This window comes from Macaca thibetana, chromosome X (assembly GCF_024542745.1).
Source record: "Macaca thibetana thibetana isolate TM-01 chromosome X, ASM2454274v1, whole genome shotgun sequence".
Taxonomy (NCBI): Eukaryota; Metazoa; Chordata; class Mammalia; order Primates; family Cercopithecidae; genus Macaca; species Macaca thibetana.
The window spans coordinates 117833298-117905386 of NC_065598.1; the positions used below are offsets into that span (position 1 = coordinate 117833298).

General features: G+C 38.0%; 1 non-coding gene across 1 annotated transcript; it reads left to right on the forward strand.

Moving 5' to 3' along the window:
- The first annotated feature begins 35524 nt into the window (after positions 1-35524).
- LOC126947082 (small nucleolar RNA U3) lies at positions 35525-35742 on the forward strand. Its single transcript, XR_007722921.1, has one exon. It is a non-coding gene; the product is annotated as a small nucleolar RNA U3 (small nucleolar RNA).
- The last annotated feature ends 36347 nt before the right edge of the window (positions 35743-72089 follow it).

Below are 72089 nucleotides of genomic sequence, written 5' to 3' on the forward strand. Positions count from 1 at the left end.
CCTCAGCTTGCAGATAGCCTATTGTGGGACTTCCCCTTGTGATCATGTGAGTCAATACTCTATAATAAACTCCATATATAGATAGAGGATATATATATAGGATATCTATAGAGGATATATAGAGAGGATATATATAGGATAGATATCCTATATATATAGAGAGAGAGGATATATATAGGATAGATATCCTATATATCTATATATAGAGATATCTATCCTATATATATCCTCTCTCTATATATATATATATATATATCTCTCTCTCTCTCTATGTGTGTGTGTGTGTGTGTATATATATCCTATTAGTATTGTCCCTCTAGAGAACACTGACTAATACCATAGTCAAAGAAACCTTGAGAAAATAGAACAAAACAGGAGGAACAACAGTTGCTGATTTCAAAACATATTATAAGGCTACAGTAATTAAAGTAGTATGGTACTGGCATAAAGATGGGCATATAGAACAGCGGAATGCACCAGAATAGAGAGACAAGAGATAAATTCACGCATACACAATCAACTGATCATTGACTAGAGTGCCAAAACATAATGGGAGAATAGTCTCCTTAAATGATGTTGGAGAGACTGTATATCATCCCAGTGCAAAAGAATGAAACTGGACCCTTATCTTACATTATACTCAAAAATCAACTCAAAATGGACTGAAAACGTAAATGTAAGAGTAAAAAATCTAAAATTCCTAGAAGAAAACATAGGGAAAAAGCTTCTTGACACTGGACTTGACAATGATTTCAAAGTTACAACACCAAAAGCACAGGCAACAAGAGCCAAAATAGACGGGTGGGATTACATCCAACTACAAAGCTTTTGCACAGCAAACAACAGAGTGAAAAAGCAATGTACATAATGGGAGAAAATATTTGCAAACCATATATCAGATAAGGGGTTAATTTCTAAAATATATAAATAAGGAACTCAAACAACTCAATAGCAAAAGAAAAAAGAAACCCTAATAACCTGACTAAAAAATGCCCAAAGAATTTGAATAAACATTTCTTCAAATATGACATACAAATAGCCAACCAGTACATGAAAAGATATTCAAGTCACTAATCATTAGGGAAATGCAAATCAAAACTACAATGAGACATTACCTCAAACCTGGTAGGATAGCTATTATTATAAAAAAGAACGCAAAAGACAAAAAGTGCTGGTGAGGATGTGGAGAGATAGGAACCCTAATACACTGTTGATCAGAATGCAAAATTGTGTAGCAGCTCTGGAAAACGGTATAGAGGTTCTTAAAAATTTGAAAATAGAACTACCATATGATTTAGCAATCCCACCTCTTGATATTTATCTAAAGTAATTAAAATTAGAATTTCAAAGTGATATTAGCACTCATAATGTTTAGTGCAGCACTATTCACAACAGCCAAGATATAGAAACAACCTAAATGTCAATTGATGGATGAATGCATGAGAAAAACATGGTGTGTGTGTGTATATATATGTATGTGTGTATATATATGTATGTATGTGTGTATATATATGTGTGTGTGTATATGTGTGTGTGTGTGTGTGTATATATATATATAGAGAGAGAGAGAGAGGAATATTCAGCTTTGAAAAAGAAGGGAATTCTGAAGTATGTGACAGCATGGATAAGCTTTGAGGACAATATACTAAGTGAAATAAACCACTCAGATAAGGAAAAATCTTCCATAATGACACTCACATGAGGTATTTAAAATAGTCAAACACATAGAAGCAGAGAGATAAACAGTAGTGACCAGGGGTAGGGGAAAAGGGGTGATAAAGAATTGCTAATCAATGGGTTTAAAGTTTTGGTAATACAAGAAGAGTCACTTCTAGAGACCTTCTGTACAACTTTGTGCCAACAGTTAACAACATTAAATTGTACACTCTAATAGATCTATGTTAAGCGTTCTTACTACAATAATTTTTTTTTTTTTTTTTTTTTTGCGAAGGAGTCTCACTCTGTTGCCCAGGCTGGAGTGCAGTGGTACGATCTCAGTTAACTACATGCAAGCTCCGCCTCCCCAGGTTCACGCCATTCTCCTGCCTCAGCCTCCCAAGTAGCTGGGATTACAGGCACCCGCCACCTCGCCTGGCTAATTTTTTGTATTTTTTAGCAGAGACGGGGTTTCACCGTATTAGTCAGGATGGTCTTGATCTCCTGACCTCGTGATCCACCCGCCTCGGCCTCCCAAAGTGCTGGGATTACAGGCTTGAGCCACTGCACTCCGCCTTAAATTTAAATTTTTAAAAAAGACCCAACAAGACCAGTAATAAAGCCAAAGTTAAAGATTGACATCTCAAGTGGGAACTTGACTTCATTCTCCATTAGCTACTTTTGTTGAGAGTACAGAGGAAGAGGAATATAGTTTCAAATTGGGCTTATTGTGAGTTCAGCCTAAAACAGAGCTTGGAGGGTTTCATATTTGTGAGTTTGACTAATTCCCTCATGTTAACTAGTTTTCTAATTATTTGCTTCTTTCTCCTCAAAGCACAGAGAACATTAATAAGAAAATGAGATAACAAAATTTCTATTTGGTTTGACTGCATAGGGTATTCAAAATATAGACAACATGAACTCTGCCCTTGAGGATTTTCCAACTGAGATATAGAAATTGGTTTGACACAAAACCAACTAAAATTAACCATTTAAGAATGATGAGAACAATTACATAAAGGTACCAACTATGTACATAAATGCACCAGGGGAAAGTCAAGTATCAGAAAGATCAGAGTGGGGACAAGAAAAAAAACCCTTTATGTGGGCAGGATCACAAACAAAGCAGGTTGGGCTAGGGACAGGAATTGGAGCTCACCCAAGCTAAGGCATGCAGAACCATCCATATCTTGAATCCTGTTGCTATCTGTTTTAAGGCTACTTTGAAAAAGAAATGGGGAAGAGCTAAAATGTTTTAGCCTTAATAGAAAATTAGCAAAATTAACAAAACTGTAGGCCCAGGAACTGTCATGTGTGGGCTTATGAAACAACATGATTTAAGAAAGAGTTCAAGTTCTGTGATTTGCTTTGCTGGATCAGAGAAATTTCTCTGAATTCCTAATTCTATACTTTGTTGCCAGGACACCCACCAGTCTGCAGTACTTGGTTTATGCTAAGCAAAAGAAGAAAATTAACTCCTAGAAATTTTGCAAAATCCATTTTTATATTGAATCTGTACGTGCCATGATAGATTAAAAATAACAGAAATATTTGCTTCCATTTTCCAGTTTTTGTAAAACAGGTCAATTAAGAAATGAAGGAGCAAGGAGATGTCCATGGAAGTATAGAAAGATTTGGAGCACAGATTTCAGAGGACTCAAAGTAGGAAATCAGGCAAATGACTCATCATTTCAAGGCCTTAATAGAAAATGATAAATTGGGGCAATTTTCTGCATAATCTGAAGTACCCTACTGAAGGTACCTGGACCAGAAATCTAGGAACAAAGGCACTTGTTTCCACTTAAAGCAACTGTAAAATGACTGGCTGGCAAAATGCAAGTAGCTAGAGCATCTTTTACCACTCATAAAGGGACAGTTGTAGAGCTCTTGCTTTGTCTTTGCAAAAGAAGCAGAAAAACACTCTTCTCCATTATATCTTAGCCACCCATTCCCAAACACGTTAGACTTACTCCTCATTGTCATCAAAAGTTGCATCCCTCTTGAAGTCACTATTTCAGACATCCCACTCTGTGACACAACTTTCTGTTCTTCCAGTTTGCTTGCCCATATAGCTTCTCTGAAACAGGTCTTCTATGTCATCAAGACCTCCTCTCCATTTTCTCTTAGTCTTTCACTCCCCTCCTGCTTTACTTTCTCTCTGTTTAGATTATATCTGATGGTTGATTATCCAATCAGACTTTCATAAAGGCTGTTAATGCTCTTTTCCTTTTCTTATTTTATGCTACTAGTAAAATACCAACACTGGATGAACCCCATCACCCCCATAATTTGTGACTACAACTGTAAGTTTTATTTAATATAGAAAATTCCAGAGTGAAAGAAATTAGGCATTACTTATAAATTTATGAAACATTATCAACTTGGTACCAAATACTTCAGAAATCTTACGTTTCTCTAGTAAGTCGGTTCTCTGTTTCAGCAAGGACCAGATTTCATTTTATTCTTTCTTCTAACCCAACCAATTTACCTTCCACCTGCTAATATCTGTCTTGTGAATGATTGTGCCTCATATCTCACATAGAAAACAGCATCAGGCATTATTCTATCTTCTATACCAAATCTTCAAACCTACTTGCATCTGTGTTCATCTTCGCCCACTGTCTTTTAATTATAATAGAAAAGTAGCCATCATGCTGTCAAATATCAGATTTTTTGCATGTGCTATGCTTATATCTTCCCACCTCTCTATAGCATCTTTATAATCAGTGTCCAAAGATGTTTCATTATCTTCCATCTAAAATAAAATTTTCGTTATCACACATTCTTCCTTTCCATATCCATTCTCAACAAAAGCATATTTCCTCAGAGTTTTCTGTACATTAACTCCACCTCCATACTTTCCATTCCCTTTTCCATGGCTTTAGTCCTTATCAGATCATTGAAATGTCTCTTGCCTAAGTAGTCTGTTGATATCTATGTTGCTAAATCTAGCGGATTTCCATGTTGCTAAGTCTAGTGGACTCTTTAGTTCTCATCTTACTTTACTTTTTGACATCAGTATTTGACTGAGTTTACCTCTCTACATTTCAAACTCCTTAGATTTCCTTCCAATTTACTGGCTGCCTCTTCTTAGGCTCCTTACTCTGTTATAACAACTTCTTTTCTGAGCTTCAGATGGGTACAGAATATTTATGTACTTACTTGGCACTTACAGGCATACCTCAGTTTATTGTGCCCTGCTTGATTGAACTTCGCAAATAATTGCATTTTTTACAAACTGAAAGTTTGTGGCAAGCCTGCACCCAGTATGTCTACTGGCACCATTTTTCCAAGAGCATGTGCTCACTTCATATCTCTGTGTCACATTTTGGTGATGTTCACTATATTTCAAATTTTATCATTACTCTTATACCTGTTGCAGTAGAAATTGATCTTTCATATTACTTTTGTAATTGTTTTAGGGCACCATGGACCATGCCCTTATAAGACAGCTAAATGTGTATGCTCTGACTATTCCACTAAGCAACCATTCTTCCATCTCTCTGTTCTCAGGCCTCTCTGTTTCCTGAAACTGAACAATATTGAAATTAGGCCAATTAATAACCATGCAATGATCTCTGAGTGTCCAAGGGAAAGAAAGAGCTGCGCATTTCTCACTTTAAATCAAGAGCTAGAAATGATTAAGCTTAGTGAGGAAGGCATGTCAAAAGCCAAGATAGGCTGAAAGCTACTTGAATCAGTTAGCCAAGTTGTGAATTCAGAGGAAAATTTCTTGGAGGAAATTAGAAGTACTACTCCAGTGAACACACAAATGATAATAAAGCAAAACAGCCTTCCTGCTAATAGGAGTACACTTTGGTGGTCTGGATAGAAGATTTTACGAGCCACAACATTCCCTTCAGCCAAAGTATAATCCAGGGCAAGGCCCTAACTCTGTTTAATTCTGTGAAGGCTGAGAGAGGTAAGGAAGTTGCAGAAGAAAGTTGGAAGCTAGCAGGGTTGGTTCATGAGTTTTACAGAAAGAAGTCATCTCCATAACATAAAAGCACAAGATGAAACAGCAAGTGCTGATGTAGAAGATACAGCAAGTTATCCATAAGTTATGGCTAAGATAATTGATGGGGATGTCTACACTAAAAACAGATTTTCAATGTAAACAATACAGCCTTCTATAGAAAGAAAGAAGATTCCACTGAGGATTTTCATAGTTAGAGTGGAGAAGTCAATGCACGGATTCAAAACTTCAAAGGAAGAATTATTTTGTTAGGGGATAATGCTGACTTTAAGTTGAAGCCAATGTTAACTTACCATCCTGAAAATCGTAGGGCCTTTAAGATTTATGCCAAGTCTTCTCTGTGTTCTATAAATGGAGCAACAAAGTTTGGATGATAGTACATATGTTTACAGTATGGTTTACTGAATATTTTAAGCCTGCCATTGAGATCTACATCTCAGTAAAAAAGTCTCTTTTCAAAAAATCACTGTATTGACAATGCACCTGTTCACCTGAGAGCTCAAATGACAAGGCAGTTAGTGTTGTTTTCCTACCCACTAATGCAGTATTCATTCTGCAGCCCACAGTTCAAAGAGTAATTCTGACTTTCAAGTCTTATATTTAAGACATACATTGCATGAAGCAATAGCTGCTATAGACAGTGATTCCTCTGATGGATCTGGGAAAAGTACATTGAAAACCCCATGGAAAGGATTTGCATTAAGAACATTCATGATCCATAGGAAAAGATCAAAATATCAACATTAACAAGAGTTTGAAAGAAGTCGATTCCAACCCTCATGGATGACTTTGATGCCTGAAGACTTCAGTGGAAGAGGTAACTGCAGATGTGGTAGAAATAGGAAGAGGCCTAGAATTAGAAATGGATCCTGAAGATGTGACTGAATTGCTGAAATCTCATGATAAAACTTGAATGGATGAGGAGTTGTTTCTTATGAATAAAGCAAATAAAGTGATTTATTGAGATGGAATCTACTCCTGAAGATACTGTGGACATTATCGGAATGAAAACAAAGAATTTAGAATACAGTTGTTCCTTGAACAACAGAAGTTTGAAGTGTACTGGTCCACTTATATGCAGGTTTTCTTCCGCCTCTGACCCCTGAGATAGCACAACCAACCCCTTCTCTTCTTCCTCCTCCTTAGTGTACGCAATGTGAAGACAACAAGCACGGAGACCTTTATTATGATCTACTTCTACTTAATAAATACTGAATATATTTTCTCATTCTTATGATTTTCTTAATAACATTTTATTTTCGCTAGCTTAATTTATTAAAATAATACAGCATATAATAAATATAGCATGCAAAATATGTGTTAATCAGCTGTTTATGTTTCCAGTAAAGCTTCTGGTCAACTGTAGGCTATTTGTAATTAAGATTTAGGAGAGTATAAAGTATATGCAGAAAGAAGTTTACTGTGGATAAAATGCTACCAAATGGCATTTTATGCTACAGAGAAAACTTTTGTGAAAGGAAAAGTCAATTGATGTGACAAAACTTCATTGTTGTCTTATTTTTAAAAATTACTACAGCCACCCCAGGCTTCAGCAACCACCACCCTGATCAGTCAGCAGTCATCTACATGGAGGCAGGACTCTCCACCTTAAAAAAGATGACAATTCTCTGAAAGGCTCAGACAAACATTTTTAGAAATAAAGTATTTTTAAATTGAGTTATGTATTTTGTTCCTTTTTCGACTTAATGCTATTGTACACTTAATATATTACAGTATAGTGTAAGCATAACTTTTGTATGCACTGGGAAATCAAACAAATTGTGTAACATTTTATTGCAATATTCACTTTATTATAGTGGTCTGGAACCAAATCTACACTATCTCCAAGGTATGCCTGTATTATTTCTCACAAGTTTCTTAAACTTAACAGTCCAGAACTACACTCAATCTCCCTATCCCACCAAAAGAAGGCTCCCCATTTCTCAGTGTTCCTCATTCCTCTAAATCATACCACCATCCACCTGTTTCTCATGAATTTCAAACAAAATACCAAAACCTTAACAACATCCTGAACTACCAATCACTGCTATTCTTGTCTTTGGCCAGTACACTTCCCTGCCCACTAAGATCCAGCCCCACTGGTTTTAAGTTCCTCAAATATATCTCAAGGCCTTGGCACATATTATTTCTTCTCTTTCACCTTCACTCATAGTTATACTTCAGAAGTCAGCTTATGTGTTTTTTTAATTCAAAGTAGATTTTTCCTAATCTATAATTTAAATTGGATCTCCTCATAAGTAGTGATTATAAATGTATTTTCATGAATGCTTATTTAACATCTGTATTACCATGAGATTGTTCACTCCATGAGTAAAGAGATCACTGTTTTATACATTATTGTACATGCAGTACCTAGGACAGTGCTAGTACATTGCAGGTACTTAAAATAGTTAATGAAGGAATGAATGCATAAATATATTAAGATAAAGCATTAGTGGTATTCTCAGTGTTAAGAAAAGAATGTCTTTTATTACCTCAATCATTAAATACAGTGTACACCTCAAAGTTTTTGCCAATTCAATAGGACATAACAGAAGTTTCAAGGGATTTAATCATTGAAAAATAGGTGGAAAATTCTTAGTATTTGTTCACTGTTTACCAAGAAAAACAATGAGATTGCACTGAAAATTTGATAGAAGCTTTAAGATGGTTTAATAAGGTAATTAGTCTCAAATTAAATGGATAAAAGAATTTTTCTATCAGAAATAACACGTTAGAAGGTAGACTATAAAGTATATTTATTTCAAGTAGTGAGAAAAAACGTAATAATTAGGTAACTTCAAATCACAGATGTCAAAGTAAATGTGACTATGTCTCTTGCTCTTCTCTAAAACAAGCTAAAAACAACAAGGAGAATAAAAAATAGAGAAAAGCTACATCCCCAATGAAACATTTTAAAAAATACTCTCAAGTGACAATCTATGCATAAGGCTGTCCAATGTGGAAAACAATTGACCTCATTGAATGAGGAAACCAAGAGTAGAACACAGATCTCAACAGATCTTTGGTAACATAGAAGGTTCTATAAAAAGGGGATGTACATCCTTAGGGGCCACATCAATAATCTCTTAAAGATTTGTGCCTGAGCTCTCTTAAAACTATAGAATGGCAGAAGAATAAGGGATGAATGTGAGAATGCACAGATATGTCATCCATCAATGAATGAGGTGGGGGAAAGGGTCATTAGCAATCAGCTCTGCAATATAATTACAGAGAAATTCTTCATTGCTGGTCAGTTTTTCAGTGGTTCTCAGCTGGATGTGGTAAAATCTTTTACCTTCTAGGGTAGGTTTCTCAACCTCAACACTACTGACATTTTGGATGACATAATTCCTTTTGTGGGGGATGTCCTGTGAACTGTAGAATGTTTAACAGCATTCTTGGCCTCCTCGGTTGTAGCCACCAAAAATGCCTCTAGATACTGCCAAATGTTACTGTACTCATCAGGCTTCCCCAGAAAGACAGAACCAATAGGATATTTTATATATATATTTATACATTTATAGATATTATATATATTATATAATATATATTTTATAGATATTATATATGTTATATATATAATAATATATATATATTTGGGGGGAGTGATTTATTAAGAGAATTGGCTTACATTATTATGGAGACTGAAAAGTCCCATAATAGACTAGAGAACCAGGGAAGTCAGTAGTATGACTCAGTAAGTCCAAGTCTGAAAGCCTCACAATCAGCCCCAGAATCAAGGGTAGGGATATGGGCACTGGTATAATAAGTCCTGGGGTCCAAAGGCCAGAGAGCCTGGAGTTCTGATGTCCAAGAGCAAGAGAAGAAAGTTGTCCCACCTCTACAAGAGAGAGAACAAATTTACATTTCCTCCTCCATTCTGTTCCATTTTGGCCCCCAGCTAGTAGGATGATGCCTACCCACACTGAGGGTTGACCTTCTCCACTCAGTATACCAACTCAAACACCAATCTCCTCCAGAAATACCCTCACAGACACACCTAGGAATAATGATTTACCAGGTATGTAGGTATCCCTTAATTCAGTCACGTTGACATCTAAAATTAACCATAACAGTCCCTTAGGAAACAAAACCATCCTGGTTGACACCACTGACAAAGGACATTTGTAAATGTGTGTGGATGTTTTTGACTGTCACAGTGATGGAGAGGTATATTACTGGTATTTAGTAAAAAGGTGTACGTGTGTGTCTGTGTTTGCTCCACTGAAAGTAGTAGAATAACTTCCTTCTGAATGCAAACTTCCAAAACTGACCAAGATCTGAGCTGGAAGAAGAGGATAAGTTTTAGATTACATGTAAGAAAAAAATTTTTACTTAGATTAGAGTTTGTGATATCTAAAAATATATTTTTAATGAATAACTGAAAATTACCAATAAGCTATGAGATCTATCCAGCATGTCACTCAGGAGCAAGAAACGTGCAACAAAGCATGCTTGAAGGAAAGTAGTAAAAGACAGATAAAGTTGATTATTGTATTAATAAAATCCGACCCATTTGACACCTTAGTTATATAAAAGAAGACCAGAATATACAAACTGAATGAACTCGCAATGTTCTAGAAAAGAAGATGGACAAATATAAAAAGACAAATCTTTGTAAAATTAGCTAATTTCAAAATCAAATAAAGAATTCTATAGACATGATGCAAAAGAATCACTTATGTATAGAAATAAAAACTCAAGTAAAGGACTTTGACAACTCTGGATGCCCAGAAAGGCGGCAATGCAGCTGATGACATTACACCATGACATACTCCCGGCTGGGCGGCAGCTGTAGTGTTAGCTTTGGCTACAGCAGTAGCCACTGCTGGTAGCCAGCAGATGGAAGGAAGGTGGTTGTACAGTCCCGCTGGTGGACCATGGGGCCAAGTTCCCGACCTGCTCAGGGGCCAAGTCAGCAGTGCCTTCATCACAGGTAGGCAGCACTCTCCATCTGGGCTCGTGCCCCAGCTGCTGCCACCGACAGCCACCGACAGTCACCCAGAGAAGTTGGGGTCCGAACTGGATGCATACAGGGCCCTGGACCCCAGCACCATGTCAACCCAAGAGGAACTGGCTCCCTGTGTCCTGCCTCTCTGGGAGTTCCACTTGGGTAGCTAAGGAAGTGGTTAGATGATGGACGATTGGAAGCAGCTGTGGTCTGTGGCGCTCATGGAGAGGAATGAAAGGAATGAGTCAATTCAACATGTGCACCTGAGATGTCTGGGTTTTTGCATTGGGACTGACTAGGCAAACAGCTCCACCCATCGACAGCGAAGTGGGTGGAGGGTAGAGCAATAGCCAACCCGGAAGTGGCACGGAGCCAAGGGAACTCCCACCCCCAACCAAGGGAAGCAGTGAGTGATCATGGGACCCCACCTGGGAACCTATGCTTCTCTTATTTGATCTTTGCAACCCGTGAATTAGCAGATCTCCTGTGAACCCACACCACTAGGGCCTTGGGTCTGATCAACAGAGTGGGGTGGAGTTTTGGCAGAGTGGCCGCTCAGGCACACCCAGGAGTTTTGCATACATACCTGGGATCCATAGCAAGGTGGGAGATCCCTCTGTGCATGTTTCTAGGAAAAGGGCTGAGTCCAGGGAGCCAAGGGGCATCATTCTGTGGGCCCCACTTGCATGGCGCCTCATGGATTGAGACCACTGGCTTGGAATTCAGCCGTCTGCCACCTGGAGACTGCCTGAGTTGGGACTAAGTTCCCAGGGGGAGGGGCAGCCACCTTCTGCTGTTCAGTAGACTCAGTCATTTCAGCCTGCTGGCTTTGAAGCATACAGGCAGTCTGGATGAGGAGGGGTTTCCCACAGTGCAGCACAGCAGCCTTACCAGACTGCTTCTTTAAGCAGAACACTAACTCCTCACTGGGCAAGACCTCTCTGTGGGGGCTTTAGCTTACCACTCCTACCCCCGCAGCAAGGGGTATACAGACAGAGCTCTGATCTCTCCCTGGGACAAAGCTCCTGGGAGGAGGGGCAGTTGCCATCTCTGCAGTTCAGTAGACTCAGCCTTTTCAGTCAGCCAGCTCTGGAGAATACCAATGGTCTCCATGAGGAAGGGTCTCCCCCAGTGCAGCACACCTGTTCTAACAAAGGGAAGCCAGATTGCTTCTTTGTGAAGGTCCCTGATACCATTCCTCCTGACTGGGTGAGACTTTCCAGCAGAAGTCTGCAGCCACCTCATACAGGCGTGTTCAGGCCGGCAACAGGTCAGTGCCACCGTGGGATGGAGCTTCCAGAGGACAGAGCAGGCTGCCACCTTTGCTGTTTCACAGCTTTCACTGGTGATACCCCCAGGTACAGGAAAACTGAGGCAGCTAGGATCTGGAGTGGACCCCCAGCAAACCACAGCAGCCCTACAGAAGAGTGGCCTGACTGTTAAAAGAAAAACATAAAACAACAATAATGACTGCATCAACATAAAACGACCCCACAAAAGACCCATTCAAATGTCAGCAACCTCAAAGATCAAAGACAGATAAGTCCAAAAAGATGAGAAAGAATCAGTGGGAAAATGCTGAAAACTCAAGAAACCAGAGTGCCTCTTCTCCTCCAAATGATAGCAATACCTATCCAGCAAGGGCACAGAAGGAGGCTGAGGCTGAGATGGATGAATTAACAGAAGTAGATTTCAGAAGGTAGGTAATAACGAACTTTGCTGAGCTAAAGGAGTATATTCTAACCCAATGCACAGAAGCTAAGAATCATGATAAAACAATACAGGAGTTGATAACCAGGATGGCCAGTTTAGAGAGGAACATAAATGACCTGATGGAGCTGAAAAGTGCAACACAAGAGCCTCACAATGCAATTGTAATTATCAATAGCAGAATAGACCAAGCAGAAGAAAGAATCTCAGAGTTTGATGACTATGTTTCTGAAATAAGACAGGCAGATAAGAATAGAGGAAAAATAATGAAAATGAAGGAATAAAAACTCCAAGAAATATGGGATTATATAAAAAGGCCAAACCTATGACTGATTGGGGCACCTGAAAGAGACAGGGAAAATGGAATAAAGTTGGAAAATATATTTCAGGGTATCATCTAGGAGAATTCCTCCAACCTGGTCAGACAAGCCAACATTCAAATTCAGGAGATCCAGAGAACCCCAGTAAGATATTCCCTGATAAGATCAATCCCAAGAAACATAATCATCAGATTCTCCAAAGTGGAAATGAAAGAAAAAAGGTTAAGGTTAGCCAAAGAGAAAGGCCAGGTCACTTACAAAGGAAAGCCCATCAGACTAACAATCAACCTCTCAGCGGAAACCCTGCAAGCCAGAAGAGATTGGGGGCCAATATTCAACATTCTTAAAGAAAATAATTTTTGGTGGAGCAAGATGGCTGAATAGGAACATCTCCAGTCTCCAGCTCCCAGCGTGAGCGACACAGAAGACAGGTGATTTCTGCATTTTCAACTAAGGAACGCAGCTCATTGCCAGCAACGCATCAAAGCTGGATGGAGAATGACTTTGACGAGATGAGAGAAGAAGGCTTCAGTCCATCAAACTTCTCAGAGCTAAAGGAGGAATTACGTACCCAGCACAAAGAAACTAAAAATCTTGAAAAAAGAGTGGAAGAATTGATAACTAGAATAATTAACGCAGAGAAGGCCATAAACGAACTGACAGAGATGAAAACCATGACACGAGAAATACGTGACAAATGCACAAGCTTCAGTAACCAACTTGATCAACTGGAAGAAAGAGTATCAGCGATTGAGGATAAATGAATGAAATGAAGCGAGAAGAGAAATCTAAAGAAAAAAGAAGAAAAAGAAATGAACAAAGCCTGCAAGAAATATGGGATTAGGTAAAAAGATCAAATTTACATCTGATTGGGGTGCCTGAAAATGAGGGGGAAAAGGGAACCAAGTTGGAAAACACTCTTCAGGATATCATCCAGGAGAACTTCCCCAACCTAGTAGGGCAGGCCAACATTCAAATTCAGGAAATACAGAGAACGCCACAAACATACTCCTCGAGAAGAGCAACTCCAAGACACATAATTGCCAAATTCACCAAAGTTGAAATGAAGGAAAAAATCTTAAGGGCAGCCAGAGAGAAAGGTCGGGTTACCCACAAAGGGAAGCCCATCAGACTAACAGCAGAAACTCTACAAGCCAGAAGAGAGTGGGGGCCAATATTTAACATTCTTAAAGAAAAGAATTTTCAACCCAGAATTTCATATCCAGCCAAACTAAGTTTCATAAGTGAAGGAAAATTAAGTCCTTTACAGATAAGCAAATGCTTAGAGATTTTGTCACCACCAGGCCCACCTTACAAGAGACCCTGAAGGAAGCACTAAACATGGAAAGGAACAACCAGTACCAGCCATTGCAAAAACATGCCAAAATGTAAAGACCATCGAGGCTAGGAAGAAACGGCATCAAATAACGAGCAAAATAACCAGTTAATATCATAATGGCAGGATCAAGTTCACACATAACAATATTAACCTTAAATGTAAATGGACTAAATGCTCCAATTAAAAGACACAGACTGGCAAATTGGATAAAGAGTCAAGATCCATCAGTTTGGTGTGTTCAGGAGACCCATCTCACATGCAGAGACATATATAGGCTCAAAATAAAGGAATGGAGGAAGATCTACCAAGCAAATGGAGAACAAAAAAAAGCAGGGGTTGCAATACTAGTCTCTGATAAAACAAACTTTAAACCATCAAAGATCAAAAGAGACAAAGAAGGCTATTACATAATGGTAAAGGGATCAATTCAACAGGAAGAGCTAACTATCCTAAATATATATGCACCCAATACAGAAGCACCCAGATTCATAAAGCAAGTCCTTAAGAGACTTACAAAGAGACTTAGACTCCCATACAATAATAATGGGAGACTTCAACACTCCACTGTCAACATTAGACAGATCAACGAGACAGAAAGTTAACAAGGATATCCAGGAATTGAACTCATCTCTGCAGCAAGCAGACCTAATAGACATCTATAGAACTCTCCACCCCAAATCAACAGAATATACATTCTCCTCAGCACCACATCGCACTTACTCCAAAATTGACCACATAATTGGAAGTAAAGCACTCCTCAGCAAATGTACAAGAACAGAAATTATAACAAACAGAATCTCAGACCACAGTGCAATAAAACTAGAACTCAGGACTAAGAAACTCAATCAAAACCGCTCAACCATATGGAAACTGAATAACCTGCTCCTGAATGACTACTGGGTACATAATGAAATGAAGGCAGAAATAAAGATGTTCTTTGAAACCAATAGAACAAAGATACAACATACCAGAATCTCTGGGACACATTTAAAGCAGTGTGTAGAGGGAAATTTATAGCACTAAATGCCCACAAGAGAAAGCTGGAAAGATCTAAAATTGACACTGTAACATCACAATTAAAAGAACTAGAGAAGCAAGAGCAAACACATTCCAAAGCTAGCAGAAGGCAAGAAATAACTAAGATCAGAGCAGAACTGAAGGAGATAGAGGCAAAAAAAAACCACCAAAAAAATCAATGAATCCAAGAGTTGGTTTTTTGAAAAGATCAACAAAATTGATAGACTGCTAGCAAGATTAATAAGAAGAAAAGAGAGAAGAAATAAATAGACGCAATAAAAAATGAAAAAGGGGATATCACCACTGGCCCCACAGAAATACAAACTACCATCAGAGAATACTATAAACACCTCTATGCAAATAAACTAGAAAATCTAGAAGAAATGGATAATTTCCTGGACACTTACACTCTCCCAAGACTAAACCAGGAAGAAGCTGAATCCTTGAAAAGACCAATAGCAGGCTCTGAAATTGAGGCAACAATTAATAGCCTACCAACAAAAAAAAGTCCAGGACCAGATGGATTCACAGCTGAATTCTACCAGAGGTACAAGGAGGAGCTGGTACCATTCCTTCTGAAACTATTCCAATCAATAGAAAAAGAGGGAATCCTCCCTAACTCATTTTATGAGGCCAACATCATCCTGATACCAAAGCCTGGCAGAAACACAACAAAAAAAGAGAATTTTAGACCAATATCCCTAAAGAACATCGATGCAAAAATCCTCAATAAAATACTGGCAAACCGGATCCAGCAGCACATCAAAAAGCTTATCCACCATGATCAAGTGGGCTTCATCCCTGGGATGCAAGGCTGGTTCAACATACCCAAATTAATAAATGTAATCCAGCATATAAACAGAACCAAAGACAAAAACCACATGATTATCTCAATAGATGCAGAAAAGGCCTTTGACAAAATTCAATGGCCCTTCATGCTAAAAACGCTCAATAAATTCGGTATTGATGGAATGTATCTCAAATTAATAAGAGCTATTTATGACAAACCCACAGCCAATATCATACTGAATGGGCAAAAACTGAAAGCATTCCCTTTGAAAACTGGCACAAGACAGGGATGCCCTCTCTCACCACTCCTATTCAACATAGTGTTGGAAGTTCTGGCTAGGGCAATCAGGCAAGAGAAAGAAATCAAGGGTATTCAGTTAGGAAAAGAAGAAGTCAAATTGTCCCTGTTTGCAGATGACATGATTGTATATTTAGAAAACTCCATTGTCTCAGCCCAAAATCTCCTTAAGCTGATAAATAACTTCAGCAAAGTCTCAGGATACAAAATTAATGTGCAAAAATCACAAGCATTCTTATACACCAGTAACAGACAAACACAGAGCCAAATCATGAATGAACTTCCATTCACAATTGCTTCAAAGACAATAAAATACCCAGGAATCCAACTTACAAGGGATGTAAAGGACCTCTTCAAGGAGAATTACAAACCACTGCTCAGTGCAATAAAAGAAGACACAAACGAATGGAAGAACATACCATGCTCATGGATAGGAAGAATCAATATCGTGAAAATGGCCATACTGCCCAAGGTAATTTATAGATTCAATGCCATCCCCCCATCAAACTACCAATGAGTTTCTTCACAGAATTGGAGAAAACTGCTTTGAGTTCACATGGAACCAAAAAAGAGCCCGCATCTCCAAGACAATCCTAAGTCAAAAGAACAAAGCTGGAGGCATCACGCTACCTGACTTCAAACTATACTACAAGGCTACAGTAACCAAAACAGCATGGTACTGGTACCAAAACAGAGATATAGACCAATGGAACAGAACAGAGTCCTCAGAAATAATACCACACATCTACAGCCATCTGATCTTTGACAAATCTGAGAAAAACAAGAAATGGGGAAAGGATTCCCTATATAATAAATGGTGCTGGGAAAATTGGCTAGCCATAAGTAGAAAGCTGAAATCTGATCCTTTCCTTACTCCTTATACGAAAATTAATTCAAGATGGATTAGAGACTTAAATGTTAGACCTAATACCATAAAAACCCTAGAAGAAAACCTAGGTAATACCATTCAGGACATAGGCATGGGCAAGGACTTCATGTCTAAAACACCAAAAGCAATGGCAACAAAAGCCAAAATTGACAAATGGGATCTAATTAAACTAAAGAGCTTCTGCACAGCAGAAGAGACTACCATCAGACTGAACAGGCAACCTACAGAATGGGAGAAAATTTTGCAATCTACTCATCTGACAAAGGGCTAATATCCAGAACCTACAAAGAACTCAAACAAATTTACAAGAAAAAAACAAACAACCCCATCAAAAAGTGGGCAAAGTATATGAACAGACATTTCTCAAAAGAAGACATGCATACAGCCTACAGACACATGAAAAAATGCTTGTCATCACTGGCCATCAGAGAAACGCAAATCAAAACCACAATGAGATACCATCTCACACCAGTTAGAATGGCAATCATTAAAAAGTCAGGAAACAGCAAGTGCTGGAGAGGATGTGGAGAAATGGGAACACTTTTACACTGTTGGTGGGATTGTAAACTAGTTCAACCATTATGGAAAACAGTATGGCGATTCCTCAAGGATCTAGAACTAGAAGTACCATATGACCCAGCCATCCCATTACTGAGTATATACCCAAAGGATTATAAATCATGCTGATATAAAGACACATGCACACGTATGTTTATTGCAGCACTATTCACAATAGCAAAGACTTGGAATCCACCCAAATGTCCATCAGTGACAGACTGGATTAAGAAAATGTGGCACATGTACACCATGGAATACTATGCAGCCATAAAAAAGGATGAGTTTGTGTCCTTTGTAGGGACATGGATGCAGCTGGAAACCATCATTCTTAGCAAACTATCACAAGAGCAGAAAACCAAACACTGCATGTTCTCACTCATAGGTGGGAACTGAACAATAAGATCACTTGGACTCGGGAAGGGGAACATCACACACCGGGGCCTATCATGGGGAGGGGGGAAGGGGGAGGGGGGAAGGGGGGGGCAGGGACTGCATTGGGAGTGATACCTGATGTAAATGACGAGTTGATGGGTGCTGACGAGTTGATGGGTGCAGCACACCAACATGGCACAAGTATACATATGTAACAAACCTGCATGTTATGCACATGTACCCTAGAACTTAAAGTACAGTAATTAAAAAAAGTAACTCTCAATAAATTAGGTATTGATGGCTCATACCTCAAAATAATGAGACATTTATGAGAATCTCCCAGCCAAGATCATACTGAATGGGCAAAAACTGGAAGCATTTCCCTTGAAAACCAGCACAAGGCAAGGATGCCCTCTCTCACCACTCCTAATCAACATAGTATTGGAAGTTGTGGCCAGAGCAATTAGGCAAGAGAAAGAAAGTGTATTCAAATAGGAAGAGAAGTCAAATTATCTTTGTTTACAGATGACATGATCCTATATCTAGAGAACCCCATTGTCTCAGGCCCAAAGCTCCTTAAACTGATAAGCAACTTCAGCAAGGTCTCAGGATACAAAACCAATGTGCAAAAATTGCTTGCATTCTTATATACCAACAACAGGCAAGCAGAGAGCCAAATCACAAATGAACTCCCATTCACAATTGCTACAAAGAGAATAAAATACCTAGGAATACAACTATCAAGGCAAGAGAAGGACCTCTTCAAGGATAACTACAAATCACTGCTCAAAGAAATCAGAGAGGATTCAAAAATGGAAAAACATTCCCTGCTCATGAATAGGAAGAATCAGCATCATGAAAATGCCCATGCTGTCCAAAGTAATTTATAGATTCAATGTCATGCCCATTAAACTACCACTGACATTCTTCACAGAATTAGAAAAAACTATCTTAAAACTCACACAGAACCAAGAAGGAGCCCATATAGCCAAGAAAATCTTAAGCAAAACAAACAAAGCTGGAGGTGTCACCCTATCTGACTTCAAAGCATATGACAAGGCTACAGTATCCAAAACAACATGGTACTGTTACAAAAACAGGCACATAGACCAGTGGAATAGAATAGAAAACTCAGAAATAAGACTGCATATCCACAACCATCTGATCTTCCAGAAACCTGACAAAAACAAGCAATGGGGAAAGGGTCCTCTATTTAATAAATTGTTCGGGGTGAACTGGCTAGTCATATGCAGAAAATTGAAACTGAATCCCTTCCTTATACCTTATACAAAAATTAACTCAAGATGGATTAAAGGCTTAAATGTAAAACCCAAAACTATAAAAACTGTAGAAGAAAATCTAGGGAATACCATTCAGGACATAGGCACAGGCAAAGATTTCATGATGAAAATGCCAAAAGCAATTTCAAGAAAAGCAAAGCTTGACAAATGGAATCTCATTAAACTAAAGAGCTTCTGCACGCAAAAAAGAGAACTATCATCAGAGTGAATAGACAACCTACAGAATGGAGAAAATTTTTGCAATCAATCTATCTGACCAGGGTCTAATACTTAGAGTCTACAAGGAACTTAAGCAAATTTACAAGAAAGAAACAAACACCATAAAAATTGCGGAAAGGACACCAATAGACACTTTTCAAAAGAAGAAATACATGCAACTAACAAGCATATAAAAAAAGCTCAACATCACTGACTGTTAGAGAATTGAAAATCAAAACCACAATGAGATGCCATCTCATGCCAGTCAGGATGGTGATTATTAAAAAATCAAGAAACAACAGATGCTGGTGAGGTTGCAGAGAAAAAGGAATGCTTTTACACTGTTAGTGCGAATGTAAATTACTTCAATCATTATGGAAGACAGTGTGGCAATTTCTCAAAGATCTAGAAGCAGAAATACCATTTGACCCCAGCAATCCCATTACTGGGTTTATACCCAAAGGAATATATATCATATTACAAAGATATGTTCACATGTATGTTCATTGTGGCACTATTCACCTTAGCAAAGACACGGAATCAACCCAAATGTCCATTAATGTCAGACTGGATAAAGAAAATGTGCTACATACACACAATGGAATACTATGCAGCCATAAACAGGAAAGAGATTATGTCCTTTGGATGGACATGAATGGAGCTGGAAGTTGTTATTCTCAGCAAACTAACACAGGAACAGAAAACCAAACACCGTATGTTCTCACTTATGACTGGGAGCCAAACGATGAGAACACATGGACACAGTGGATGGAACAACACACAGTGAGGTCTCTCTGGGGTGGGTGGAAGGAGGGAGAACATCAAGAAGAATTGCTAATGGATGTTGTGCTTAATACCTAGGTGATGGGTTGATCTGTGTGCAGCAAACGACCATGGCACACATTTACCTATGCAACAAACCCGCAAATCCTGCACATGTACCCCGAACTGAAAAGTTAAATAAAAAACAACAACAAACATATGGCATTAAAAACATACTGAAAGCAAAAAACAAACAAAAAACAAAACAAACAAACAAAAAAAACCCTCAGGTTGACCTCAATCTTCCTGCTAAAATACAGTAGAACAATATTCAGAAAATCCTCAGAGAAAGAGATTATGCCCCAAGAATGCTATGTCTATTCAATCTATCCTTCAACCATAAAGGTAACTGATAGCTGTTTTTAACATGCAAGAATGCAGAAATAGAGTAAACTTTAGCAATTCTCAGAAAAAAATACTTGAGGTTAAAATGAAGTCAAACAAGACAAGAATGGGGGAAAAAAAACCCAATATGAAAAGAATGTTAGTGAGCATTAAATTTACTTAAATATAGAACTAAATTTAACGACAAGTGGAATTACAGAACACAAAATATATGGTTACATAAATACAGATAAACTAGTGAACAAAAAACAGAAACAGCTAACAGTGACAGGTGATGGGAGGAGGCAGGAACTGGTAGTTAGATGCCTATCAATGTCTGTTCACTGCTACTTCCTTACTAGCATAACACAAATTCTATTTGGGAAAGCAACATGTCCAGCTAAAAGTATTCGCTTTCTCACACTTTCGCCTGGCTGGACATGAGACCAAGTTCTGGCCAATTAGGTCTAACAGCAACTTTCTAGATGACACTTATAGGAAAATTTTAAAGGACAAAGACTTGGTTGGCTGTTGTCTTGGTCTGGGGCTGCTATCAAAAAATGCCATAAACAAGGTATTTTACAAACCACAGAAATTTATTTCTCACAACTCTGTTGACTGGCAAGTCCAAGATTAAGGCAGATTCAGTATCTGGTGAGGGCCCCCTTCCTGGTTCACAGATGTCCATCCTTTTGCTGTTACTTCACATGGTGAAAGGGATGAGGGTGTCTCTGAGCCTCTTTTTTAAGTTGCACTAATCCCATTCATGAGGGTTCTGCCCTCATGGTCTAGTTACCTTCTAAAGGCCCTACCTACTAATATCATAACCTTGGGAGTTAGAATTTCAACATGTGAATTTGAGGAAAACACGAACATTCAGACAATTGCAGCAGTCATACCTCTTTCTCCTTGTTTCTGCTGTGAACATGAACTCATGACTGGAAGTTTAATACCATAAGGTGGCAAACATGAAGATGAACGTCCATGTGCTAAGGGCAGCAGGGTAGAAAGATGAAAGATGCCTGGGTCCCTGATGCCTTCTCTCAGTCATACCAACTCCAGATTGCCTAATCCTGGAGATCTTACTGCATAGAATGAGCAAATTCCTTATGTATTTACCCATCATTAGTGTTGTATTTTGTTATTTGCAAACAAATGCATTCCAAAATGATACTGTCAGACACAAAGACATAGCATATGGGAAAGATATACTTCTCACTGTATGCATTTTTGTATTATTATGTTTTGCCATGTCACTATCTTACATTGTTTATTTTTAATCTAGAAAATATTAACCAAAAATGCTTAGTAATAAATAAGAATGTAGAATATATGTAACAAACATATGGACCTTACTGAAGTACCTAAAATAACATTCTAATAAGGTGACTTTAAAAGAGTTTAATTATTTGAAAACAAAATTTGAAACATTTTTATGTAAAATTTACCAAAAGTTTAAAATATTCATCAGAAAAACCAGATAAAATAGTCAACAAAATTTTGCAAAGAAAGAGTAACGAAGAGGCTGCTACATTATCTGACATTAAAATGTATTCTACAATTATAATCATTAGAATAAGATATAAGAATAGACAAACATATTTACATGATATTATAGATGTCTCAGAAGTAGATCTTAACCCATAGAAGAAGAGTATATGATTAGGCACCATTCCAAATTAATAAGGAAAGAAGGAATTTTTCAATAATGACACTGGAACTGTTGGTTGGCAACTTGGCAAATTTTTAGAAGTGGATTTTTTAGTTTATATGACCCTCTAAGATAAATTCCATATGGACTAAAAATATTAATTGCAGACTTCCATTTCTAGCAAGATAGTGTACTAATTTCACGGACAAAATGAAACAAGAATTGTTTAAATGCATATAAGTACTCTCAAGAAAGAGAAAGCAAGTACTGACAGAGCAAAGAGCATTAGGCAATAGGCACGTAAGTTGACCCCAAATCCTTGAGAATAAAGGAAATTTAAACAATCCAATAAAGTGCAAGAAGAAAAAAAAAGGAATTTTTTTTTTACTTTTCACTTTTTTAAACTTTTATTATAGATTCAAAGATACATATATGCAAGTTTGTTATATAGGTAAATGAAGTGTCATGGGAGTTTAACGAACAGATTATTTCATCACCTATGTAATAAGCATAGTACAGGACAGTTTTTCAATCCTAACCCTCCTCTCACCCTTCACTTTCAAGTAGGCTCCAGTATCTATTGTTCCCTTATTTATGTCCATATGTACTCAATGTTTAACTCCCACTCATAAGTGAGAACATGCAGTATTTGGTTTTCTGTTTCTGTGTTAGTTTGCTTAGGATAATGGCCTCTGGCTCTATCCATATTGTTGCAAAGACATGATCTCACTCTTTTTTGTGGCTACATAATATTCTATGGTGTATATGTGCCACATTGTCTTTATCCAGTCTACCATTGATGAGCATTTAGGTTGATTCCATATCCCACAGCAAATGAGGTGCTTACTGGTAAAATGTTTAAAACACAATCTCATTATTGGGTATATACCCAAAGGAATATAAATAGTTCTACCAAAAACACACATGTACTTGTATGTTTATTGCAGCATGACTCACAACTGCAAAGACATGGAATCAACCCAGGTGCCCATCAAAGATGGATTGCATAAAGAAAATATGGTATATGTACACCATGGTATACTCTGAAGCCATAAAAAAAGAGCAAAATCATGTCCTTTGCAGCAACATGGATATAGCTGGAGACCATTATCCTAAGTGAATTAATGTAGAGAAAGAAAAACAAATATCACATGTTCTCACTTATAAGTAGGAGTTAATCATTGGGTACACATGAACATAAAGATTGGAGCAACAGACACTGGGGAATTCAAAATAGGAGAGAAAAGAGGGGCAAGAACTGAAAAACTATTTACTGGTGACCAGGCTTACTACCTGGGTGACAGAATCAATCATACCCCAAACCTCAGTATCATGTAATATATACATGTAACAAGCCTGCACATGTACCCCTGAAGGAAAATTTTTTAAAAAGAAATGAAAAAACATGCAAACAAATAAAGTTTCTCATAGATGGTGAAAAATTATGGAAAATCCAGTGTTCCTTTTCAAGTTGAGAAAATGACAAGAATGACCACTATTGCTGCTTCTATTGAGCATATAGCAGAGGTTCCAGTTGGTAGGAAAAAAAAGAAAAGAAAAATAAATTAAAGGCCTGTGAACTAAACATGAAGAACTACAATTGCTATCATTCACAGACAATAATGCTATAAAAGACAAACCATAAAGACAGATGTACCATGTTTGTTAACACAGAGAAAATACTTTAAAGTTCACAGTTGTTCCCGTTATCAACAAATTCAAAAGAATTCCAATTAAAATTTTGAAAAGGTATTTCATAGAAATGGGCCAACTGACCTTAAGTTAATTTGGAGATGACAAAGGCTTAAAAATAATAAAAATGTCAAAGAATAATAATAAAAAAACTTGCCCTACCAGACATAAAGATTCATCATAAAGGTATAGTGACTTAAAAAGCAGGTTTTGAGCCAGCAATAAAGAAATAAAATGATGGGACAGAATAGAAAGCCTAGAAAAAGATGAGTATTTATATGGCAACTTAGCATATGGCAGAGGTTCCCTTACTACATCATTACTTAAATGGTGCTGTGCCCATTTGATATTTATTTAAAGACAGCCCTACCCCACACCATACACAGAAGTAATTTCATGTGAATCAAATACCTAAAGTTGATAATCCAAGTTTGAACATTTCTAGAGCAAGGAAAATATTTGTATGCCATTGAATTAAGATACTCTTTTTACAAAAAAAAAAAAAATACAAATCATAAAGGATATAGTGGATAAATAGAGCTGTATTAAAATTTAAAACTTAAGTATGATTATAACTTAAATGTAAAACCTCAAACTATAAAAACCCTAGAAGACCACCATTCAGGACATAGGCACAGTCAAAGATTTCATGATGAAGGCGCCAAAAGCAATTGCAAAAAAAGGAAAAATTCACAAATGGGATTTCATTAAACTAAAGAACACAGCAAAAGAAACAACAGAATAAACAGACAACCTAAAGAATGGGAGAAAATTTTTGCAAACTATGCATCTGACAAAGGCCTAATACCCACCTTCTACAAGGAACTTAAACAAATTTACAAGAAAGAAACAACCCCATTAAAAAGTGGGCAAAGTATATGAACAGATACTTTTGAAAACAAGACATACATGCAGTCAACAAGCATATGAAAAGAAAAGCTCAACATTAGAGAAATTCAAATAAAAACCACAATGAGATTCCACCTCACTCCAGTCAGAAGGGCTATTATTTAAAAGCCAAAAAATACTAGATGCTGGCAAGGTTGTCAAATAAAAAAAACAACAAAAAAGAATGCTTATACAGTCTTGGTGGGAGCATAAATTAGTTCAACCATTGTGGAAAGCAGTATGACAATTCCTCAAAGACCTATAAGCAGAACTACCATTTGACTCAGCAATCTCATTACTGGGTATACATGCAAATGAATAGAAATCATTCTATTATAAAGGCACCGCATGAGTATGTTCATTGCAGCACTATCCACAATAGCAAAGACATGAAATCAACCTAAATGCCCATCAATGATAAACTGGATAAATCAAATGTGGTACATATACACCACGGAATACTATGCAAACATAAAAAAGAAACGAGATCATGTCCTTTGCAGGGACATGCATGGAGCTGGAGGATATTATCCTTAGCAAACCAACACAGGAAGAGAAAACCAAATACTGCATATTCTCACTTATAAGTGGAAGCTAAATGATGAGAGAATATGGACACATAGAAGGGAACAACACACACTGTGGCCTTTCAGAAGGTGGAGGGTGGGAGGGGGCAGATGATCAAGAAAAATAACTAATAGGTAGTAGGCTTAATACCTGGGTGATGCAATAATCTGTGTAACCCCCATTACACAAGTTTACCTATGTAACAAGCCTGCATTTATACCCCTAAACTTAACATAAAAGTTGAAAAAATAAATAGGCTAGGTGCAATGGCTCATGCCTGTAATCCTAGCACTTTGGGAGGCTGAGGTGGGTGCATCACCTGAGGTCGGAAGTTCAAGACCAGCCTGACCAACATGAAGAACCCCCGTCTCTATTGAAAATACAAAATTAGCCAGGCGTGGTGGCACATGGCTGTAATCCCAGCTACTTGGGAGGCTGAGGCAGGAGAATCACTTGAACCCGGGAGATGGAGGTTGTGGTGAACCGAGATCATGCCCATTGCACTCTGGCCTAGACAACAAGAGCGAAACTTCGTCTCAAAAAATAAAAAATAAAACAAAAATAAAACTTGGGTATGTCACAAATTATAAATTTAAAAGAAAAATTACAGATTTGTAACAGATACTTTTTACATATATAACACACAAAGGATTTGGATCAAGAATATAAAGAGCTTTCCAAATATCCATAATTTTTAAAAAACAACACAATTTAAAAATATATAAGTGGTATGAACCAGTAATTCACAAAGAACTCCACATTTATACAATTACATGTGCTAAGGTAGTAGAAATGTATAGATTAGAAATAGAGGCACCTATCTGGATAAATTTTAAAAGTATAATATTAGATGACAAAGATCTGTTGGAAACAGATTGTATCTAGCAGAATGTTAAAGCACACAAAACAATAATTTGTAGTGCTTATGGTTATAAATATATGTAGTAAATATAAAAACATGCAGGAAAGTTATGCAAATTTCAGCAGAGAAAGGGAGAGCAAAGGGATAGAGGTGCGACTTTAGCTATAGCTGTAATTGTTTGCCAAAAAAAATTTAACAAACATGGCAAAATGTTAGCATCAGTTAAATCTATGTTTGGTTCATAGATATTGAGTATATTCAACTTATATATTTTTCTTATGTTTGCAATATATTATAATTAAAATTATATTAGAATTTCAAATTTTAAATGGTTGTGAGGAAATATAGGTGAACATTTATTTGCTCATGGGAAAAAGAAGACCATTTAAATATAAAAGCAAAAATAAATCACAAAGGTAAAGGCTGATAAATATGACTACAAAAAAATGAAAAAACTACATAAAAACACATCAAAAAATTTAGTTACAAGACGGAGCAAATATTTGTAATACGTGTGTATAAATGATAAGTATACATATATCCAGTATTGTTAATGTAAAAAAAAGTACTTTCAAACTCTAAATCTTCATCAAATGTTGAATATTAATAAATGTGAATTCCATAAGGTTAATGAGTATATAGTGAAATCAGCACTTTTGTCAACTGCTAGTGGGATTTTTAAATGGTTGACCTTTGTGGATACCAGCTGACAATATTTAAAAGAGTATTAAAATTGTTCATACTAAAAATAGACATTAACCTGATAAAATGATGATCTCTAAGGAGTGAGATGACAGAAGTGACTTATAGTTTCTATTTTATACCCTTCTCTTTTTTTAGTGCCTGGTTTGTATTACTTTTATAATTTAAAATTATAATTACTTTTTCATCTAAATTATTTTAATAAAAAGCAACCCATTTTATCTTTTGGCCGAAAATTCTACTTTTAAGGAAATCATTCTATGGAAATTATTAGACATGCACAAGTGATATACCAGATAATTTTTGGAAATTTTATAATACACATAGATACAACCTAAACATTAAACATTGGGAAATAATTAAATATATTGTGGTGCATAAACATGGTGGAGTAATGTGATGATTTTAAAAAATATATTTCAAAAATAATCACAAAAGAAAGTGTTTGCTATATGATTGTAAGAATAAAAAGGATAGCTCAATGATGCCATGTAATGTCAAGTTAATGGAAAAAGGCTGTGCAATGTAATCCAACTTGAGAAGGGGACAAACTGTTTCTATAATAAGGTCACGGTTATGCTGGCAAGGAATCAATTAATGTCTTATGATGGTTCAATGAAGGATTTTTAGCAGAAAAGAAATTCTTCTTGTGTGAGATGTACTTTTTTGTTTATTTTTATTTTAGGTTTTCTTCAAGAATATAAAAATATTAAATAGCAGACAGTAATCCAGAGTGGAGAATCACCCTGACATTCTTCTTACCACATCCCCATTTCCAATTATAGGACTCAGAACTCCCCACTCTTTCTACCAGGAAGAAGAAGCAGTTTTACCTGACAATCCATGCTGGAAACCAATGGTATACAAGGAAGGAGTGGGGAGAGAAAGTTGACATTGATGTAGGACTTGCAAATATCTGATGGTATGATAACAGGCACAGAAAAAATGGGAAGCAGGGACTTCAGGATAAAGGAAAATAAAATAATAAAAGGAAATAAGAACAAATGAACTGAAGAGAAAAGAGGGTGGCATGAAGAAAAGAGAGTAGGCATCCTTCTTCACAGAACTAGAGAAAAAATCCTCATGGGAAAATGAGAAAGTGCAGTGAACACACCCTCAATAAATAGATAGGATAAGAGAGAAAAATCAGGGACTCACTAATCAATTTTTAAATCCACTGTCTACCAGCACCACTCTGTATGGTTTGGATTAATCACCAGAGGATTTGAGCAAAAACCAGCTTGAACTTATTTCTGTGATGTTTACTTGTGAGGGTCGCAAGATAATAACTGGTATTAGATAGACTAATCTCTCCCACTCCCACAGGAGGGCAAGGAATGGTCTATGGGGCCTTGGGGAGAGATGCCAAAGAGACAATAATTCACCCAGAAAATTTGCCTTTCATCTCTTCCTCTCTGGAGAATATCTAAAGATATATGGGCCAAAAAAATAAAGAGCCTATCTATACACACAGAGAAACATATATTTCATGTGTTTCTATGCAGATCTGTATGCACAGAAAAAAAAATGTCCTAAAATATTATTAACATTTTCCTGGGATTTAGGATTACAGGTGATTTTTATTTCCTTGTGTAGCAGAATAATCTTATAAAGTCAATAAGAATAGCAGATTGACATTCAGACCCAAAGGAAATTAGAATGCCCAGAAGAGAAGGGAAGAAGGAAGAGTTGAGCAGTGAGAATCATAATGCATTGAGTTTAAAATCAGAAATACTTAAGTTATATTATATTGTAGGACTAAGTTTATTGCAGAAAGTTAAAATGCAGGTTAAAAGCTAGGTGAATTTCAGTTGAAGAGAAATAAATAACACTACACTCTTTTACATTTGAGTTTGTGACTGAAGTTTTCTACTTCCTGTATTTGTTAAGCTATGTAGAAATTTCAAATGTATGTCATGTTTGCATTTATTTCTTTGAACCCAATCAAAACAAACATTGAAATAGAGCTGTAAACATGTCAAAGATGCAGATTAATGTATGTTACTTTTTAAAGTTCTGGACTGGTAAAAGTCTGAATTTATATCTAGAGGCACTATAAAAGAATATGTTCTGTATTAGAAAGCAAAATGTTCAAGTTAGACACTAATAGAAACTTGCTAAATATATTTTAAATCAATACACTTCAAAATTGTTAGAAGCTGTTAAAATCTGTAAGTAAGCATTTGGATGATCTTTTACACTAAGAAAAAGTGAAAATTCTTCATTTCAAAAAGGGAGTGACATTTGATAAATACCTTGGTAAAGGTATAAAAAAATGCTATAGGAGCAAATGCAGGGGAGCCATTAGTTCCTTTGAAAGGTTCATAAATCTCTGGCAAGTTGTATCTGCAAACCTAAACATATAAAGTGATGACACTGAACACTGATATCTCCTTTTCTTTGACAAATCCCCATAATGGGCATGTGACTTATGTCAAGGTAAAGAGGATAAAATCAGAAATGCTTCCTGCTGCCCTGTAATATAAGTGGTGTTACTAAGGATAGAAGAATAAACTTTTGCCTGTCATTGTTTAATTCAGTCCAGGGATTGCAAACTCAGAGTACTTTGGCTGATCTGGCCCACAGACCTGTTTATTTTGGCTCATGATTTCCTTTTAAATAAATTTAAATGTCCTTTAAGTTATACACTCTCCAGTACACCATCATACATACCATTTTCTTTTGAAAATTCGGCTCCATGCAGTTATTAAGAATACAGAGTCTAGAAGTCAGAGTGTATGAGTTAAAATTCAGTACCTATCACCTACTAGCCACATAACCCTGGGAAAATGACTTAATCTCTGTATAATGGTTTTCTTACCTCTAAAATGAGGGTAATAATGGTCGGGTTTCAGTGAGAGTTAAATCTGTTAAAACTCGTAGAGCAATTAAAATAATGCTAAGCAGACTGTGTAATATAAGCACTGTGTAAAGGTTTGTTAAATAAATATTGGTTTATCTCCAGCCTAATCATGTTCTCTCCCTGGACCCTATAAGCATTTGGGCTCATACTTTTGGTTTAATTTTATCCATAAGAAAGCTTTCATCTTGGCCTTTCATGTAAGCAATGTGTGTGGCCCCTCCATACACGGTAAAAATAAGGGATTCCAAAGAGTTCTATTTTCATATAAATATACCAATGGCTGACTCATTACAATCATCATAAAAATCTTCCAAGCTAATTAAACTCTGGAGATACTAAGGGCACAATATAGAGTCCCTGTCCATAACAGGATTATTGCCCAGTAAGAGAGACTGGAATTATACATGATGAGTAAGTGCAGGAGAGGATTACATATGCAAATGATAAAGGCTAGGTGACTGAAGTCTGTTGGAGAAAGCCATGATCACAGAGGGATGTGGTGGACTAGGAAGGATCTATGGAGGATATGGGACTTGAGCTAGTTCTTGAGGGAAGAGTGAGACTTAGTTCTGCCTAGGGATTAGATAGATGAAAACATTCTGACAAGAGTCATGTGAGCAAATTACAGAGGCAGAATATATCTGAAAGCTTGAGCAATTACACACAGATTTAATTTGAGTAGAAAGTTGGTTATGGCAGAAATTATAGGAGATGGGGCTGAGCCCATGGATGAAGACTGCATTATGGAGAGTACTAAATGCCAGATGAAGGGCTGTATATTTTATCTTGAAAGCAGTAGAAAGTCAATGAAGATTTCAGAACTGGGAGAGGTAAGTGGAGAGATAGTTAATGATTTTTTCAAATAAATATTTAATTTAATTCATAAAGATTAATCTGTTCAGTGTAGAGGATGGAAAGGGCCAATGGATAGTAGGGAAATTAAAACACTAGAGAAGAAACATGAAAATTAGCTGGGAGACTATTGTAATACAGTCTGAGATTAAGTTGATCCAAGTTTGAATCAGGGTGGGACCACACACCTGGAAAAGAAAGGCGGTAAGCCAATTTTTTGCCCAATGACAGTATATACATCCAGCAAAATAAGTTAGCTTATCAAGAATTCTAATCTTCCATAGCTTTATGTGTATTTGTCTATACTGAGACACACCAAAACATTCTGTTACTATATCTATTTCTTCTTAATCTAAAAGCTCCGCCAGGTTATGAGATTTGTCTGATTTCTTTTGTCTCTCTAGAACCTAGCAAAATGCCTGACACATATTAACATTTTTAAAAGTGTAAAACTAAACCAAAAATCAATAGTTTATCTAGGTAACTTTTGATAAATGGAGAAAAAGCAGCTCTTGAGTCTACTCTGTATTTGGAATATTAAGAGAATATGGCAAAATAAGAAGTTCTGATAAAGTAGCAGATTCAGGAGGAAAGGAAAAAAAAATTCCAGGAGTGAGATATTTGAATCTTAATCAATCTCAATCTCAATCTCAATCTCTCTCTTTCTCTCTCTCTCTTCCCCCCCACCCACCCCGTGATGGATAATACTGAATGTCAACTTGATTGGATTAAAGGATGCAGAGTATTGATCCTGGGTGTGTCCATGTGGGTGTTGCCAAAGGAGATTAACATTTGAGTCAGTGGGCTGGGGAAGGCAGACCCACCCTTAATCTGGTGGGCACAATCTAATCAGCTGCCAGCAAATATAAAGCAGGCAGAAAAACGTGAAGAGGCGAGACTGGCCTAGTGTCCTAACCTACATCTTTCTCCGGTGCTGAATGCTTCCTGCCCTCAAACATCAGACTCCAAGTTCTTCAGTTTTGAGACTCGGACTGGCTCTCCTTGCTCCTCAAGCTTGGGACAGTCTATTGTGGGACCTTGTTATATATATATATCCATCCTATTAGTTCTGTCCCTCTAGGGAACCCTGACTAATATACTCTCCATTGATCTTTTAACAGGTAAAATCATTATTTTGGAGGGATAACAAAGTTCTATATTTTAATAATGATAAATGTTTATTAGACCTATAAAAAATAAAGCTTCATGGGGCACTGAGACACAAGAGCAATCAGTTTGAGCTTAGAGTATAAAAGGATATAGAGCATCTGGGCAAGGCGGTGTATGAAATGTGGGGGAGTTACAAAGCCTGAGATGGATTGCTTAAAGGGTGGCTTCTGAAAGAGTAATGCATTCATTGGCCAACACAACAATCAGATTAATGTCACCTTAGCATCATCTTTGGGTTTGACTTTCCACTATCCCTGAAAAGATAAAGTCATATAATATTAACAGAAATGTAGAAGGAAAAATTTCAAATATAGTCATGTTAACTTTGGGTAAACCAGCCTGCAATGGTCCACAGCTGTATTTCTACCTTCATAAGCCCAGGGACACTGCTTATCTTAGGGACTATCTTTTGAACAGTTAAAAAATGCAGAAAACTATCTCTTATCTCCTGGAGGTAGATGGATTTCAGTGTTAAAGGAGCTTATAAAACTTGACAATTTCCCAGTGGCAAGGCATGGCCTTTATACTGAACTGCTCAAGAGGTATCTGCTCCCTTTCATCCTGAGAGATAACCATGGAATAGTTTGGCTGCAGCCTAATTCTCTGGCAGTAATATAACATATCAATATGGCTCAAATGAGTCATCACCATTAGTGAGGCATGGGCCTTGCACTGGGTAGAGCATATATTGATTCTCAATAAATGTTTCTTGAATTGAATTGTACTTGCAGTGGCAATGTTGAATTTGCCCTGACTTAGCCACATGTGGCCCAAAGCAACCCAATTGTGGTATTAATGGACAAGGTTTAGGTATATACTATGGCCAGAAAGCGAAGCAAATAAACTCAACAAAAAACTAATAAGGCAGAGTAAAGAACTAGAAATTTCATGGGCAGGCCGGGCACAGTGGCTCAAGCCTGTAATCCCAGCACTTTGGGAGGCCGAGACGGGCGGATCACGAGGTCAGGAGATTGAGACCATCCTGGCTAACACGGTGAAATCCCGTCTCTACTAAAAAATACAAAAAAACTAGCCGGGCGAGGTGGCGGGCGCCTGTAGTCCCAGCTACTCAGGAGGCTGAGGCAGGAGAATGGCGTGAACCCAGGAGGCGGAGCTTGCAGTGAGCTGAGATCCGGCCACTGCACTCCAGCCTGGGTGACAGAGCAAGACTCCGTCTCAAAAAAAAAAAGAAATAAAAAAGAAAAAAGAAATTTCATGGGCTTTAGAGTAACACCTGGATTTGAGTCCTAGCTTTGACACTCACTAGCTCTGTGAACTTAGAAAAGTTTATTAATTTATCTGAGCTCCACAACTGCATCTTCATAATGAGGATTATAATAATTTCTACCTAATATAATTATTAGGATTAAATGGTAAACCCTTGATAATCTTATTATATACTTATAAGAATGGTACTTATGAACATCAGGCAAGCAGTTTTGGCCTCATGGACGCAAGTGCCTTAACTGTAAGTGTAAAGCATTGTATTATTACAGATAGATTGGTATGGTAGACAGAATAATGGCCCATCAAAGATGTCTACGTCCTAAGCCATATAAATATGTTACCCTACATGGCAAAAGGCATTTTTTCAGATGTGATTAACTTAAAGATTTTGAGATGGGTAGATTATCCTGCATTATTCAGTTGGGCCCCAAGTGATTACAAGGGCCCTTAGAAAAGGGAGTCAAGAAGGTCAAAAACAGAAAAATGAGATGTGACTACAAAAACAGAGGTTGAAGTAATGTGCTTTGGAAATGGAGGAAGGGACTATAAGCAAAGGTATGCAGGTGACCTCTAGAAGAATGAAAAGGCAAGGAAGCAGATTCTCTCCCAGAGTTTTAAAAGTAACATAGCATTATGGATGCCTTGACTTCAAAGACTTCTTTCCTCCAGAACTGTAAGATAATACATTAGTGTTGTAAGCCAGTAAGTTTGTGGCAGTTTGTTATAGTAGCAATAGAAAACTAAGAAATTTGGACTTGGTTAAAAGAATTCAACAAGCTGTCAAAATCTTTCAAAAGATCAGCTTTAGGACTGATATAATCAAATACCTTCATACCTGGGCACCACAGCAATCATTACCTATAAACTATCAAAAAACCCACCTGAATTCCTCTTCCAAATCATGGTGTCACTCTGGAACACAAGCCCTTGATTGTTATTGTTGGTAACATTTCTTGGAACATAATCCTAGAATGTATAATATGAACCAAAAGAAAAAGTTTGTATTGGTATTTGTGACCTTCCTCACAGATGATTTTCACTCTGGGGCTGCAAGAGATAGCAAGAAATATGTTCATCATTCCCTTTACCCTTTAAGGAAAAATAATCTGCTTCACCCATCTGGGCCTAAAGGGTGGTTCCAATTGAGTGACTGGCACTGTTCTTATGAGCAATGTAAGCCTCCTAGTTCCTGCTCAACAGCAACCAATTGCATTTGATGCTGAGTGGACATGGGCACCATTCCAACTTTGCAAGTGTGCCATTTGTACTGCTTTGGTGTGAGGCAGAAAAATAGGAAATCTGAGCTACCATAGAAATATGCTTGGGTAAGTTGCTTGCCATTGTCCCAGGTTCTGTGCATAATTTCAGGAGAAAATGAGACATATTTGAAAGTTCACTTTCACTAGATTAGGAACGTGCTACTTTCAATTTTATAAAACCACTGAAGCATTTTCTCAATACTGAACCAACGCTGACTTATTTTTGAAAAAGACTACCTTACCATGTAATGCATTTTAACCATGCAATGGATTGTTGGGAATTCCATTCCTCCTTTTGTTATTTTGCATTTTTAAAAATGTAGCATCCAATGTAAAAATCACAAAGGACACAGTATCTATATTATCCTGTCAATGTTAATATATTCAGCTTTTCTAAAAAAGGAAGCAAGCTTCTGTTGAAAATAAAACCTTAACCATTAAGTTATCAGGGGAAAATATCAGATACACATAGAAAACCAAATTTTGTTTATTCCTTACATATTGTTCACGGTAATTGCAGATGTCTAATAGGCAGAAACATAAAACTTTTACCCATCGCACAAGATGGGTCTTTGCTCTCCTGGAGCTTTAAGTCTAATACATGGTACGTAGTAGACATGTGTTACATGTTTGATAAATTTATTGATACATTTAGTTTCATACATAATTCAAAATTTAACTCTGAGTGTGCGTGTTTTTGTAGCCATACGGTATTTAGAACTAAAGAGGAGAGAAGACACCATGGGGGAGATGAATCACCTATACCTAATTTCTTACACCCGTGCCACTGACAGTTCTATTATATTAATCATTCTATCATGTTACCACTGATGGTAAGAATGATAACCTTAAGATCTTCAGTGGTGGTCGCTATATTCTTATTAGGGCAGGAAAGTGGACTCAGACACTTTTCATAAGGGTTGGGAAGGGCTTCTGTGTAGCCTTAAAGAAATCCAGTTATCTCAGGGTCAGTAAAGAGTAATGGTTTCCAAAGAACTCGGGATATAAAATCAGATAACCTGGATTTGGATCTCAGTTCTTTCATGTGGATTTGGGTACCCATCTAAACATCACTTTAATATTTAAAATGGGAATAATAATATTGGCCTGGAATGGTTTTGAGGATTAAATGAGACAATTCAGGTGAATCACTGGCCATAAAGCCCAACACAAAGCTCTCAGTAAAAGTAGTAGTAGTAATAGTTGTTGTTGTCATTGTTTGTTGTTACTACATTGATCTCATAGCTTCAGTTAACTAATAATTTACTAAGGCTATACTTTCAGGGATCATTTCTATAGCTTATTACTAGAGGAGTTAATCTGAATGTGTAGAGCACCAGAAACCATGAGGAGGAGGTGCAGTGTTCTCTCCTGAGCATAAAGCCGGCCCTAGGCAGTGTGTTGCCTCAATGCAACTGCCATTTGCCATTGATGATGATTGTTCTCTTTCTCAGAGAGTAAGAGGAGAGGATGCATTCTGAGTGGCTCCTGTTTATGTTATTAAAAGTAAAAAAATAAAAATAAAAATAAAAGAAAAGAAAAAGAAAGGAATTTACTGCATCCTGGCTACCCAAACCTCATAGGCTTTCAAATGTAATTGCAGGAGAAAATGTGACTTTGCTTCTCCTTTTGATCCATACATCCCCTCTCTCTAGTTCTAAGCCCCACCAAAGTCTCTCTCTTCTCTCCTCCCTCCTCTCTCCCTCTCTCCCTCTCTCTCTCTCTCTCTCTCTCTCTCACACACACACACACACACACACACACACACACACACACAGAATTAAGCCAGAGATGGTATGTCAGCTGTGATGGATTGATAGTTCCTGCCTGGGATAATTTGATGAGAGGAATCCTGAGATTCCATTGGAAATCAAAATATAAAAGTAGCATGATTGATTATTAATGTCAGTTGAGGATTTGGATAAGTAAATGATAGCATACATACTCTACTGCCAGGAAAATATAGGTCATTAAAACTTCAGTATAATTTTAAATTTTTTTTATTTTTGGAATACACACATGCCTTTTAAATATTAATGCTTATTATGGAATAAAAGTCTTGGCTCCCTATTAAATAAATTTCTGGCATTAGGAAGCAAGTAAGAAAGATTTTGTTGTGAGGGCTGCATTGCCTTTCTGAAATTATGACATAATGATCTGTTCCCTTGCATAACTTGGGCCTTAATTTTGTGATTCCACAATTTTATTTGCCATAAATAAAAAAGAAAACATACTTCCCTTAACAAAAGTTCCACTGATGATCTCTCAGAGAGACAACATTGTATATTCATACAATGGATTGCTAATCAGCAATTTAAAATGAAATAATTGGCTGGGCGCGGTGGCTCACACCTGTAATCCCAGCACTTTGGAAGGCCGAGGTGGGCAGATCACAAGGTCAGGAGATCGAGACCATCCTGGCCAACATGTTGAAATCCCGTGTCTACTAAAAAAAAAAAAAAAAAAAAGAAAAAAGAAAAAAAAAGAAAAAAATTAGCTGGGCGTGGTGGCGCGTGCCTGTAATCCCAGTTACTCTGGAGGCTGAGGCGAGAGAATCACTTGAACCAGGGAGTCCGAGGTTGCAGTGAGCCAAGATGCGCCACTGCACTCCAGCCTGGCGACAGAATAACACTCTGCCTCAAAAAAAAAAAAAAAAAAGAATTACTGATATTTAGGTTGGTGCAAAAGGAAGTTAAGTGCAGTTTTTGCCAAAGTAATGGCAAAAAACACAATAATCAGCTTTGCATCAACTTAATACATGTAACAATGTGAATAAATTTCACATTTTGCTGAGAAAAAAGGCCAGATACAAAAAGGTACATATTATATGATTCTACTGATGTATATGAAATTCTAAAACATGCAGAACTGCTCTATGCAACAGTTCTCATACTCAGTTGTGCAACAGTTTCACCTGGAGAGCTTGTTAAAACACAATTTTCTGGGCCCTGCTCACAGAGTTTCCTATTCAGTTGTTCTGGGGTGGGAGCTGAGAATTTTTTTTTTTTTAATATATCTGTCTTTTCTTTCTAGTTTTACATTATTTAACACTGTTTAACATCTGGTAGTCCAAGTTCCCTTTATTATTATTATTATAAGTTTTCTTGGCTATTATTGGGCTAGGTGATATCTTTTATATATATATACATACTTTAAGTTCTAGGGTACATGTGCACAATGTGCAGGTTTGTTACATAGTTATGCACGTGCCATGTTGGTGTGCTGCACCCATTAACTCGTCATTTACATTAGGTATTTCTCCTAATGCTATCCCTCTCCCAGACCCCACCCCATGATAGGCCCCAGTATGCGATGTTCCCTGCCCTGTGTCCAAGTGTTCACAACAAACTGTCTCTCAGACCACAGTGCAGTCAAATTAGAACTCAGGATTAAGAAACTCACTCAAAACTGCACAACTACATGGAAACTGAACAACCTGCTCCTGAATGACTAATGGGTAAATAACAAAGAGAATTTGTGTTTCTAATAAGTTCCCAGATAATGCTGATGCTATTGGTTCGGGATCTACAATGTGAGAGCCACTGACAGATGGTGATGTAAGTCAGAACAGTGATTATCTGTTTGTGTGTGTATGTGTGTGTGGAGGGCAGGCAGTATTGATGGGGAAGGAGTGCGATGGAACTTGCTGCGATGTTGTAAGTGTTCTATATTTTGACCCAGGGTGGTGATCATGTAGCTACATATATAAGTAAAATGTTATACAGCTGTACCCTTCAGATTTGTGCCTTTTACTTCATGTATATCGTACCTTTAATTAGAGGAAAAAACTGAACTTTTGAATCAAACAAATTAAGTTTAAATTCCCATTTCTGCCACTTATCAATTCTGTGATGTTTGGTAAGTCACTTCACTTACATAAGCCCTGTTATTTTCATGTATAAAACAAGTTTATAATAGAACTACATCATAAGGTGGTGGTGAGAATTCAATAAGATTATCCTTATATCTTATTTGGCACAGAGTAAATACTTCATAAGTATTTGCTATTATTTTAAGATGCAATTCTAATTTATAGGTATCAAGTAATTTTCCTCTCTTCCCCAACCTCACACTCCTATTCCTCCTCTCCATTTGCATTGACATTCTTCATCTTAGAAAAGCCCTCATTCCTCATTTTTTAATACCACCTTGACTAGTAGAGCTTCTACTGAAACAAAGCTATTTCTTTTTCCATAATAATGATAGCAGGTCCTGGCCCGGTACCACCTGCCTTCCTGATCAGCAAATAAGCAGCTCTATCAATCAAGCCAGCTGTTTCTTGCTGCTCATCATGGGTACATAGTGTTTCCTGAATGTTACTGAGAGTCTCTGGACTAGGTAAACTACCCATGAAATACAACTCAACTTAGGTAAATAAGTTATAAATATGACTCAATGAAGACACCTCTCTGAGGAAATAATCCTGGCAATGGTTGGCTCTAAGGACACAAACTGAAGGTAAATATGTCCAGGTCACAGATTCAAGCTCTTTATCTCTGATTGCAGTTCTGCTGCAACTTACGGCCTCCATATTTTTTGCTTTTAGGCTCTTTGAATACAGCTACTTCTCAAAATCTACTCTACTGGGGGCGTTTTCCTAATTATCTTATTACTGCTCCCTCTTATTTCATGATATCAGGTAAAGCAGCACTTAGTTTGATTTAAGGCATGGCTGTCTGAGCCCTTTCTCTGGGCCAAGCACTGTGCCACCTGATGCAGATACAGAACCAAAGTATACCTGTTCCCTATCCTTGAGCATTCTGAGAATGGGGTAAGAAAGCCATGTAAGTAGATGATGACAGATAAAGCAAGGTGTATCAAGATAATCCTGAAGAGAAACATCTAGATCTATATTGGAAGGCAAGGCCTATGGGAGGGGTGCTAAGAAATGTTTCTTGGAAGAATTCACCTTAAAAACATTTTAGAACAAGAAGTAGGCTAAATGCAAGAGCTCTTTCAGCATAAAGGAAGAAGAGACAGGATATTGTTTGGGTATTTGGATGGGGAAATAAAATTTAAGGATGAGATTTTATGTGTAGGCAGGTATGAAATATCCCAGAGATGATCAAGGAATGATGGGCTTGGTTGGGCCTAAAATAAGCATGGATAACCATTTTGCCAAGGGTCAGAGCTTATCCAAAGCAGAGTTGCATCAAGAAACTTTTTTGCCATACCTTTTTGTGTGCATACACCCTGCATGAATAAACCCCCAAATTAACCTTTCTGGGCCTGAGGATAAAGGCCCCGAGAGCATAGATGCTACTATTGATCTGGGAAGGACTTTGAACACAGCCCCATGACACATAGCTCAGAAAGCTATAGACACCTAGTGAGTCCTGATCTGCTCTTCCCCACCCTTCCACCCAACTTAGGAAAAAATCATTTATAAATTGGGAGGTTGAAGAGCCAAGAATAGGTGCAATAAAATATGTTGCTTTTGAAGACTGATTTTGTGCTTATTAGTGGGGAAAAGCAGCCTCACTTTTATTGCAAAGCCCTGCATGTGATTAGACAGAGTGAAGACTCAACATTTTTTTCCAGTGTTTATATTAAAATGAATAAGGCATTTTGTTTTTCACAAGATTATTATGCAATGGCACAGCACATTTTTTTCCATCCCCCTATTTTATAAAGTTTTTCCTGTAGGCTGGCCTGTTACGTAACTCTAACCCTGGCCCTTTATAATTGATCATGTCTCAGAGGTACTAACTCTGTGTCCTCCAAGAAAGCACGTGAAATGCCATCTCTAAAAACTTGGGCCAGTACTCAGGATTCTATTAGAAGTCCCATTATTTATTCTCTGGCCATGATAATGATACCATTTGAAAAGTGGTGACTGGGAAGAACAAACATTTTCCCCTTCCCCTTCATGTTTAGAGATAAAAGGTCTGACCCAAATTTCACCCATATGTTATATGGAGGGTAGGTAACCTACAGTGAAAAGCACAAACAAAAACATCAAGAAGTGAAATTGTTGTATATGTATGTGTGTTTGTGTGTGTGTGCATGCGTATGTGTGTCTTTAGAGAAAGAGGGAGAAAGTAAATCCTATATGAAAGCCCCCGAATCCTTTTTCTAAATCACAAGGCAAAAGAAATCCTTTAGTCAAAAGATATGTTTTGCTTCAAAGGAAAGTAATATTCTGCCATATATGTTACCAAAATAGCAATGTGATCTTGAACAAGTTAATTCAGTTTTCTGAGCTTCAGTTTCTTCATTTATAAAAAGAGTGAATAGAGAGTATCAAAAGACTTCTGGTTGTGATGTTTCATGTAATCTTAGATTGGAATTCCTCCATATTAATGAGAGATGAGGCTGAGGCAGAAAATGCTACAATGGCTCTCCTGGCCTACTCTGCAGATCTCACTGCAGTACAGGCTAATAGACCTACTTCAGTTACCATGGTTGGGTTCAGGGCTGCTGCACTGCCTAAGCTCTACTATGAGAAGTAACATATATGCAGGGGTCTGGATAGGTTTATAGGCTTTGTTTCATTCTTTAGCTGCAAGTTGTTACAGTACCCTTGTCAACTTTTCCACTAAGCATATTCTTGGCCTCAAGAAGAACCAGGTGAAAAGGAGGGCTGTAGTTTCAACTCCAAGTATGGATCATGATTTCCTGAGCCTACAATGACCATCCTTTCTCCTAGATGCTTCCTGTAGCATTCAATCTCTTTAGCACTCTATAGTACATACCTTTGTATTGCTTTTTTTTTTTTTTTTTTTTTTTTTTTTTTTTTGAGACAGACTCTTGCTCTGTCACCCAGGTTGGAGTGCAGATTGTGCAGTGGCGCAATCTTGGCTCACTGCAACCTCTGCCTCCCAGGTTCAAGAGATTCTCCTGCCTAAGCTTCCTGAGTAGCTGGGACTACAGGCACCTGCCACCACACACACCCAGCTAATTTTTGTATTTTTATTAGAGACGGGGTTTCACCATATTGGCCAGGATGGTCTCGATTTCTTGACCTCGTGATCTGCCCGCCCCAGCCTCCCAAAGTGCTGGGATTACAGGTGTGAGCCACGGTGCCCAGCCTGTATTGTATTTTTCGTGTGTATTTCTCTCTCTCTCTCTCTGTGTGTGTGTGTGAGAGAGAGAGAGAGCGAGAGCAATAATCTGCCCAAGCAGTCTCTCAACTTCTTAGAATATAGACTGGTGTAGTCTACCACTTTCATCTGAGTGACATTATGAAATACTTCTTAAGCATACTGGCTCTGAAGCCATGCCCTCTGGCTTCAAATACCAGATGAATACTTACAAGATGTATGGGATTTAATGTGATATTGAACTTCTCTGAGATTCTGTTTTCTGATCCACAAAAATGTGAGTGGAAATAGTTTCTAACTCATAAGGATCTTGTGAAGATTTTATAGGTATAATGTGAAGATAAGTATACATGAAGATTTATTAGTAAAGAACTTAAAATATTGCCTGGTACATAAGTATTTAATGAATGCTAGCTACTATTACTATCTTAACATCTGAAAACTGAGTAAAAGCACATGTGGGCTAGAAATGATTAAGCCAATCTATTACTTACATTTGTTTTATTATTTTATGATTTACTTAAAAGCTTTCAACAGTAAAACATTTTCATCTAAATAATTGCAAGTAATGCAGACATCTAGAAATTGAATAGGTAATGTGACCCTTCAAATCTCCCCCCACTACCAACACTCATATCCTTCCAGATTTTTTTAATGCAAATGTAAGTATATACCATTTGGGTATTAAAATTGATATCATGTACTCTACTGTAACTTGATTTTATATCTCAACAATGAATCACTGGAATACTTCCATGTTTCTGCACCTAATACACTTAATTTTTAAATGGCTGTATAATTATCACATGAATGTGCTTTAATGCTTAACCATTCTACAGTCAGTCTATTACAACTAACTATCCAATAATCAGCTTTTGTATGTCTCCAAATGCACATAGCGGTATGTTTCTGGCACATATACATAGAAGTGGAAGTGCTGAGTGGATGCAACGGTCTGTTTTAATATTTTACAGAAGCTGTCAAACTATCTTCCGAAGAGTTGTGCCTATTTATGTTCCTACAAGCAGTGTATATAAGTGTATTTTCTCCACATCCTCTCCAACATTTATAAGTGCTTATTTTTTCTCCGTTTGAATAGCTAAAATGGTACTGTGGTACTGTAGTCTTGGCTGGGAATGGGAACTTTTCCCCAACTGCTAGTGACAACTCACATTGAAAATCTCACCCAACTAAGTAGCCACTTTCTTGGTGCACAAGAATGGCTCTGTAGGAGCATACTGAAGGGCCTTTTGCCATATTTGATAGTGATTAGAGCGCCAGTGCCAACTGCATTTGATGCTACCATTTGATGCTACCATCATGTGTCCATCCCATTCTTCCAGGCACTGCAGAAAGTTGCTATCTGAGACATTGTGCACAAGCCATTTGTAGAGACTGTATCATCTTTGCTTACAGAATTGCATCATGTTTTTGGTGCTGCTATATCTTCATTAGGATCAATATTTCATAGGTTGTGGCTCCTGTCCCTCTAGAATTTGTACCCCAATGTAGCCTCTTCCATCCAGGAGAAGGAATGGAACTAGGATTTTCCAAAATCTATGTTCCAGGAACTGTATTATGCACTTTACATATGTTATCATACTAAAGCTTCACAACTCTGAAGCAGAGTTTTATATTGTTATCATCCTTATGTTACAGATCAGAGAACTGAAACTGAGGCAAAGCAAAATTAAGTAACTTGCCCAAGACCACACAGGTAGTAAGTGGAAGAGCCAAGACTACAAAGTAGGGTTGTCGCTTTCCAAAGCCCGTGATCTTTCTGTTGCACCGTATTTTCTCAATTTTCTGGAAGCATATTTTTCCATTACCAGAGTTCTTATTTAAGAACACCTTGATGAAATCTTTTGTAAAATGAATTCATTAACCAATTAATTCCCACTGTGAGGGAAGTGTTGTTTTGTGTTTCTGAAGTTAGAAAAACATTCTGAAAGCAAGCACTTTCTTTTCTCACTATGAAGTCTTAGATTTATTTAGAGAACTTTCTATGGACTTTGTTCAGACTGCTGAGCATTCGACTATGGCTCCTTGTATCACTGTTCAGAATTCAAGTAGCAGTGTATTTGAGGTGAGGAGGAATAATCAATGCTAAAAAAGCAAAACCAACTGGCTTTTCAGAAATTCTGTCCCTGTCAAGATAGAGGTGCTCTGAGTCAGGCTGTGAATTAAAGAGAGGTAAAGCCAGTTTTTGACTCTCTTGCCTGCCTCTGCCTCTCCCCAAAAGTTAGAGGTACTATCTCCCTCAGTTACCCAGAACCCAAGCATTAACCTTACCCTCCATCTCTGCCATCCCATCACCCCCTAAATAGGGCCCCTCACTCTTCTATCCCATGTTTCAGATTTAAGCTCAGAGTAAAATTGAATAAACTGGGGCTTCCTCAGATTCCACCTTAGTATATAGCTACAGCTAAGGAACCAATGACGTCTAACACCTTTCCCAAAGGGCACTGGCACTTTAACAATAAACTTCTAAAAATACCATGCCCTAGAAATTTGTCTAACCTACCTTAGTTTCCCACATTGTAATTAAGCACAGATCCAAACAAAGAGACAAAGATTGGAGAAAGTACAGATTTATCTCATCTCCTCCTGTACATGATGCACACATATCCATAGAGGGCTGCTCTGTTCCACCCACACTCAACACCTAGAACAGCCTTTTAATCCTGACAGACAAATTAATAGTAATTTGTCATTTGTATGACAAATTACTATTAATATATTTCTAGCACAAAAGTAGCCAATTTCCCTAGTATTGTACCTTTGGGTATCATTAAGGTCTTTCAGTGGTCATATTTCAAAGCTGAATCTTACACTCTTGACCTATCAAGATTGTGTCACTGAACCTGGACCATCCCATTGCATGGAACCTTGGAAGGAAAAAAAGGACATTAATAAATATACAGGCACATTGGCCCAGGTTATTTGTTTCTATGGAAAATTACATATCTTTATCAAACTATGTATGAATCCACTTTTAAAGTCTAACAGAGAGAGAAATGCTAAAAGTTGACTTGGCTGCATATTGTAGCAATTCACAAATAACATGACCTAGGTAGTTATCTGCCACACCCAAGGATGTGGTCAGCCTTCACTGAATTAACCTGACTTGAAGGTGGTAGTATAGGGTAGTGGCTAAGAATGTAGTCTCTGAAGCCAGACACACTTAGATTTGAATCATGGCTCTGCCAGTTACTATCTATGTGATCTCAAGTAGGTCATGTAGCTCAGTTTTCTCATTTATAAAATGGGAATGATAATAGTGTTTACCTCATAGGGTTAGTTGTGAAGATTAAACAAGTAAAAAATAAATTTAAAATGCCTGAAATAGAGTAAGCTCTCAATAATCACTGGCTACTGATAACAACATGAATTCTACATATTTTCTTACATACTACAAGTTATGGGCTGGGGATCCAAAGTTGTGTAAGCCACAGACCTAATCTGGAGCAGTTAATCATCTATCTATCTCCATCTCAGATGGCTAAAACCATGTGAAACTTGCTGCTGAGAAGACCTGCTAAATATAAATCCCCATTTATGGAAGCTTTTGTGTTTTAGCAACCCTACCCACAATAACAAATTGGCTTTCTGCCTTCAGACTACAAATGGTACAGCCTAGCAAGCCAGATTGGAGAAAAAAGTCTCTTGCTAAGAATCACCTCTAATGGAGCTGTTACTCCCTTTGACCTTTACCTAGTATTTGCTAAAGAGAATCTCCAGAAAGCAAAAAGGTGTTCAAAAACCTCTCTAGTTTTCTAAGATAAGGAAGCTGCCACCATCCTCAGGCTGAGAGTTATGCAGCTGCTGTTTTGAGAGCCCCCAACTAAACTGGGGTCTCAGTAGCAAAGGAGCTGGCCACTATGCCCTAATGGAAAATGAAAGGGAGTTGGACATGGGTGTTTACCGTGTGCCTTTCATGGTATACTTCTTTTACTTGGTAGACAGCCTAATGACTACTTGTTCCACCTGTGATTAGGAGGTACCTCACATGCAAAACTTCATGCTGGCAGATTCCTTCCTGGGTCTTGTCTGACCTGTTTTTAGGTTACGCCTGCCTGACTGGTGTTCCTCTAGTGTTTAAAAATCAACTTTGTGTCCCAGAGAAGACCCAGCCTGGGGTAGCCTCTAGTTCTTCAAGTGGAAGTTGCACATTCAATCCACCACCACAGTAGGAAATAAGTTAAAAGACTTTTAGTTGCCTGGGCAATGAAGGCATAATGAGTCAGAAGAGCAGTACTGTCTCCCCAAAATCACACAAGGCAAGAAGAAAGAGGCAGAGGGAGAGAAGATAAGGGAATAGGATGTGGGTCACTTTAAATTCATGGGCAAATGCCTTAATAGTGTGTTTAAAGGAAGCAGTGGGAAAGTCAGGAGCCCAGTTTGCTAGACAGGAGAAATATATCTAAGTTCTTATCTCTAGCCACCTACTGGAGCAATTTGAGTGTGGTATAGAACTAGAAACTGTGGCAAGGGTGACTAAGCCCTGCTTCTTGTAGGAGAGAGTTAAACCTGCATTCAAAATGGATGCCAAGGCAATATTAAATTATAAGAATTCACTACAGCTGCCTAGTGGTCATTAACTGTTTTTTCCCAGTTTACATGAGAACCACTCTTGTGACAGGATAGTCACCTATGGACACTTACCACTTTCTCTCAGAAATAAAACTGCAATACATCAGAGTTGAAAAGATCTTTACAGGCTGAGCATGAGGCTATTGAATTAGAGCCTACTCGACAAATTAGAAAACAGAAGCCCAAAAATGAAAGGTGACTTTGCCCAGTGAAAACCTGGTAAAATTCAGCCTAGAACTCTATCTCCTGGTTCACAGTTTAGTCCTTGAGGAATTTAGCTCCAGAGCAAAATTCTATGTTGCTCTTTCATGCCTGACCATAGGCAATTGCAAAACTTTGCTTGCAAGCCTCATGGAGAGAAGCTGCCCTCCCCACAGCCAGGGCCTTGCAATTTTCTGGGGGGAGTTACAGTCAAGGCTCAGGCTGACCCCTTCAAGCCTTCCATGCTCACATGTATCTCCATGCCCAGCTAAAGCATCTCTATTTGGAGACCTCCTTATTGGGGGTTTCAACTGAGGCACTTACAGGCATCTCTGCCTAGGTCTTGGCTGAAACACTTTTCCCTGCTTTGACTGAGTACCTTTGCACTCCTAGCCCTTCCTGCTCTCCTTATCTCCAGCTCACAGGTCTATAAACAAGAAGAAACCATTAGTTTGTGGCTCTTTTGCAGTGAGAACTACCCTCATCTGCACTGCATCCATCTGACCCTTGCCCGGAGCCCTTCCAAGGGAGAAATGGAACAGTAGGGAGTTGGCATCATTTTTGCCTCTTGTTTGCACTTTAACAGGAAGTAAATAAAAACTTGATTGTTACTTTCACTGTGGCTTATTTTTTTAATTGACCACCTGGACAGGTGGCAGCTTGAGTCCACTTTCTAATCTACTATTTCTGATCTCCTGCCTCAGGATACCAGGAGTGGAACATAAGGATCAGCAAGATGGTAAAAGGTTCCACTGATTGTCCCCCATTCAAGGACACCAAATTAAGAACTATCTACACCAAAAGAGCACTTCATAGGAACCCAAAATCAGACGAGTACTCACAGTACCTGGTTTTATCTTCATATTGCTGAAAGAAGCTCTGAAGAGGCATGAAAATCAGTCTTGAATCACAGGCACCACCCTTCCTCCATTTCCCAGGTAGTGGCTACGTGATGCAGAGAGAGAATCTACACACTCGGGACAGGGAGAATTCATTGAATTCTGCATGGAATTCAGTGCTATGCTGTTATAGTGGAAAGCAAACCCAGAACAACCTCAGCTGTGTACCTGCCCATGGAGTGGGTATTTAAACCAACTCAAGCCAGAAAGGAATCACCTGTCCCAATTGTCAGCACTTGAGTTCTGGCAAACTTCACTACCGTAGGCTGGAGTGCTCTGGGCCCTAAATGATACTTGATGGGTAGAATGCTGAACTGGGCTCAGAGTCAGTGGACTAAGCAGGGGAACACAACCTACTGAGACACCAGCTGGGGCCACTAAGGAAGTGCTGGCATCACCCCTCCACTAACCTCACACTGCACACTTCATGGCTCAAAAAGAGATCCTATCCTTCCACTTGAGGAGAGAGAAGACTGAGGAGGCCTTTGTCTTGCATCTTAGATACTACCTCAAGCACAGCAAGACAGGGCAACAGTCAGAGTTGTGAGGCCCATTTTTCAGGCCCCAGCTCCCAGATGACATTTCTAGAAACACCCTGGGCCAGAAGGGCCTGTTGCCTGTAATGAAAGGACCCAGTTTTGGTGGGATCACACGTGAACTGAAGAGCCCTTGGTCTCCAAATAACCAGCAGCAACACCCAAGTACTACAGTGAGGGTCTTGGGTGAGCCTCTGAGCGTTGTTGGCTTCAGGTGAGACTCGGCACATTCCCAGCTGTGATGGCTATGGGATAAAACACCTTCTGCTTCACAGTTGAAGAAATACTGAATTAAAAGAAATAGTCTTCAAAATATGACTCTACATGGAAAAAACCTATTAGTCTACACACACACACACACACAGAATTTATATACCTTGAAATATCTAAATAGGTTGGATAGGTTCCCAACCTGCTTTTATTTTATTTTTATTTATGTATTTATTTATGTATTTATTTATTTATTTAAGACAGAGTCTCTCTGTCACTCGGGCTGGAATGCAGAATTATGTGGAGACCATTTCAAAATGCATATTACTGGGTTTCAATTCTTATATTTAGAAAAACCTAAAGACTCCAACAACAACAACAACAACAAACTATTAGAACTCATCAACAAATTCAGTAAAGTTGCATGGTACAAAATCAACATACAAAAATCAGTATTTTTATATGACAATAGTAAACAATCTGAAAAAGAAATCAAGACAGTAATTCCTTTTACACTAGCTACAAATAAAATACCTAGGAATTAACCAAACAAGTGAAAGACCTCTACAAGGAAAACTGTAAAACGTTGATGCAAGAGATTGAAGAGGAAAACCATGGAAAGATATTTCATGTTTGTGGATTGGAAGACTCAATATTATTGAAATCTCCATACTACCCAATGCAATCTACAGAGGTAATCCAATCTTTATCAAAATACCAATGAAATTCTCCACAGAAAGGAAAAAAGAGTCCTAAAAGTTATGTGGAACCACAAAAGATGCAGAAGAGCCAAAGTTATCCTAAGCAAAAACCACAAAATTGGAGGAATCACATTACCTGATTTCGAATTACACTAAAAGCTGTAGTAACCAAAACAGCATGATTCTGGCATAAAAACAGATACATAGACCAGAGGAACAGAATAGAGAACCTAGAAACAAATCCATACATCTACTGCGAACTCATTTTTATCAAAGGTCCTAGAACATACGTTGGGGAAATAACAGTCTCTTCAATCAGTGGTGCTGGGAAAACTGGAATCCATATACAGAAGAATAAAACTAGACTGGTATCTCTCACCGTATTGAAAAATCCAATAAAAATAGATTAAAGACAAATCTAAGACCTCAAAATATGAGACTACTACAAAAAATTGGGGAAACTCCGCAAGACATTGATCTGGGCAAAGACTTCTTGAGCAGTACCCCAGAGGCAAGGAGAAACGTGACCTTTGTATACTCTTGGTGGGAATGTAAATTAGTACAACCACTATAGAGAACAGTTTGGAGGTTTCTGAAAAAAACTAGAAACTGAGCTACTATATGATTCAGCAATCCCATTCCTAGGCATATACCCAAAATAAATGAAATCAATATATCAAAGGGATATCTGCACTCCCATGTTTGTTGCAGCACTGTTTACAATAGCCAATATTTGTTTTTGTTGTTTTTTTTTAAATTATTTTTTATTATTATACTTTAAGTTCTAGGGTACATGTGCATAACGTGCAGGTTTGTTACATATGTATACTTGTGCCATGTTTCTGTGCTGCACCCATCAACTCGTCAGCACCCATCAACTCATCATTTACATCAGGTATAACTCCCAATACAATCCCTCCCCCCTCCCCCCTCCCCATGATAGGCCCCGGTGTGTGATGTTCCCCTTCCCGAGTCCAAGTGATCTCATTGTTCAGTTCCCACCTATGAGTGAGAACATGCGGTGTTTGGTTTTCTGTTCTTGTGATAGTTTGCTAAGAATGATGGTTTCCAGCTGCATCCATGTCCCTACAAAGGACACAAACTCATCCTTTTTTATGGCTGCATAGTATTCCATGGTGTATATGTGCCACATTTTCTTAATCCAGTCTGTCACTGATGGACATTTGGGTTGATTCCAAGTCTTTGTACAATAGCCAATATTTGGAAGCAACCTAAGTGCTCATCAACAGGTGAATGGATTAAAAAATGTGGTACATATACATAATGGAGTACTATTCAGCCATAAAAACAATGAGATCCTGTCATTTGAAACAATAGGAATGAAACTGAAGGTCAGTATTTTAAGTGAAATAAGCTAGGCACAGAAAAGCAAACATCACATGTTCTTATATATCTGTGGGAGCTAAAAATTAAAGCAATTGAACTCATGGAGTATAAAGTTCACCAGAGGCTTGGAGGGCTAGTAAGGGGTAAGGGGTGTGGGGGAAGTGGGATGGTTAACAGGTACAAATTAATAGTTAGAATAAAAAGACCTAGTATTTGCTAGCACAACAGGGTGACTATAGTCAAAATAATTTAATTACTCATTTTAAAATTACTAAAATACAATTGGATTTTTTGAATCACAAAGGATAAATGCTTGAGGTGATGGATACTCTATTTACTCTGATGTGATTATTATGCATTGCATGCTTGTATCAAAATATCTCATGTAATGCATAAATATATATGCCTACTATGTACTCACAAAAATTTTTTTTAAATTTTAAAAAGAATACTAACAGTTATTTAGAAGGAAGACTATCTTGTCACATTTAAAAGTAACTTCATGCAGTGTAGAATCTCTAAATTAAATATATCGTTATGAATTTTTAATCCATAGATTCCTTATTTTTGTGGTTTTCAAGATTGTAGCATAAGAATTATGTGGAGACCTTTTACATTGATATTATTGGGTTTTACAGCTAGACATTTTGATTTAGTAGATTTAGAATAGAGATCATGAATCTGCATTTTAAACAAGGTTCATAGCTGAAGGAATACTGAATTAAGACAAATAGTCCTCAAAATAAAACTCTACATGGAAAAAACCTATTACTCTGTACACACACACTCAATTTATATACCTTGAAATATGTAAATAGGTTAGATAGATTCCCAACCAGCTTTTATTTTATTTTATTTTTTTGACATAGAGTCTCCCTCTGGCATCCAGGCTGGAATGCAGTGGTATGATCTCAGCTCACTGCAACCTCCACCTCCCGGGTTCAAGCTATTCTCCTGCCTCAGCCTCCCAAGTAGCTGAGATTACAGGCGCTTGCCACCACACCCAGCTAATTTTTATATTTTTAGTAGAGATGGGATTTCACCATGTTGGTCAGGCTGGTCTCAAACTCCTAAACTCAGGTGATCCACCTACCTCAGCCACCCAAAGTGCTGGGATTGCAGGTGTGAACCACTGCGCCAGGCCCCAACCTGCCTTTAACCAGATATTTGATATCTACTAGGCACTCAGTGGAATTTATTAGAACTATCTTTACTAAAATATTTAAAAATATCAGACACAATGGGGAATTCTTAGTAATAACCTTTCCACGGGAAATCTCAAAGTTTGTGTGGCAGGCTGAACTTAGCAGAATCAATTCAAGCCTGCTTGATGCCATATTCCAGTGAGAGAAGCTGTTTTTGTGTAAAAGACAAATGTCTGACAATCTCAAATAAGAGCAAGAAGATCCCAAATTGAGCCAAAGCTCTAGGGAGGTAGAATTGATGGAAGGCCTTAATTAGGTATTCTTAAGGTTCTCAGACTTTACCTAGTACTACAAAGGGAATCATAGGCTTCCCTTCTGATCTCTTTTGAACTCAGTGCCTCATCAGCAATTACAAATACAAATCTGTGGATGCTTACTCTCCTGCTTTAAATTTTCATTAGTTCCTCAATGACTACTGGGTAAAGTATAAAGTCTTTAACTTTGATACTGGTGAAAACAATTTTAGATCTCTTTTCCCACCATTTTTACCACACACTTTAGCTACTTCTTAAAATTCCCAGTAATTCTATGATCTTTCATTGTTCTCTGCTTTTGTTAATACTATTTCCCCTGCCTAGAATGGCTTTCTTATAAATCTCTCATGAATTTTCACTCATTCTTCCAGATATACCTTAAAATTTACCTCTTTTATGAAGCCTTTCATGGCACAAAATAATGCTGGAGAGTCTTGCTGGAATTCTCTCCTTGGGCTCAGTGGAGACTTTGCGCCTACTGTATAGAAGCTACTTGAAGAATACATGTATTTCTGGCCTAGTAAACAAAAATACTAGACTCTAGAAGGGCAGAAATATTGTCTTTTATCCATATGTCTTACTGACTATTAAAAATAACACTGATACTAAAGTCATTGTCTCTAAGTTCATTCCTCCTTCTAAACTCCTGATTGTAAATTATGACATCATTATCTTAGTCTCTCAAATTCAAAGGTGCAGACTTCTCTGATTCTCTTCTCTCCCTCTATACAACCCATGTCCACTTAGTCTTTGTGATCTACAACTTATACCTTAGACTCATCTCTCAAATCAATCATTGTCATCCCACCCTCACTAACATCACTTCTTGGCTAGATTATTGCAACAGCTCTTAAACAGTCTTCCCTCCTCCAGTATTGTCACCTTTTTATCCATGCTCCAGGCTCCTACCAGAGTAATATTTCCAAAATGCAAAACTGACCATGTTACTATTGGAACTCAAATCCTCTAATAGCTCCCCATCATCTTCACTATAAAGTCCAAAAATGTTATCATGGCATGCAGTGGCCTTTCACTTTTGACCTAAACTATATTTCTGGGCTTGTCTTTTGCTATGCATCCAAGAAATATTATATCATATAAACTCAATATTTTGTACAGATCTTGGGGCACACATGAAATTTCAACAAACTGTGTTTCGGCACATGTGGAGTTTTTATGTCTTCACCGGTTTTCCATGCTTTCTGCCCCAACTTATACTGATTCTTCAATATCTAGCCCATATTACATCATCTTGTGAAGTTTCAACTCTCATTCAAACTCCACAAAGCTGAATTAGTCCAGTAATTATTTCTTTGTGTCTGCAATCATGTTTTATAAATACTTATGGCACTTACCTGGAAATAAGTCTGTATTTTCCATTAGACTATGAGCTGTTCCAGGATAGTGATCTGCCTTCATTCATCTCTATTGTACTCTATACCTACTGCAGAGTCTAAACCAAAGTCATTCCAAAAACATCCACTTAGTGCCTCCTAACTGTATTTTTAACAGCTCTTACTGCCAAAGGGGGCACAGAAATTCAGTAAATGCTTGTTGAGGAATTAATTCCCCTGCTGGGTTCTAAGAAGCCTCCAGTTTGTGACAAATTTCTCTCAATGGCATATGAAGTTATAACACATTTAAAAAAATTTTTTTTGGTAGAAATCTTAGCTAAACATTAAAAGTTGGTTTATTTTTGTTTTTGTAACTGAGGAAGTGACTATGTACTAAAGCAGAACTGTCATATAAATCAAGCCAAACAACCAAATGAAAATGGAAACAAATCAGTTATGATACTTGGATTAAATGTGTTCATGTCCACCTGAAGAAATGACATTAAATGATATGGTCAGCCTAGTAGCTTGCATCTCCTACTTAAAATAGACAAACCAGCCATTAGAAAATCCATCATCATAGGTTATTTGTATATGATGTTTTCTTATCTATTGCCTCATTTGATTTGCACAGCAATGCTGGGAAATTGACAGGAAGGTTTTTACTACATTTCTTTGTCTCTAAAATGGCTTAAATTATGAGATGAACGATCAATTTAATTATAACTTTTCTAAGAAAACTTAAATATTATGTTAAATGGAACATAAGACTTATTCTGATTTCAGAGACTTTAAAGTATGAAAACAAAACTTTTGTATTAGACCTGAGGACATGTGGTATGATCTCCTTTTGAAAATAGGAAAAAATTTGGCCTGGAAGACTAAGACTCATGTCACACAGTTATTAAATAAGAGATACAGAGAAATCTTTTTTATTCTACTAGATTTTCCTAATGTCTGGTCAATGGAATAATAATCTTGTAGGAATGTTAATAAAAGGAGAAAGCTGTAATTAACTCAATTTGAGAAACTCAACATTAAAAAATAGCTTTCTTTACTTCTCAGAGCTTTTGCTATGCTAATTAATGTCCATTATGAATTTCCAAGATAGGACTATACTAGACAGCATTGAGCAAGTTATTAGACCATATAATCTTTTTATCCCTCTTATAAAGTATCTTGTGGGACTAGTGTTCTATGGAATGCACTTTGGAAAGCTACACTATACCAAGACAGAATTGTATTAGCCTCCAAAAGGAATGAACCATAACTCTCAATTTGTTTACTGTCACTTTCAGAGATCATATATGGTAAAGCATTAAGTGGCAAATTCAATTGCCAGAACCTTGACTCAATTCAGCTGTTAAAAATGCTGAGGCGGGATGTTCCATTCAAGAAAAACTGAGAAAGTAGCCATCAACATCATCATCAGCCAAAGTGTTACTAATCTAACATTTGTTATATAAAAAATATTACCCAGAAACAATCAGGGTTCTCTAAAGACAGTCCCCCACTAGGAATATAACATTTTTCTTCATTTGGAAAAACAATATCATTGAAAATGTCTAGCAAATTTTTCGTGTTGCTTTTTTAGTAACTCCTATAGATATGTCTACTAGTCACCAGAAACTTTAATTCATTCACCCAGCAAATAATTCCTGAGTGCCTAGCATTTGCCAGGCACTATGCTGAGCAATGGGGATACAATGGTAAACAGGACAGCTAAATCTGTGCCTTCATGATGCCCACAGTCTAGTCTAGGAAACATTGATATATAAAATACCACCAAATAAACATTTCAGCCCAGTCTGGACATGCAAAGTGCTGCAGAGCATGTGACATTTACCTGCAATATTCATATCCTAAAAAGTCTCAGACTGAAATACCTGAATCAGGGATGCTAAAAGAAAGCCAAGGGCTTACCTTAATAGAATGATTGGCCCAGCTTTTCCGCTTACATTGCCAGCAAAGTGCTGCTCTTACCAATGCAGCCTGATTCCAAAGACAAACAAAAATATCTAACATCTTTGCTTATGCCACAATTTTATCGGCACTCCCAGTAAAGAAAACAATAATATTTTTAAATGTATTTACAGAAATCTACTTGGCAGGTCCCGATTAGCAATTGTTTGTTTCAAAGATATTAGAATTTTCTCTACGTTTAGTAATCCAATGGGCTCACCATAAGGAAATTAGAGATATAAAATACCTGCTAGACTGCTACCAATCTGTCTCTCAGCAAGTGCCAAATAGCAGCAAAAACACTGAGTCTCTCACAGCATTAAAACATTAAACACTATTTTGCTGACTAGAGTTTCCTTTGTCTTTTCTTTTTATTTATATGCTACCTTATATGTTTCTCCATTTTGATACAGAATGATACATTTATCTAATAACTTCCTTCAATGATTAAACGTTTTATATTGTTTTTATTCTAAAATGATATACTATAATTATTCAAATATCTGTAGACCAAGTGAACTCTCTCTGTCTTTTTCATTTTGATGAATTTCAGTAGTTCCCTCTTATCCATGATTTTTATTGTGGCTTCACTTACCTGTGGTCAACTGTGGTCAGAAATATTTTTTTTATATATATATATATTTTTTTTTTATTATTATACTTTAAGTTCTAGGGTACATGTGCATAACGTGCACATTTGTTACATATGTATACTTGTGCCATGTTGCTGTGCTGCACCCATCAACTCGTCATTTACATCAGGTATAAATCCTATGCAATCCCTCCCCCCTCCCCCCTCCCCATGATAGGCCCCGGTGTGTGATGGCCCCCTTCCCGAGTACAAGTGATGTCATTGTTCAGTTCCCACCTATGAGTGAGAACATGCGGTGTTTGGTTTTCTGTTCTTGTGATAGTTTGCTAAGAATGATGGTTTCCAGCTGCATCCATGTCCCTACAAAGGACACAAACTCATCCTTTTTGATGGCTGCATAGTATTCCATGGTGTATATGTGCCACATTTTCTTAATCCAGTCTGTCACTGATGGATATTTGGGTTGATTCCAAGTCTTTGCTATTGTGAATAGTGCCGCAATGAACATACGTGTGCATGTGTCTTTATAGCAGCATGATTTATAATCCTTTGGGTATATCCCCAGTAATGGGATGGCTGGGTCATATGGTACATCTAGTTCTAGATCCTTGAGGAATCGCCATACTGTTTTCCATAATGGTTGAACTAGTTTACAATCCCACCAACAGTGTAAAAGTGTTCCTATTTCTCCACAGCCTCTCCAGCACCTGTTGTTTCCTGACCTTTTAATGATTGCCATTTTAACTGGTGTGAGATGGTATCTCATTGTGGTTTTGATTTGCATTTCTCTGATGACCAGTGACGCTGAACATTTTTTCATGTGTCTGTTGGCTGTATGAATGTCTTCTTTTGAGAAATGTCTGTTCATATCCTTTGCCCACTTTTTGATGGGGTTGTTTGTTTTTTTCTTGTAAATTTGTTTGAGTTCTTTGTAGGTTCTGGATATTAGCCCTTTGTCAGATGAGTAGATTGCAAAAATTTTCTCCCATTCTGTAGGTTGCCTGTTCACTCTGATGGTAGTTTCTTTTGCTATGCAGAAGCTTTTTAGTTTAATGAGATCCCATTTGTCAATTTTGGCTTTTGCTGCCGTTGCTTTTGGTGTTTTAGACATGAAGTCTTTGCCCATGCCTATGTCCTGAATGGTACTACCTAGGTTTTCCTCTAGGGTTTTTATGGTATTAGGTCTAACATTTAAGTGTCTAATCCATCTTGAATTAATTTTCGTATAAGGAGTAAGGAAAGGATCCAGTTTCAGCTTTCTACTTATGGCTAGCCAGTTTTCCCAGCACCATTTATTAAATAGGGAATCCTTTCCCCATTTCTTGTTTCTCTCAGGTTTGTCAAAGATCAGATGGCTGTACATGTGTGGTATTATTTCTGAGGACTCTGTTCTGTTCCATTGGTCTATATCTCTGTTTTGGTACCAGTACCATGCTGTTTTGGTTACTGTAGCCTTGTAGTATAGTTTGAAGTCAGGTAGTGTGATGCCTCCAGCTTTGTTCTTTTGACTTAGGATTGTCTTGGAGATGCGGGCTCTTTTTTGGTTCCATATGAACTAAAGCAGTTTTTTCCAATTTTGTGAAGAAACTCATTGGTAGCTTGATGGGGATGGCATTGAATCTATAAATAACCTTGGGCAGTATGGCCATTTTCACAATATTGATTCTTCCTATCCATGAGCATGGTATGTTCTTCCATTTGTTTGTGTCCTCTTTGATTTCACTGAGCAGTGGTTTGTAGTTCTCCTTGAAGAGGTCCTTTACATCCCTTGTAAGTTGGATACCTAGGTATTTGATTCTCTTTGAAGCAATTGTGAATGGAAGTTCATTCATGATTTGGCTCTCTGTTTGTCTGTTACTGGTGTATACGAATGCTTGTGATTTTTGCACATTAATTTTGTATCCTGAGACTTTGCTGAAGTTGCTTAACAGCTTAAGGAGATTTTGGGCTGAGACGATGGGATTTTCTAAATATACAATCATGTCATCTGCAAAGAGGGACAATTTGACTTCTTCTTTTCCTAACTGAATACCCTTGATTTCTTTCTCTTGCCTGATTGCCCTAGCCAGAACTTCCAACACTATGTTGAATAGGAGTGGTGAGAGAGGGCATCCCTGTCTTGTGCCAGTTTTCAAAGGGAATTTTTCCAGTTTTTGCCCATTCAGTATGATATTGGCTGTGGGTTTGTCATAAATAGCTCTTATTATTTTGAGGTACGTTCCATCAATACCGAATTTATTGAGCGTTCTTAGCATGAAGGGCTGTTGAATTTTGTCAAAAGCCTTTTCTGCATCTATTGAGATAATCATGTGGTTCTTGTCTTTGGTTCTGTTTATATGCTGGATTATGTTTATTGATTTGCGAATGTTGAACCAGCCTTGCATCCCAGGGATGAAGCCCACTTGATCATGGTGGATAAGCTTTTTGATGTGCTGCTGAATCCGGTTTGCCAGTATTTTATTGAGGATTTTTGCATCGATGTTCATCAGGGATATTGGTCTAAAATTCTCTTTTTTTGTTGTGTCTCTGCCAGGCTTTGGTATCAGGATGATGTTGGCCTCATAAAATGAGTTAGGGAGGATTCCCTCTTTTTCTATTGATTGGAATAGTTTCAGAAGGAATGCTACCAGCTCCTCCTTGTACCTCTGGTAGTATTCAGCTGTGAATCCATCTGGTCCTGGACTTTTTTTTGTTGGTAGGCTATTAATTATTGCCTCAATTTCAGAGCCTGATATTGGTCTATTCAGGGATTCAACTTCTTCCTGGTTTAGTCTTGGAAGAGTGTAAGTGTCCAGGAAATTATCCATTTCTTCTAGTTTTTCTAGTTTATTTGCGTAGAGGTGTTTATAGTATTCTCTGATGGTAGTTTGTATTTCTGTGGGGTCGGTGGTGATATCCCCTTTATCATTTTTTATTGCATCTATTTGATTCTTCTCTGTTTTCTTCTTTATTAGTCTTGCTAGCGGTCTGTCAATTTTGTTGATCTTTTCAAAAAACCAACTCCTGGATTCATTGATTTTTTGGAGGGTTTTTTTTGTCTCTATCTCCTTCAGTTCTGCTCTGATCTTAGTTATTTCTAGCCTTCTGCTAGCTTTCGAATGTGTTTGCTCTTGCTTCTCTAGTTCTTTTAATTGTGATGTTAGAGTGTCAATTTTAGATCTTTCCTGCTTTCTCTTTTGAGCATTTAGTGCTATAAATTTCCCTCTACACACAGCTTTAAATGTGTCCCAGAGATTCTGGTATGTTGTATCTTTGTTCTCATTGGTTTCAAAGAACATCTTTATTTCTGCCTTCATTTTGTTATGTACCCAGTAGTCATTCAGGAGCAGGTTGTTCAGTTTCCATGTAGTTGAGCGGTTTTGATTGAGTTTCTTAGTCCTGAGTTCTAGTTTGATTGCACTGTGGTCTGAGAGACAATTTGTTATAATTTCTGTTCTTGTACATTTGCTGAGGAGTGCTTTACTTCCAATTATGTGGTCGATTTTGGAATAAGTGCGATATGGTGCTGAGAAGAATGTATATTCTGTTGATTTGGGGTGGAGAGTTCTATAGATGTCTATTAGGTCTGCTTGCTGCAGAGATAAGTTCAATTCCTGGATATCCTTGTTAACTTTCTGTCTCGTTGATCTGTCTAATGTTGACAGTGGAGTGTTGAAGTCTCCCATTATTATTGTATGGGAGTCTAAGTTTCTTTGCAAGTCTCTTAAGGACTTGCTTTATGAATCTGGGTGCTCCTGTATTGGGTGCATATATATTTAGGATAGTTAGTTCTTCCTGTTGAATTGATCCCTTTACCATTATGTAATGGCCTTCTTTGTCTCTTTTGATCTTTGATGCTTTAAAGTCTATTTTATCAGAGACTAGTATTGCAACCCCTGCTTTCTTTTGTTCTCCATTTGCTTGGTAAATCTTCCTCCATCCCTTTATTTTGAGCCTATATATGTCTCTGCGTGTGAGATGGGTCTCCTGAATACAGCAGACTGATGGGTCTTGACTCTTTATCCAGTTTGCCAGTCTATGTCTTTTAATTGGAGCATTTAGTCCATTTACATTTAAGGTTAATATTGTTATGTGTGAACTTGATCCTGCCATTATGATATTAACTGGTTATTTTGCTCGTTAGTTGATGCAGTTTCTTCCTAGCCTCGATGGTCTTTACATTTTGGCATGTTTTTGCAATGGCTGGTACCGGTTGTTCCTCTCCATGTTTAGTGCTTCCTTCAGGGTCTCTTGTAAGGCAGGCCTAGTGGTGACAAAATCTCTAAGCATTTGCTTATCTGTAAAGGATTTTATTTCTCCTTCACTTATGAAACTTAGTTTGGCTGGATATGAAATTCTGGGTTGAAAATTCTTTTCTTGAAGAATGTTGAATATTGGCCCCCACTCTCTTCTGGCTTGGAGAGTTTCTGCCGAGAGATCTGCTGTTAGTCTGATGGGCTTCCCTTTGTGGGTAACCCGACCTTTCTCTCTGGCTGCCCTTAAGATTTTTTTCCTTCATTTCAACTTTGGTGAATCTGGCAATTATGTGTCTTGGAGTTGCTCTTCTCAAGGAGTATCTTTGTGGTGTTCTCTGTATTTCCTGGATTTGAATGTTGGCCTGCCCTACTAGGTTGGGGAAGTTCTCCTGGATGATATCCTGAAGAGTGTTTTCCAACTTGGTTCCATTTTCCCCCTCACTTTCAGGCACCCCAATCAGACGTAGATTTGGTCTTTTTACATAATCCCATACTTCTTGCAGGCTTTGTTCATTTCTTTTTCTTCTTTTTTCTGTTGGTTTCTCTTCTCGCTTCATTTCATTCATTTGATCCTCAATCGCTGATACTCTTTCTTCCAGTTGATCGAGTCGGTTACTGAAGCTTGTGCATTTGTCACGTATTTCTCGTGTCATGGTTTTCATCTCTTTCATTTCGTTTATGACCTTCTCTGCATTAATTACTCTTGCCATCAATTCTTCCACTTTTTTTTCAAGATTTTTAGTTTCTTTGCGCTGGGTACGTAATTCCTCCTTTAGCTCTGAGAAGTTTGATGGACTGAAGCCTTCTTCTCTCATCTCGTCAAAGTCATTCTCCGTCAAGCTTTGATCCGTTGCTGGCGATGAGCTGTGCTCCTTTGCCGGGGGAGATGCGCTCTTATTTTTTGAATTTCCAGCTTTTCTGCCCTGCTTTTTCCCCATCTTTGTGGTTTTATCTGCCTCTGGTCTTTGATGATGGTGATGTACTGATGGGGTTTTGGTGTAGGTGTCCTTCCTGTTTGATAGTTTTCCTTCTAACAGTCAGGACTCTCAGCTGTAGGTCTGTTGGAGATTGCTTGAGGTCCACTCCAGACCCTGTTTGCCTGGGTATCAGCAGCAGAGGCTGCAGAAGATAGAATATTGCTGAACAGCGAGTGTACCTGTCTGATTCTTGCTTTGGAGGCTTCCTCTCAGGGGTGTACTCCACCCTGTGAGGTGTGGGGTGTCAGACTGCCCCTAGTGGGGGATGTCTCCCAGTTAGGCTACTCAGGGGTCAAGGACCCACTTGAGCAGGCAGTCTGTCCCTTCTCAGATCTCAACCTCCGTGTTGGGAGATCCACTGTTCTCTTCAAAGCTGTCAGGCAGAGTCGTTTTCATCTGCAGAGGTTTCTGCTGCTTTTGTTGTTTACTGTGCCCTGTCCCCAGAGGTGGAGTCTACAGAGACAGGCAGGTTTCCTTGAGCTGCTGTGAGCTCCACCCAGCTCGAGTTTCCCAGCAGCTTTGTTTACCTACTTAAGCCTCAGCAATGGCGGGCGCCCCTCCCCCAGCCTCACTGCTGCCTTGCCAGTAGATCACAGACTGCCGTGCTAGCAATGAGGGAGGCTCCGTGGGCGTGGGACCCTCCCGGCCAGGTGTGGGATATTATCTCCAGGTGTGCCTGTTTGCTTAAAGTGCAGTATTGGGGTGGGAGTTACCCGATTTTCCAGGTGTTGTGTGTCTCAGTTCCCCTGGCTAGGAAAAGGGATTCCCTTTCCCCTTGTGCTTCCCAGGTGAGGCGATGCCTCGTCCTGCTTCAGCTCTCACTGGTCGGGCTGCAGCAGCTGACCAGCACTGATTGTCCGGCACTCCCCAGTGAGATGAACCCAGTACCTCAGTTGAAAATGCAGAAATCACCGGTCTTCTGTGTCGCTCGCGCTGGGAGTTGGAGACTGGAGCTGTTCCTATTCGGCCATCTTGCTCCGCCCCCCTCAGTCAGAAATATTAAACAGCTGGGTGCAGTGTCTCACGCCTGTAATCCCCAGTACTTTGGGAGGCTGAGGCAGGTGGGTCACGAGGACAGAATATTGAGACCATCCTGGCTAACACAGTGAAACCTGTCTCTACTAAAAATACAAAAAAAAAAAAAAAAAAAAAAAAAATCAGCCAGGTGTGGTGGGGGGGCGCCTGTAGTCCCAGCAACTCGGGAGGCTGAGGCAGGAGAATGGCGTGAACTCGGGAGGCGGAGCTTGTAGTTAGCCGAGATCATGCCACAGCACTCCAACTTGGGCGACAGAGTGAGATTCCATCTCAAAAAAAAAAAAGAAAGAAAAGAAAAGAAAAATTAAACAGAAATTTTCAGAAATAAGCAATTTTAAGTTTTAAGTTTTATTTTAACATATTGATATAATTATTCTATTATTAGTTATTATTGTTACTCTCTTGCTGTGCCTAATGTATAAATTAAATTTTATCATAGGTATGCATGTATAGGAAAAAAACTAGTATGTATGGTTTGGTATTATTCATGATTTCAGGCATCCACTGGGAGTCTTGGAACATATACAATGCAGATAAGGAGGGGACTACTGTGTTGTTTTTGCTCCTATCTCCATCCTATTCGCATTCTCTGTTTTATTACCAGCTTTGGTGTCTGATTCCAGGATTCTGATGATAGTAATTATAAGGGAGGATTTAGTACTAATGTATATGTTTGTCAAAAAGACCACAGGGCACTTATTTGTGGTGTAAACTCAAAACACTGTTTTCTTATGTTTCTTATTTTTAATGTGTTGGAACCATACTAACTTAACACAGCAGGTTATGTTGAGTACTTCTTCCTGGTTGGGTTGTCGGCGGCTGGGCCTATCATCTGACTCATAAGCTTTCTTTAATTCTGGCCTGATCATTGTTCAGGTCTATGAGAATGATTTCAAGGGAGGGATGCCATGGAAAAGAATAGTCAGATTCATTTATTTCCAATTCGTGTTTGTTGAGACACTTGAGCTATCAGCTCTTGTAACTATGAATCCTTTATTAAATACAATTAGCAGGTAATATTGTATGTAGTAAAAATTATAAGTAAGATCTAGAGGGTTTACTATTTGCCAAACATTTTCCTAAACACTTTACATGTATCAACTTGTTCAATTCTCACTAATGCCCTATGGGAAGGTACTATGTCAAAATCTCAACTTCATAGGTGGAGAAACTGAGGTACAGGGATATTCACTCATGATGACAGTTAATACATAGTAAGACTTGGCTCTTGTAGCCACTAACTGCTTCAAATCCTTCCCGCCTTCTCCTGATCCACTCTTCATCACAAGCAACTACTTTCCAAGTTTCCTTTGTCCTTTGTCTTCTGAGTAGGTTTGGTAAATGGGAGGCACGTATAAAAAATTGTAGAACAGAAGCTGGAGAAAAGCCCCAGTAGACAGTCCTCTCTCCATAGCCACAGGTCTATCTAAGCAGCTCCTTCCTGGGTTTTAGCATCAACTAGACAGCCTAGCTTCTAGATTCTGTTAACATCACCTTCTTCCATTGCCCCTATAGTCCCAGAAGTGGAAGCAGCTTCCTGTTGGTGCTAATCTCTTGATGGCCTCACTTCTTGAGTCCATCACTCATTTTTGAGTCCATCATTCATTTAGCCAGCCTCCAATATGAAGTTCCATTTAGCTTAATGATCTAGATTAGTTTATGTTTTACTGGCCAGACCCTAACAGATAAAATTTTGAATTCAGACAGTCTAGCCCCAGAGTTCATGCACTTAATTGCTATGCTATCCTTACTCTTTCAGAGAAGAATTTCATTCCACAGAATTTTTCAGAGAGTCTAAGAGGTGAATAACGCAGACTGTAAACTATCTTCTTTAAATTATGGTTGGCTAAGGGTAGCCAATAACTATCCCAGGGCCCCATATTAGGCGTTAAGCTCTGTGAGGACAGTGATTTTGCATGCTTTGTTCATTGCTGTATCTCCAGTACCTCACAATGCCTGACATATAGTAGGTGCACAATACATGTTTTTTGAATCACTAACTGAGATCCACTTCATTTTTTTTGCATTTAAGTAAAATTGATAATAAAATTTGTCTCTTGTAATATTTATTCAGCATTATATGTGTGTATTATATGTATTAATAGCAAACATGTGCTTGGGAATCAAACTGTCTGGCTTCAAGTCCTAGCCCTACCATTTACTAGCTGTGTGAATTTGGGCATGTTACTTAATCTCTACAAGTGGCTAAAATTAGGATAATACTGGAATTTATTTCTTAGGGTTGTTGTAAGAATTAAATGAGATAATATATGTAAACTGCCTAATACAGCCCTGGAGCATGATAAATAGTCATTAAATGGCAATAGATGTTGTTATTACTATAGTCATGCTGTTACTATTATTATTACTATTGTTGTTGTAATTATTTAGACTTTCTCCTTTTTGAAATGGATGCTTGTGCTGTAACATATCCTCCAGAGTTAAAGACTGTTTTGAACTGATTTTCTGCCTACAAGACCCTTCAGCCTCTGCTTTCTCCATGCCTCCGTGCTATAGAGGCTGAAGGCCTTTAAAGTTGCAGACTGAAGCCCATCACATTCCTGAGCCTCACTGACAGTTGAGAAGATTTTGAATTGTTTTATTGGTCCTAAGCCTAATACCTGTGTGTCTGGGACAAGCTCAGAATTAGTTACCATGTACTTTATGAACCTTAGCTTCCTTACCATTTCCTGTTATGTTTAGCTAGTGTATATAACTGGAATTACTGTCTGTTTCCACATTGCACTCTAGTTTCTTTAGTGGGTCTAGATATTGAATCCCTGAATCCCTGGTTATCTTTTGCTGATAGAGACATACTCCTTATTTTTGCCCTCAAACAAATGGACCTTATAGAATCACAGTGCTACCATATTTCTGCATACAGAGCTAACCATTACTTGGAAACTTCTACTAATGAGCATCCATATACTATCCAATCACATTAGGCCACCCTCCCCCTTGTAGATCTATGCTGGCTAGGTCCAAACATGCTACACTACTATGGACACTAACTGCTTGCTTGCTCCTTAAGAAGCCATCGATTGCTAAACTGGTTTAGTGCCACAGCCCTGACCACAGCCCTGACCATGTTCTCTCCTGGATTATTTTCTTCCCTACTGGACCTCTAAAGTCATAGTGGCTTTTGCAGCCCAGCTTATATGGGTTATAACAGTGTTTGTGCCCGCACCATATGCAGTTAGATACATCCCACACATTGTATAAATGAGAACGCTGAATCTATTGGATCCAAAACCATTCGGCCAGGTATGCTAATTTGGTTATTTTTTTTGCATTCATTCATTCGATAAATATTTATTGAGCACTTCCAGTGTATCCTATACTAAGAACAAGAGATACAGAGATGAATAAAGCAAATCTGTAACTTCAAGGAGTTTACGTTCTGCAGGTTGGAGCTCACCAAGAAAACTTTATACAAGATTCTTAGACCCTCTGCTGTTCTTTCTATTCTTCTAGAAAATCCTTACAAATATCATATAGCACTAGCCTACTGGCTTCCACAATAATTTCATTGCAAAAATAGTAAATTTTGTGTTGCTAATAACATCAGGAGTAAAACTGATTAACACTATCATCCACCCACATACTCACACACTCACATAGTAAATTATCAGCACTTAGGGGAAATAATTATTCTCATTTCATCAAAAACTATGGTCCCAAAGTGTCAAAGAATCTACAGATTTGGTTTTAATTTAGAATGGATGAACTGATTGCCAAGTTAATTGGCCTCATCAAGTCAGACCTTTAGCCATATTCTGTAAGTCAGGAAAATAAAATAAGTGCGATGTCAGACCAGCCTTCATATCAGCAGCTACCCTCTCCAATCAAGCTCATAACCCATTCAGAATGTTCAATTCAATCCAGAGCAGCTGGAATGACTACACAAATCTTCCAAGAGCAAAAGACACCATTACTTCCTCTTGTTTGCATCTTTCATTGTCAATAGGTAATTAATCACCAGGTTCCACCTCAGCGCTATAGAAATTTTTCTAATCATTTATTATATGAATAACTAAGGAGAAAAGGTCTCCAATGACATAATATGCATAATGTGCATTTTAATTGGAAGGCAATTTAGATATTTATTCAGACTATGCTCATGTGCAAGTTACTTCTAATGATGGAAAGCTGCTTTGGTGGAACTAATTATGATAAATTACTAACAGCAGTTGTAAATGCTAATTATTCAGCAAAAGTCATAAATAGAGCAAAAGCCAAGTTCAGACATGGTTGTGAATGCTCTGTATGAACTTCCTATCAAATTTTTAAGAGGGCCCCACTTGTTCTGTTTTACTAGAGAATGAGTCATTGAAGTGCCTTAAGATCTTCTCAGCATTGCGCCAGGCATGGTGGCTCATGCCTGTAATCCCAACACGTTGGGAGGCCAAAGCAGAGGGATCACTTGAGGTAAGGAGTTCAACACCAGTCTGGTCAACATGGAGAAATGCCGTCTCTACTAAAAATAGAAAAATTAGTGAGGCGTGGTGGCGTGCCTGTAATACCAGCTACTCGGGAGGCTGAGGAAGGACACTCACTTGAACCTGGGAGGCAGAGGTTGAAGTGAGCTGAGATCATACCACTGCACTCCAGCCTGGGAAACAGAGGGAGTGAAACTCCATCTCAAATTTAAAAAAAAAAAAAAATCTCAGCATTAGCAGCTACTGTAAGATAAAGATACATCCTGGATCCCTAGACATGGAACTCTAGATTTCTCCACAATGCACTTAATTTTTAGAAGACCTGGGGTGCTAAAACAATGCTGAAATAGCTCACATAAGCACCACTTTTCTCAGAAATCAATTTTATCTAGGTACAAGAGGTGCTGGGCTTGACAGAAAGCAGTTAGATGAAAATTTAATTTTGTAAATTGTTCATTTAATCTCACATTTGCTGTCCATGAAAAATAAAAAGTGGCAATTTCCATGTGTTCACAAATCAAGTGCAGCAGAAATGTACTTCTAACCATGCAAGGCCCATTTAAAAATAGGTTGAACAATCAGAGTCTTTGCTATCCAAAACAATTTTGCCCAAGGGTCAAGCTGTTTTCTGGCTTCAGACCTCATCACCAAGCACCCAGATTTTGTGCATAGTAAAATATTCTAGGGTAAGTAGAACCTCCCACTTTTGCTTGTTATTTTGAAAGTGTGTATCACAGTGAAGACAGATCACTACCAGAAATCCTTGTTCCCAGCCTTCCAGAGAATGTTCTGGGTATGCAGCTTTTAAATTTGTTTACTTAAGAACTGCAAAAGGCATAGTAAATAATTAAAACCCCCTCCTATCCACTGCTCATGTTATGAAATAAAACATCACAGATATAAATGAAGCCACTCATGCATCTCCTCCTGTTTCCATACCCTTCCTTTCTCCCCAATAAGTAAGCACTTATTGTACTGATTGTAAATTTGTGTTGTCTATTCCCATGCATTTTTAATACTATGTACATATATGTCCATAAACAACATGTAATATTTTCTTTTTGTTTTATAATATCATACTGTATGTATTTTTCAATAATTTTTATTCATTCAGCATTGCAATTGTTGAGATTCATCCATAATGATGCACATAGCTCTTGCTGAATCGTTTGTACTTCTGTAAGTATTCCATTGTATTCATATACTACAAATTTATAAAGTTTTCTCTGTAGATGCACATCCAGATTGTTTCCACCTTTTTGCTATTACAACTAATGCTGCTGTGAGAATGTTTCCTGGCACTTATGTGCAAGATCTTCCCTAGAGGGGGTGTATTAGTCCATTCTTACACGTGTATAGAGAAAGAACAGAGACTGGGTAATTTATAAAGAAAAGAGATTTAATTGACTCATGGTTCTGCAGGCTGTACAGGAAGCATGGCAGCCTCTGCTTCTCGGGAGGCCCCAGGAAGCTTCCAATCATGGCAGAAGGCAAAGGGTGAGCAAGACATCTCACATGGTGGGAGTAAGAGCAAAGGTGGGAGAGGCGCCACCCACTTTTAAACAACCAGGTCTTGTGAGAACTCATTCACTATCATAAGAACAGCACCAAAGAGATGATGCTAAAACATTCATGAGAAACCTGCTTCCATGATCCAATCACCTCCTATAAGATCCCACCTCCAGCATTGAGGATTACAATTAAACATGCGACTTGGGTGGGGCGCAAATTCAAACCATATGGGGGGGAATATCTAGGGATGGAATTACTGGACTGTAGGGTATATCCACATCTTCACCAAAGGATAACAAATTATTTTCCAGAGTAATTGTACCAATTTACATGCATGGCAACAGTGTAAGGAGGATTCCATTGCATGTTTTTCAAAAAAAAATTCCTCAGAAAGTTATTCCTTTGGTACCTCAACATTACTTGCAAGTTCTGTTCCTATAATGCTGGATTTTTTTTTAGAAATGTAGACCCGAGCCAGTCAGATTGATTAGCTGGGCTCCACCTGAGGAGCCAAGTGGTCACTTCAAGCTCCTAGTTATCAGTTTAGTCAATCCCAGCACAAAAAAAAAAAAAAAAAAAGGTGAGGCACAAGACAGTCATCTTTCATAGGTTCTACTCCTCCCTCTTCACTTTCAGGACCCATTGATTTGATGTCCCTCCTCTGAGCACAACCATGCCACTACTAGTCACTGCTTATGCTCCAGTCAGCTCCTATTCTCATCACAGCTTACCTGTCAATCACTTATTCATTTATGTATTCAGTCAGCTACTCAATTACTCAACAAATATATACTGAGTACCTATAGTTTTCCAAATGTTATATCATAGGGTTAATAATGGGGGCTATATGATAAAGTTAAACATGAAGGGAAATGTCATAATGGATAAGACTGATAACTCTTCTGCCTTACGTTCCAAATGTCCTCTTTTTATTAGAAAATATGATCAATTACAACAAGGTGAGTAAGAAAAGAACAAGTACTAATTGAGTACCTACTATGAGTTAATATATCCATGGCTGAAAAATGACAATTTGTTCACTCTTGTGTGTAAAGTATTTGTACGGTGACATGGCCATCAAGGTTCTGATGCAAAGATAAGTAAGTAGAGAGTAAGCCATTATTTATTAAGTACAAATATGTTTCAGGGACAAAGCTGTTATCTCCTTTTAATTCCATAACAGCACTGTGAGATAAGAATTATTATTTTTCCCATTTAGCAAAAAGAAAACTGAACCTCAAAGAAAATCAGCAACTTGCTCAAGGCCTAATAGTAAGAGACTGACCTAAGAGTTAAACTATGATCTAACCCTACCAGTTCATGGCCTTTTCTGGCTGATAGTAGGAATTTTAAATACCATGAGCCAGACAGGAAAAGCGCAGTTTCCCAATCCAAGCAACTATATGCAGTCCAGACAGACAGGATGTAATTTGCTGATGTAATTTTTGCCAAGAAAACATACAAAGAATCTTTAATCATTTTGAGTAGGCTGAGGTTCCATTGCCCATAATAGATGGTGCCTCCCTCAGGACAAGGTCATGATGCACAAGTCTTAATTCACTGCCCAGTCTGTTTCATATCATGAGAGCTAAGGGCTATATCTCTGGCTTTAGGGATCCTTCCATCATAAGTTTCCCTAGCACCCCTAACAAAGGAAAGTGCCAAAGCAGAACTAGCTATGACATCATAGGCAGTGCTTGAACTCTCTTTTCAATGCACAGGACTTCTCTGGATTTGACAGCTACCAATAAAACTGAGTGAAAGGAAAATTTAATGACATTATGGACTCAATTCCAGTGGATCTAAGAATGGCAGCTGGCAGCAACCTTGTTGCTGCTGGATAGAACCTGGAAGTCAAATCTCAGTTTAAATGTCACCTCTTCTGACAAGCCTCCATCAAAACCCAAGCCTGGACTAGTGTGCATCCACAGAGCCATGTGCTTCCCCTATCGTAACACTGACCCCACTGTATTGTTTTTCTGGTTACTTGCCCATCTCTTCTGTCAAGACTGTTAGCTCTATGAGAGGAGAGATCATACTTGTCATTTCTTTCTTATATTTATAGTGCCTAGCACATTAGCTGGTACAAAATAGGTACTCAGCGTGCATATGTAGACTAAATTAATAAATGGACAAATAAAATTAGGGCTGAAGTCCATTGCCCTGTCTTCTCAGAGAAAGAGACCCAGAAGTGGTCTGATTTAAACATTATAAGAAGCTGGAAAGCAGGAACCCATTGATCTGCAAAACATCTAGAACATTTAATTAACATTTCTTGTATGCCAGGCACCATTCTATTTTATATTTATTAACTTAATTAATTCTCAAAATAATTCTGTGAAGTAGGTGCTATTACTACCCCCATTTAACAGATGAGAAAACTGAGGTTTGGAAAGGTTCAATGACTCACCCAATGTTATTTAACTAGGAAGTGTTGGAGCTGGGATTTGAACCCAAAAGTGAGGCTTCAAAATCTAGACTTTTAACCGCTTGGGTAAACCACAAAAGTACAAAAGTGATCCTGGTTTTTATACCAAGATAGAGTGCCAATAACTCAACACCACCAAATTTTCTTATGTCAAGGCCCTAAAACGCTTATTGGACTACACTTTGTAACCCTTGAGAGACATGACCCTATTCCATGGATCTATACTCCCAGACCTAATACATTTTGGTTGTTATGAGAAAGTGAGATGCTAAGCTTTGTGCAAGAAGACCTGTAGTTGAGTCATACTAACATTATCCTTTGGGTAAATTACCTTAGCTTGGGCTCTGGCATCAGACAAAACAGGGTTTGATGAATACCTGCTCTAACATTTACTAATGATGAGATCTTAAACTATTTAAATTCTCTGAACCCTATTGTCTCATCCATAAGGAACTATTAGTATTTATCTCAAAAAATTCTGTGAGCACCAAATGTGATAGATTATGTGAAATGCTTAGTAAGGTGCCTGGCACAGGGGGAGTGTTCGACAAATGTAACTCTTACCTCTGGAGTTTATTTTCTTCCTCTGAAAAACAGGAATCCTGATACATATTTCTGTTATGAGGACTAAAGGAGATAAGGAATGTATGCCTAGCAACAGGCTGTTGCACTACTGCCTCCTTCCTCTCCTTTTCCTCCGCTGGCAATCCAGCATTAGACTTGCAACTATACTAAAATTACTCTTAAAAAGGTCATCTATAACTTCCAAAATGTCAATTCGAATGCTCTTAAGTCTCATTCTATTTTCCCTGTCTGCTACATTGTTCTTTATTGACCATCCCTCTTTCTTAAATTTCTCCCTTTTTAGTCAGTCTAAAATTATATTCTGTTGTTGTTACTGCTGCTGCCTTTGCTCCTGCTGCTACATAAAATATCTCCTGCACTAGAAGCTTCTCTCTTCCAGCCTCTTCAACAGATATTTTCCAAGGTTCTAGCTCTGGGACACTCCAATTCCCACAAAGCCCACTCTTGCTAGGCAGTCACATATCCTGCAGCTGCAAGAGCTAACTCTGTGTAAATGAGTCCCAAATGTGTGACTCTGACCTTAACCTCAACTGAGTTGAAGTTATAAATCTCTATTTCTTGCTGGATTTTAAACTTGGCAATATATCCTGCCTTCCTCCTCAAACCAGTACTTCCTGTCATGTGGTCTCGCTACTCTTAAAGGCCACCAGAGCTTGAAACCCCAGTAGTCTCTTTCAGTTTAACCTTTATTATTTTTTTGTCCAAACTCTAATAGTAGTTACCAAATAAGCCTCCCAGATTTCAGTCTCAACTGGCTCTACCACATCCCTCAGTTAGCCCTGGATTCATAGACCAAATAAAGCCACCCTCAGGCCTAGAATGACGCATGGATACAACAATGACAAATTTAAAACTTCAAATACCTTAACCCAGCAATGTTGTCTTCAAAGTCCTTTACTAATTCAAGTCTCTTCTAAACCTGGCAATATTATTCTCCTTAGTACTTTCAAAGTGAATCTAGACTTCACCATGGATTTTTATATGTTCAAGTTATTCTTTCTGCTTGGTCTGTCCCATATAAGCCACCTTCCCTTCAAAGACATTTATGTTTCAAAAGCACAGTCATCCTTCAAGCATTCCTAGAATCCCACCTAAGTCACATAACTATCTTCAGAGACGTCGGTGGAAATTTCTCTCTCTTTCTCTTACAATCCCACAGCACCTAATTTTTACCACCCCTTATAAAGATTTACATAGTCAATCTTATGTTAAAATTATTTAAATATATACCTTTCTAAAGGACTAGATTATAAGCTATTTAAGGACAAGGGGGATCCTATATGTTTTTATTTATAAATCACCCACAGAATCAAAGGGTTTCACACATGGTAGGAGCTCAGGAAGAATTGTGTGTTTCTGTAAGTGTATGTGTATCTGTGTGTATGTGTGAGTGTGTACATTTTAGTGGAATTGAGCCTTATGTATGCTGAACCTCCAGGAGCTCTGCAATCATTCTTAACAAAGAACCCCATAGACCCTCATGTGCTCTCTGAGTAGGTAGAGTTTAGAAGCCTACCTGAGCTCCAGAACCCAGCCCAGTGAGTAGCCTGGGTTGGACATTTAACCCATAAACCTTTACCTCACTATCTACAGCCTGTAACCAGCAAATGTAACTTACCTCTATAATAGCATTTATTACACTTTGTAGTAGACATCTCTCACTGATGTCCTTTATGCTGTGAGTGCCAAGGGGACAGGGACTCAGGGCTGAATTCCCAGAGCCTGGCTCAGGGCAAAAGGATCTG